The 72,089-nt window shown below is 44.2% G+C and overlaps 1 protein-coding gene across 1 annotated transcript; it reads left to right on the top strand.

Moving 5' to 3' along the window:
* The first annotated feature begins 11,983 nt into the window (after nt 1-11,983).
* On the top strand, nt 11,984-32,884 carry tgfbrap1 (transforming growth factor, beta receptor associated protein 1). The gene is made up of 12 exons (XM_036545470.1): nt 11,984-12,068; nt 13,032-13,736; nt 14,437-14,631; nt 18,521-18,675; nt 21,026-21,108; nt 23,202-23,543; nt 24,233-24,290; nt 27,160-27,303; nt 27,667-27,807; nt 28,518-28,674; nt 29,603-30,036; nt 30,692-32,884. The coding sequence occupies exons 2-12, from the start codon at nt 13,049-13,051 to the stop codon at nt 30,878-30,880; spliced, it is 2,586 nt and encodes an 861-aa protein (XP_036401363.1). The 5' UTR covers nt 11,984-12,068; nt 13,032-13,048; the 3' UTR covers nt 30,881-32,884.
* The last annotated feature ends 39,205 nt before the right edge of the window (nt 32,885-72,089 follow it).

The following is a 72,089-nucleotide window of genomic DNA, read 5'->3' on the forward strand; positions in this document are numbered from 1 at the left end:
GTACCTATAATTGTTGATCAGTTAGGTAGCACGTTAACTACCAATACGGTGCTTAAAACTATAATTGTTCAGAATGTGTAGTTTTAATAGTTAATAAGAAAATAAATAAAATGTAATTGTTCAATAATGTGTAATGGGGAATTGTTCAATAATTCAATGTGTTGTGTTTAAAAATAAAAATATCTGATCATAAAAATGTGTTGTGTTTATATTACTTTTACAAATAAAAATGTGATAATAAACAAATCTAAACTAACAAATTTCAGATCATATTTCACTGAGATGGCCAGTCAATTAAGTAATGTCATTGTGTATTCTACGTAATGATGCAGTTCACGTCATTACGCATTGACATCACAATGTCATTTAGCAACTTTTAGCAACAAATCAACCTGCCTGTAGCAACTTCCCCTGAAAATTAGTTGGCAACATTGGACTTGTGTAGTTTCAACCACGAACATATCAGAAGAGAATTTTGTGGAACCTGATTTTCTTTGTTCTCAGATATTATAGTGAACACCCTCACGTCTTCCTCAGCAACATGATGATAAATATAGCTGCAAGCAGCGACACCGGAATCCATACTGCAATAGCAACAAAGTAATCTTAGCTGCTTATCGGTGACCATGTTGCCTGGCCTACGAAATAGGCTAAGCTTTCACAACAAGGCACGATCTCAAACCTCAAGATAAACCCACCAAAACCGAACACAATGCCATCATTTGTGTACATTCGCAAAACTGCTCAAGAAGGCTGTGAATGTGTATTTGTGTACCACAATCAGTTTCTTTCCTCCATCAGCAACAACTCCATACGATTGCCTGCCTTTCCTGTTGTACAGCTATGTAAGTTTAGCCAGATGTGCTAACAGTTTAGCTAGCTATTGCATAAAACACCTCTACATACGCTAACCTGCTAAAATGGCAACTGACCGTGTTACTTACTTCACAACCAGCTAGTTAAATGCTAAAAAAAATTGTAATGAAAAGTTAGGTGGCAAGTCATAGCTAGCTAGTATATGTCTACCATTGTGTTAGCCATCTAGCTGCTGTTAACTAGAAGAATTCCAGCAAACAATAAATGTAAACAGATGAAGAATGCCTTCTTACAAACACTAGGTAATGTGGTGGAAAATTTTTGATAAAGTGTATACCCCATATGTAAATGATGAGTATTGCCACTTTCAACCCCCCCAGAGAAAAGCAGAGCTTGATGTGGTACGATTAGGCTTGTTACATGGTGGAAATAAGTTATTGCTAGCAAACATCATAAGCATTGCCACCAGATGTTAGTTTTTGATTTTAACCACAGTTATTGACATATTAACTGAAGTTATCGATATATTACATTAGCTATTTACTTTATCTTTACTGTACATGTAGAGGTCTGGAAATGTATAAGGAAACCAGACAATCTAATATGTTAGCCTTAAATAATATGTATGCTATTATACTTTGTATAGTAGAAAATATTGTATGCATTAAGCACTACTACTGAAAAGTAATATGATGTGATTCTATGCCTAAGTAATGTAATGCTGGGGGGTTACCCTAGGTCATAAACATTGCATGTAGGCCATTGTAAGACACTGCTAGGGGGGTAATCTTGGGGGCTATTACAGGACAGTGGGTGATCTTGGAGAAGGAACACTGCCCTCAGCATTGGCCCTCCCTGCAAGTCACCCCAGAACCTTCGTGCACTATGTTGCTGTTCCATAGTCATGCCACCTTCTCCTATTGGTTCATGGTCTATGCTTATTGTATCTTTTCTCCCTTCACTTCTCCTATTGGTTCATAATCTACGCTTATTGTATCTTCTCTCCCTTCACGTCTCCTATTGTTTTACAGTCACGCTTATTGTATCTTCTTCCTCTGACTCATAGTCTTGCCACCTACGCTTATTGTATCTTCTCCCCCTGACATGCCCCTACAGCGTGTCAGCATGTTTTTGCCTCCTTTCAACATATGCATCCCATTTTAGTTTTATATTTTCTTTTAGGAGTCATACAGCTAGAAAATAAGAGTTGATTGCCTGCTTTGGCGTAGCTGACATCTACTGGCAAATGCTTGTGAACTGTATGTGGATTTACTGCAGTTTGTCATAGTTGCCCATCATAGTAGTGCTGAGCAAACGGCCCTCCTTTGCGGGGTTTAATTCTTCTTTGTCTTGCTCTCGCGGCCCATCTCCTGGGCCGTGTCCAGACGGGGCCTAGTTCTTACATTAACCCTTTGTTTTAAGGCCTAACCTTGTACCTTATGGCACATAGATATCTGTGTGCCTTCTTACAGTCTGCAGCACCGCTGTCTGGCTAACTGAGTTATTTAACCTTTTTTATTATTCAAACGTGGGCCTGGAAATAATGGTAATATTCCAGGCATATATGCTTAAAAATGAAACAAACTCTGCATTATTTAATTATGTTTAAAAATCATATAGGTGTGGGGTGGAAATAATGGGAAATTTCAGAAGTGTTAAAAATAGTGTTTAAAAATAATGTACAATTAATGACTATGGAGTTTATGGGACTTTCCAGGCGGGGTAAATCTAACAGCTTAAAAATTAAATAATGGTGTATTAAATGGAAAATGGGATGATCTTGAAGGAGGAGCCTGGGAGGAGTTGGAAATTGTGGTCTGGGATAGGAAGAGTGAGAAAAGGCATAAAGGATGGATGTAGGCTGAGGGGAGGGCAGAGTGATTGGGAAGTGTTTGTGAATGTATACACACCGCATATACACCTGTTGCTCCGCGGACCAACCCGGTTTACTGTATGTGATTGATCACCACATGCAATAAACCAAACAACCATGATTACATCAGACTCTGTGAGGACTTATTATTATTTTCCAGAAGGCATCAAATGCTATGGTTTTTTTAGATATAAACATTATATTTTTAGGCGATGACGTCTCCCAGCACCCCAAACTTCTCTGAATTGCTCAAAATGGTCTCGTTCGTTTGTGCTACGTTTGTGCCGGTTTGTGCCGTAAAAATTTTCGTTTTTTGCATAGCTTGTTGGGTGTCCTGCAAGGCAGCCAGAAGATGCCTGGGGCCAGTAACCTAGAGGATCATTGGAGCGAGGCGGGCAAAGCGACTTTTCTCACCTTGAAGGAGCAGCTGGGGTGGCTGAGTGCCCCTGTGCTGGGATATGCTGATTTTTGAAAACCTTTTTCTTGATATTGGCACTAGTCATGCAGGCCTGGGGGCAGTACTGTCCCAAGATCAGGACGGAAAGAGGAGACCAGTAGCTTTTGCAAGTCGGGGTTTGCACCCAGCGGAACAGAATATGTCAAATTATAGTTCCATGAAGTTAGAATTGTTGGCTTTGAAGTGGGCTGTCACTGAGAAATTTAGAGAGTACTTGTTGGGGGTTAAATTCACTGTGTTTACAGATAACAATCCCCTTAGTTAACAGACTGCCAAGCTGGGAGCAGTGGAGCAACGTTGGGCCTCCCAACTGACATTGTTTGATTTAGAAATTAAGTATCGCCCAGGGGCTATGAACCATAATGCTGATGCCCTTTCTTGGCAAGTTAGATCTCCCACCCCTATGGTCGCTGCCGACGTAGTCGGAGGAATCAAGATCCCAGCATGGGCTAAGGCACCCCAGGCTTTTACCTTCGTCACCGCCACCACTTCCATGGTTGGTGCTTTTCCAGTGAGAGAGAAAGTCGATCTCCATACTTTACAGAAAATGGACCCAGTGATAGGCCCTTTTTTGGCCGAACCTGAGACAGGATGTGGAATGGTATTGCCGTGAGTGCGAGTGATGTGTGCTGGCTAAGGCAATTCAGCCCAAGGTCCGAACATTTATGGGCAATTTGTTGGCATCAAAACCCCTGGAAATTGTGGCATTCGACTTCACAGAGCGAGCAAACAATGGCCAAGAGAATGTGGTCATTGTAACTGATGTGTTCTCTAAGTTCACTCAGGCATATCCCACCCCAGACCAGAAGGTGTGCACTTTAGCTTGTGTCTTGACTGAGAAGTGGTTTTACATCTACAGCGTGCCACACCGGATCCATTCCAATCAAGGGCGGAATTTTGAGGGGGAACTGCTGCAGGGTCTGTGTAAGTTGTATGGTGTTGAAAAGAGTCGCACTGCTCCATACCATCCCCAAGGAAACCAACAGTGCGAGCGATTCAATTGCACCCTTCATGACCTCCTGCGGACCCTTCCCCCAGAGAAGAAGAAACGGTGGCCACAGCACCTGGCCCAGATTCTTTTTGCCTATAACACCACCATCCACCAATCCACTGGCTATTCCCCCTACGAGCTGATGTTTGGTCGTAAACCATTGTTGACAGTTGATACTCTGCTTGGAGCTGCGGGAGAACACATTTTCTGAGAGAAACATTCACTGTACAGAGTTGCGGGTTATCCCAACAGTGCTAGCCTCTGGTTCACTACCAAATAACCATGCCCCTTCAGATCCCCTCCAGGTTTCTAGGCCACGGAAAAACAATGACAGTGAGGACGATGAAGATAGGATAGTATGCCCCGGTCCCCAAGTCCTGGCCACCTCTGGGTATCTCAGCCAGGGCAAGGACCATGTCAGGAGACAAACCCCCAAGTAAGTTTGTCGGCAGAGAAAGGAGGGACCAGACGCTCCTCTCGGAAGACAGCAGGTCAACATTCGACCCCTTATAACCTCCCACGGTTGGTAGTTGCACCGCAAGATGATAGATGATTTGGGGCTGCAGCTCACTCAGCAGTAAATATCATGAAGGCGCATTTCAGGCCTTGGCAGTACAGAATTTGTCCCCGGGACAGTGACCTTCAAAAGTGGGGGGTGAGTGTAACCCATAGGACTTTAGGACCTAGTATATATATATTGGGTGGGTGTGGCACATCTTTAAATAAATCTGCTACAGGTTGGGAAAGACAGGTGATTCTCATGAGACTCTTAAATATAGTTTGGCTAGAAGTGCACAGCATCTAGAGGAAGGTATGTTGATGCTGTTTTAACTCAACATTTTTATGTTAATGGCTTAGGAGTGGGTTTGGTTGTTTGGTTGAAATGCATAGCCGTGTAGCATTGATGGTTAATTGCTAAATTCTGTTGTAGAATCCACATAGTTTCTGTGCTTCATTCTGTCCTGGGAGAACTGAGTTGCAGTACTCTATAAAGGTAATTCATCAGGCTACTTGTTGCTTATGGCTGTGATTTATTGTCATGCTAACTATTAGTTGGTTTACATGCTTCTACAACAGTTTATTAAATCGGTCTTGTTAATTTAGCTGATAGTTTTATAGTTAATTGGGAGGGGGAAATACGCATGTGATGGGGCTTAGCGGGTAGCTAGTTACATTGGTCATGCTCGTAATTAGTCTTGTTCATGCTAGCCTCTTCCCAGATATGCTGCGGGGCAGTAAAAGAGAAGATAATACTGGTGAGTGTGGGCTTGGTGGCTACAGGAAAATGGTGGATGCATTTTGTGTTGCCTGTTGGATGTGGGTGTGTAATTCATCAGGTGCAATTAGCTGAAGGGAGTCCCATGTTGATCTGTACATTTAGAGCATGGTTACTGTACTGCCCGTGAAGCCAGGTCCCTAGCGTCAGCTTGTGTGCAGCCCCCCACGGTGTAAAGGTATGTAATTCTGAGATTTGATTTGAATGTAATTGTTAATCTGTATCAAGCTGACAACTGTTTGTTGTGCAGGACCTACTGTATCATTGTTTTAAACCACTGTTTTTCCCACATCGTAGTTTTAGCTTTCCATACCGTATCTCTGTGTTTATTGTGATCATTTGTCAATGTGGTGGCGCACCGTGTTCTTGGTGACGCCCCCCCGGACGTATTCCCAATGTTCTGCGGGTGTTAAGTCCTAGTGAAATATTAGCCAGTTATAATATTGTCACCTTTAGCACGTGGGTTTAAGACCCTGTATTGTATAGTGCGACGGGTAAAGTGCAATATAACCCTTGTATCATACGGTGAGACAGGTCAGGTGCGATGTAATTACCGTGCTAGACTGTGAGAGGGGTAAAGCGCAATATACTGTAACCCTTGTATCATACGGTGGGATGGGTCAGGTGTAATATAATAAACTTTAGGTGTTAGATTAGTCCCTCCTCCCTCATTATTATAGCTCAGTATGGATTGGGATACACCTGAGTAAGGTAGCGGGTAGCACCTGTAGCCCCTCTCACTGTGTGAAGTTTTACACTGGTGTGCTGTGCAATATATTGACTGTGTTTAGCGGCTGTTGTGTGGCGGTCGCCATTTTCATTGCTTGCTGTGAACTATTCTTTGTGTGTAGTGTAGTGGTATTTTATCACTTCCTGGTGTATCTTGCGGGCAAGTGCAGTTTATCCCACTCTTTGAAAGGTGTCAGCCCTTGCATTTTACTATCTCTATTCCTGAACCATGTGCTGTGCTAGCTATATGTTGGAAGTTGGAGATCTACAAAGAACCAGGGCCCGTCTATGTAGATATTCTCTGCCAGAACATAGTTAATTGTTACTTAATGACATAACTTAGGATTCTTTGCGAGTTGGATCTTCGATGTAATATTTATATTATAGGCTATTGTAATTATTAGGCTTATATATTTCTTATACAATTGACTTCACATCCGCCAAAATAAAGTTTATGTCCCTGCATTTAACGTAATTTACATCGATAAATGCCATCCTTGTTAATTAAACAATCTCACGTTGTAGCTTTCGCAAGCACACAAACTACACACAATCTGCGCTGTTTCGCGAGCATAATCATTTATTTACGATTGGTGTCAATTATTCTGTGAATTATTTGCTTTATTGTCAATCAAGGAGGATAAAGGGGAACAGGCTGAAAGTAATTATAGATTTAAAGGTAGTGTTTCTGCGTCCCCTGTTTCCAGCTCACCCGCAGCCACTGAAAAACATACGGGAAAAAAACCTGACGCCACATACCGGGGATAGCTATTATTGCACTAAAAATAGCTGTGCGATACATCGCGATGGCTGTATAGTTCAGCCCTAGTACACACTACACGATTTTAGCCCTGCTTTCGCCGACAAAAGCCCCAGATCAGAGGCAAATCGGCTCTCGATCGCTATGTGTGAATTGTTCAAAGACGCCATCCGAGAGACTCGCCGATGTCTCGCAGACGCCCGACAGATATCTTGCAGGCTAAATATCTGGACCTGTCAGGGAGTCCAAATCCTGTAGTGTGAAAAGTGTAGTGACTAGCAGTGAGTGCGCAAGACACGGGGTGAGGGGAAACACGGGGGAGGAGTTGTACAATATCAACAAGCATGGCTACAACGGACGTTCTGCGATCTGCTTGGACCCAAGAAATGGAGGAATATTTGGTTGAACTTTGGCAGGAGCACCAATGCCTTTTTGATGTTAAAAAAATCCTGCAGTACTGTGAATATGAATTCATGACTTAAGACTGTGACTCTTGCATTACAATTTAATTACATAAACAATATCAATAATAACAGTAGGCCTACTCCTTCAAAATACAAATATTGTGAGATGAGATCTTGACCATATTGCTTACAGAGCATAATATCTTTGTCTACAGTAGCCATTTTTGGAAGACTAAAATCCCATGGTATCGTGTCATTCCCGGTGTCACTTCTCGCGTGTGTTTTCATGACAAAACCTAGTTTGGAGACCAGACAGACTCGTCGGAGATTCCTCCTGGTGAAAAATCTTGTAATGTGTGACCCCCTGTCGCTGATCAGTCATGTAGTGTGCAGACCACAACGACATCAAAAATCCCGATTACAGGACAGCGATCTGACGACTTTGAAAGTCATGTAGTGTGAACCTGACCTAAACTACAGCAACCATCTAGCCCAGTGTTTCTCAACCCTCTCCTGGGCTGCATCCGAATGCTCATACTTCCATACTATATAGTACGCAAAAAGCAGTACGTCACAACCGTAGGGTGTCCGAATACCTAGTAGGCATTTAATAGTAGTCCAACGGTACCCGGATCCGAAGCAGGCAAACGTACTACACTACGCTATCCCATAAGTTAGCTGGAGCCCGAATAACCGAAGAAGAAGAATTCCCCGGGAAAAAAGAGAAAGAAGATGGCGGTGTAGTCAACTTGGTTAAGCTAACAAATCAATTGGGTTGTTACGTAACGTTAGCTTTTTGTTTTACCTCAGGTTGACAGTCAGCTAAGTAGAGCAGACTGATTTTTAAAACATGTAAACATTTAAACATCCGGGTCAAAGGACAAGTAAGATGGAGGCGGAGTACGTCCAAATTGTGTCCTTACTACTCGCTCGCATACTCAATAGTACGTACTACAGTAACGGTCGGGTAGTACGTTCTTAACCGAAGTTAGTGTATACTGAGTATTCGGATTCAGCCCTGGAATACCCCCTGCCTTGCATGTTTTAGATCTCTCCCTTCTCCAACACAGCTGATTCAAATGATCAGTTTGTTATTAAGCAGCTTCAGGAGTTCATAACGAGTAGATCATTTGAATCTAAAACATGCGGGGCAGGGGGTACTCCAGGAGAGGGTTGAGAAACACTGAACTAGCTTACCTGTTAACTCTGACAGGCTGCATCCTTCACAGCTGACAGGATTTACTGTTCCAAATATAGATGTTATTTTCGGAAGTTTGGCAGTAAATACAGCCAAATAATTTGTTTATTGTGCCGTTTTTGGACACCGCTTTGGTATTTTCGTTTCATTTTCAAAGTGGCTCTGTTTTCAGACTGGTGATGTCACTGAGTTGTAGTGATTCGAATTTGCTGTAATGTATCAATTGGACCAAAAGTCTCTGACGTATATAACAAAGAAAACTATGGACCAGCAAAGATTTTTTAAAAAAAATATTTGTTTTATTTTTACGCCAATATTAGCTCTGAAAATAAAGACTATGATGTGCACCCTATGTAATTGTATATATGTGTGCGTGTGTGTGTGTGTGTGTGTGTATGTATGTATATATGTATATGTATGTATGTATATATATATATATATATATATATATATATATATATAATTTTTTTTTTTTTTTTTTTTATTATTATCATTTTTTTTTAAAGTTTTTATTATCATAATAATTGTTGACAGGTGGGGGCGGGACCCGTTTGGGCTGCTGGGGTATAGGCTACTTTACGGCCCAGGGCAGAACTGACAAATCCATATATCAGATATGTTCCGGATGACAAGGGGCATACAGTCAGGTCCATAAATATTTGGACATTGACACGATTTTCAGCGTTCCAGCTCTGTATAATACCACAATGGATTTGAAATGAAACAATCAAGATGTGCTTTAAGTGCAGACTTTGGCCTTTAATTTAAAGGTATTTACATCCAAATCAGTTGAACAGTGTAGGAATTACAACACATTTTATAGGTGCCTTCCACATTTTTAAGGGACCAAAAGTAATTGGACAATTGGCTACTCAGCTGTTCAATGGCCAAGTGTGTGTAATTCCCTCGTTATTTCATTTGCAAGGAGCAGATAAAAGGCCTAGAGTCCATTTCAAGTGTGGTATATTCATTTGGAATCTGGTGAGGTCATTGAGAATATGAAGTACAAAGAGCTGTCACTATCAGTGAAGCAAGCCATCATTAGGCTGAAAAATCAAAACAAACCCATCAGAGAGATAGCAAAAACATTAGGTGTGGCCAAGTCATGGGTTTGGTACATTCTTAAAAAGAGAGAACACACTGGTGAGCTCAGCAATGCCAAAAGACCTGGAAGACCACGGAAAACAAGTGTGGTGGATGACAGACGAACCCTTTCCCTCGTCAAGAAAAACCCCTTCACAACAGTTGGCCAGATCAAGAAAACTCTTCAGGAGGTAGGTGTATCTGTGTCCAAGTCAACAATTAAGAGAAGACTTCACCAGAGGAATTACAGAGGTTTCACCACAAGGTGTAAACCATTGGTGAGTCTCAAAAACAGGAAGGCCAGATTAGAGTTTGCCAAGAAACATCTAAAAGAGCCTGTGCAGTTCTGGAACAACATCTTATGGACAGATGAGACAAAGATCAACTTGTACCAGAATGATGGAAAGAGAAGAGTATGGAGAAGGGAAGGAACTGCTCAAGATCCGAAGCATACCACCTCATCAGTGAAGCATGGTGGTGGTAGTGTAATGGCGTGGGCATGTATGGCTGCCAGTGGAACTGGATCTCTTATATTTATTGATGATGTGACATCTGACAAGAGCAGCAGAATGAATTCTGAAGTGTTTCGGGCAATATTATCTGCTCATATTCAGCCAAATGCTTCAAAACTCATTGGACGGCGCTTCACAATGCAGATGGACAATGACCCAAAGCATACTGCGAAAGCAGCCAAAGAGTTTTTAAAGGCAAAAAAGTGTAATGTTCTGCAATGGCCAAGTCAATCACCTGACCTGAATCCGATTGAGCATGCATTTCACTTGCTTAAGACAAAACTGAAGGGAAAATTCCCAAAGAACAAGCAGGAACTGAAGACAGCTGCAGCAGAGGCCTGGCAGAGCATCACCAGGGACGAAACCCAGCGTCTGGTGATGTCCATGGGTTCGAGACTTCAGGCTGTCATTGACTGCAAAGGGTTTGCAACAAAGTATTACAAAGTGACAATTTAATTTATGATTGTTAGTTTGTCCAATTACTTTTGGTCCCTTAAAAAAGTGGAAGGCACATAAAATGTGTTGTAATTCCTTCACCGTTCAACTGATTTGGATGTAAATACCTTTAAATTAAAGGCCAAAGTCTGCACTTAAAGCACATCTTGATTGTTTCATTTCAAATCCATTGTGGTATTATACAGAGCTGGAATGCTGAAAATTGTGTCAATGTCCAAATATTTATGGACCTGACTGTATGTGTGTTTCAGGATTGTGTGCCTTACAATAGATTTCTTGTCATTTTTGTTATGACAAAATTTGGCAGCAATATTTTGCATCCAAGTGACGTGACCTGTGGGTAAATGTGTGGTAGATGAAGTTTGTTGCCTTGTACAAATCTGCCAAGTTTGGTGAGTTTTCTTTCGATTAACTGTTTTATAGCCATTTTTAGAAAACGTGGCGGAGGAAAAGGAAAACAGAACAAATCCAATCCGTACAATTACAGTAGGGTTCCTACAGCTTCGTGGTATGGATCGTTTATAAAATAAAGTGATGATGCATTACAATATAGGACCATCTAACTGCCTCCCTGCTAAGCAATCGCCTAACTTGGTTAGACTTTTGCTGCGTTGGTTATTATTCCTACGTTATTCTCTCTGCTGTGGCTCCCCCTGATGGAATAGAAGGAAACTTCCAGTTTCCATTCCTCGCAATACGCCTGGGTGTCCCTCGTATTTGCCCGTGGGGAAGTTGGTTATTTGCTTCATGACCAAATTCGGAGCAGCTGTCTCAGCTAAACCTAATTATTGACTAGGCAGTGTAATTATCTGGCCCAAATGAACAACAAATTACATTTAACAAATTTGAATACTGACTACCTTTCTTCGTGGCATTTGTTAACATCACCTGTTTCCAGTCTGTGTGCGTTGTTAAACGGCAACAAATGAATAAAACCACTGAAACACATTTATATCATCTCGCGATCAAACATATCCAACAACGAACGGTCAGTAAAAACAGCAAAACACTAGATAGCAAATTGCTAGCCTGATGGCGAAGTGATGTCAAATCCACAACATAATTCGTATCAGTCAAACCAAATTATAGAACTCGATTGTAATAAAAATAAACATAGACAGGAACAGGGTACGGGAAACCCAACGCCACAGACTTTTTCGCTGGATGCGTTTGCATTCTTTACATCAGGTCAGACATCGGTACACTGCCAGCAACACAAACTAGTATAAACAGATAAATTTGTTTTATTAACGCAAATTCTGCTCAGATTCAATAATATACATAACAGAAAGAACAGTCGTCTCAACGAAAGAATGATCTATCCACATGATATCCATGTCGTAAGTTATATGTCTATGCACACCGTGAGCCTGAATCGACCACGTGACCGGAGACAGACGCGATTGGAGCCGGAAATACTAGCGGTATCAACTTGGGAAAGGGGAGTGGATTGAGGAAGCAAAGAGGTCGACAAATAAAAGCATATTTGAAAACCTACCGACGCCCGACTAGGGTATGAAACAGTTTTCTACATTTTGAAATCGGCACCGTAAACTAATCGCTTGTTGCTAGGTGCCTTCTTCAGTCTTAACAATTCTTTATGCTTTCACTCAGATCCTGCTACTGACAGCCCCTTGCTAGCTAGCTTTCGGCTAGCTACGACTCCTACAAAAATACAGCCACTCACTCCCAGAACATTAACGCTATTGGTTAGCTGTTGGTGTTAAAACAGCGAATGGGGGAAATTATTCCTATTTATGCCCTCACGTCGTCCAGGTAACTTTGTTGTCCCAGTGCCTCTTTCTGCATCTAGTTTGGCTAGTTAGCTAGCTAGCTGCGCCTGTTGATAAGAGTCGGCTAGTTAGCTAGCTAACCACCTAGCTTCTCTGTACTGTGGTGAGCTAGCTAGCTAGCTCGCTAACTTGCGACAGCATTTCTAAATACAGATGGCCACCTATCGTGGGTTCAGTCACATGTTTTGTCAGATTTCCAATCTAATAGCCTCATGGTTTGTTCTCCCCCCTGCTGTCTGCTTTTCATACGCGTGCGTGTTTTACCATCGCAGTGTTTGATACTCAGCAACGACACTGCAAGTCTCTCTTCTTTTACAGGGTATTCATAGAAAGGGGTATGTGAAAGGGGTATGTTTGCTTCTTTTTTCAGAGAGCCAATAACAGTAGCCAATAAAGTAAACGATTTTGGATGTCTGAAAAGGAATCATCCGAGAAGGGATTTACAGGGCTGTATTTCATTCAAGTAGTTAGGATTAAAACACCCCAAGGAGTCATGTGCTGTGGGATTTAGGTTCCTGTTTTTCACTGAAACCAATGCTGATAAAATCACAAATGACTTTGTGAAGGGTGAAACCACCCATATAGGTCTTTGCCTGTACAGATGTTTCAGTCTCTTAATTTCTAGGTGTGCCTGTCCATTTTGAGTTTCACAGTGTGCGCCTTTTGTCCCAATTCCCCTGCAGTAGATGCCGTAGACAGCATGAGCGTAAAGGCCTTTGAGCTGGTCCCGGCGGTGGAGCGTGAGCTCCTGATGGGGGACAAGGCACGGATCACAATCGAGTGCATAGAGTGCTGCGGCAAGCACCTGTATGTGGGCACCAATGACTGCATCATTCACCACTTCCTGCTGGAGGAGCACACTATGCCCAAGGGCAAGATGGCCTTTTCCGCTCAGAGACTGCTGCAGAAATACTTGGGCCTCAAGAAACCTGTGAACGAGCTGAAGGCTGCATCGGCGCTGGAGCGTCTTATTGTGCTGTGTGATGGCACCATCTCCGTGGTGGACATGGTCACCCTGGAGGCAGTGCCATCGGGCGGAGCCCGCATCAGAGGTGTGCTCTCCTTCTGTGTCAACGAGAACCCGGTGAATGGCGACCCATTCTGCGTGGAGATTGGGGTTATCTCGGCCAAGAGGCGGACGGTGCACATCTACATGGTGTATGAGGACAGGGTGCAGATGGTCAAGGAGGTGGCCACGCCTGAGCAGCCCTGCGCGCTCAGCCTGGATGGCTACTTCCTGTGCCTGGCCCTCTCCACTCAGTACATGATACTGAACTACAGCACGGGTGCCTCCCAGGACCTCTTTCCCTATGACAGTGAGGAGAAGAAGCCCATTGTTAAGAGGATCGGAAGGGAGGAGTTCCTCTTGGCTGCCCCTGGTGGACTGGGTGAGTCTGCACAAGCCTGACGTCTTCTCCCAAAAGCTTCCCATTTTAAGACACTCCCTCTGATTTTAATCTTTACTGTTAGTTTCAGTGTTGGGTTTCAGATGCAGAAAAGAAACTCCATCTTTCCAGATATTTCCACCTCCTTTTCCTGTCAGATAAGCTCCTTTTACAAGGCAGTGTTTTCCTGTGCAAAGGATAGTAGAATTTCCCCTTAATGAGAATACACCGCCAAGACTCTCTGTGTAATATTAGGATGCCTTAGGAAGAATGTTCTAAAGTGAATATTGCACTCCAAGGACATGTCATTAGAGCCCTAATTGGTTCTACAGATTGTGAGGAGGTGCACATTAAAGAAGAATAATGCCATTACATTTTGCTACATAGTGTAATAGATGCATTACTTAATTTGTCAAATGTATGTCACAGATTAAGGTTTTAAATGGCATTTTTTGCTGCTGCTGTGTTTGGCAGTATAATATCACTGATTAGGCTTATGAAACAGGACTCAATAGTGGAGCCTGTGGTGAATGAAACCAGGCTCAGGGCTGCAGGATAGGAAGCCATGGACGCAACCTCCTGGCAATAAAAGTGTTATAATAGCACAACACTGAGTGATTCACTCAATCCTTCTCTGTGAACCGCTCCATGGTTATCAAGTTTGACCAAGCTAAACCCCCCCCCCCCCCCCAAATCCCCACAGGAATGTTTGCAACAGCAGAAGGAGTTTCACAGCGAGCCCCAGTGAACTGGTCAGAGAGCGTGATCGGGGCGGCCATCAGCTTCCCGTATGTGGTGGCGTTAGACGAGGGCTTCATCACTGTCCACAGCATGCTCGACCAACAGCTGAAGCAGACACTGTCCTTCAGGGATGGCCACATCCTGCAGGACTTCGAAGGTACCACTCGCCATGTCCTCTGCACCAGCGGTGCCATGGGCAGCTGCCGTTCTGGTCTCTGGGATCCATGGTGTCCCTGGCTGGCATCCATTATGCCACGAGTTGCTTGAAATTTGTGTCAGGACAGAAAGTTACATCACCTTGCCTCTTCTCATCTTGAACCAGTTGCACCCTTTTCCTATAGAAATGCCAAGCCCCATGGCCGTAAAGGACCATCCTGTCCATGCACGCCCCCCTAGCCCCACCACCCGTGGAAGATATAGTCCACATTTGTTGAGAACTACAGGTTGTATGCTGCTTTTGTTTTATTTTGGTCACTGCTGTTGTCACTGCTCTGTGATGTCTATTAAACTGTCATGTCCAGCCAACACATTCTTATAGTTCAGCACCCTGATTGGACATTACAGTGATTGCACACTTCAGCATTGCATGTGTATTGTCCCGTCTGGAACTGTGCAGTTCCAGTCAAAGTGCAGATGTTTGCTCTGGGTGTCACCTGGTCTGCAGGTGTATGATGCTGTATGTTGTGTGAGACTCAGGGACCCGGGTCAACACAGAGGCTGTGCCAGACTCACTCAGCTGAACACAGACGCAGGGCCAAACTCCCTCATTATTGATCTGGTGTAAGTGCTGACGTGAATTTCTAGAGAGTGGAAAATCAACAACTTGATCCTTCCAATGGTGTTTTATCAGAGTTGAATAAGCATGTCATTACGCTGGACGGATTCATCATCAAGGAGACAAACGATGTCCTTACTGTCCTTTTAAGCTTGCCACAAGCAAGCATGGTGTCAACCTGGGGGAAAACAAACGGGTGGAAGTACTACCTTGCTAATCCGCCAAGGTGCATGTAGGAAAGGAAACAATGTACTGTTCTGCACAAGTTCCATAGGCATACAAGGGAAATGGAGGAAGAGAAATTACTTTAAAAAACAAACACCGTTCTCGCTGTACCAAATGTGTCGGCTGGTACACATCTTGCTAAAAAGAGTCACCTGCAGCTTTTTTTTGATGTGGTGTGGTGACAGATCGGCTGCCAGCCTCATATTGCCTGGATGGAGTGGCCTAAACACGGTTCGATAAACCTTCCTTAGGGTGTTTTTGTAAAAAAATGCAGTAAACACAGGCTGTGCCACACTCTGAGTTCACCTAGGTTTTGCTGAAAAGCATGTTCTAACAGTAAAAGGGGATCTGCTTTCTGCTTGGTTGTGATAGGTGCGTGTATTTGGCACCAGCTGACTCTTGGAAGAGCAGCTGATTGACAGGTGTCTCTTACATCTACATCACCTCTGTGTTTCCAGCCAAACCCTGTGTGCTTTGGTTCAGGCACCATGGTCTTGTGTTGGGAAGGTTAGGCCACCCTTCAGAAGAGTCTCCCAAGTTCAGTTTCACTCCAGTCTGGCTTTACTGTGGCCTAATCTACTGTATTGTAGGGTTTATTCATTTTGCTGATTAATGACGAAGTAAAAAACACAGAATGCTGTTAGAAATGTGTCAGATCTGCTGTAACACCAAGTGTGAAAACTCACTGACTCATCATCACACTGTGGATTGTTGTGCTGACAGAAGAGGGAAGCAAAATTGGCCAGCTATAGTTGTGTAGAGTGTACAGTGCTGTGGAAAAGTATTTGCCCCCCTTCCCGATTTCTCCTATTTTTACATATTTGTCACACTTAATTGTGTTAGATCTTCAAACAAAATTTAATGTAAGACAAAGACAACCAGAGTAAACACAAAATACAGTTTTTAAAGAATCATTGTATTTATTGAAGGAAAAAAGTTCTCCAACACCAACTGGCCCTGTGTGAAAAAGTAAGTGCCCCTAGTTACTCAATCAACCAGTTAACCAAATCCAATTGATAATTGGGTTTAATTAGACCAGACACACCCAGGCTTGATTACTGCAAGTCCTGAATCTAAACATCACATAAATAGAACCTTTCCAGGAATCAGAAGTAGGCTAAAAGGTCTCAACAAGCAGCACACTATGCCGCGATCAAAAGAAATTCCAGAAGTGATGACAAAAAAAGTTATTGAAATATATCAGTCTGGAAAGGGTTACAAAGCCATTTCTAAGGCTCCAGCGAACCACAGTGAGAGCCATTATCTTAAAATGGAGAAAACTTGGAACAGTGGGGAATCTTCCCAGGAGTGGCCGGCCAACCAAAATTCCTTCAAGAGCACATCGAAAACTCATCCGGTCACAAAAGTCACAAAAGAACCCAGACGAACATCTAAGGAACTGCAGGCCTCACTCGCCTCAGATAAGTTCAGTGTTCATGATTCCACCATTAGAGAGAGACTGGGCAAAAATGGTATCCATGGAAGAGCTGCAAGGCGAAAACCACTGCTAACCAAGAGGAACATAAAGGATCATCTCACATTTGCCAAACAACACCTTGATGACCCCAAAGCCTTTTGGGATAATGTTCTGTGGACTGATGAGACGAAAGTGGAACTTTTTTGAAGACATGGATCCCGTTAGATCAGGCGTAAAGCTAACACAGCATTCCACAATAAGAACATCATACCAACAATCAAACATGGTGGTGGTAGTGTGATGGTGTGGGGATGCTTTGCTGCTTCAGGGCCTGGTCGACTTGCCATAATTGACAGAAACATGAATGCTGCTCTCTACCAGAAAATCCTGAAGGAAAATGTCCGGTCATCAGTCCGTGATCTGAAGCTGAAGCACGTTTGGGTTATGCAGCAAGACAATGATCCAAAGCGCAGGAGCAAGTCCACCTCTGAATGGCTTAAAAGAAACAAAATTGAGGTTTTGGAGTGGCCTAGTCAAAATCCTGACTTGAACCCCATTGAAATGCTGTGGCAGGACCTTAAACAGGCAGTTCATGTTCGAAAACCCGATGTGGCGGAATTAAAGCAATTCTGCAAAGAAGAGTGGGCCAAAATTCCTCCACAACGATGTGAAAGATTGATCTCCAGTTATCGGTAGTGATTGGTTGCAGTTTTTGCTGCTAAAGGTGGCACAACCAGTTATTAAGTTTAGGGGGGGCAATTACTTTGGGGGCAATATGGGTGATACAGTGTTGGATAACATTTTTTCTTCAATAAATAAAATGATCATTTAAAAGCTGTATTTTGTGTTTACTCTGGTTGTCTATGTCTTATATTAAATTTAGTTTGAAGATCTGACACAATTAAGTGTGACAAATATGCAAATATAAAAGAAATCAGGAAGGGGGCAGATACTTTTTCACGGCATTGTAGGTATCCCATTCCCCAGGGTCTCTGGGCCCATTTGCTCAGCTGTCTTCACCAGGGAATTAGACAGTGATCAGAGAGCTGTTTCACCATGGTTTATGGTTAGGTCACATGGTCAGCTGTGTTCCTGTTCTCCTTAACATGCAGTTCATCCAAGCAGTTAAAGACCAGCTTGTGGTTTATCTGGAGGAGAGCAGTGTGTGACCCTGCTGTGATATTTATTTGGATATTTTTATTTCAGTTTCACATAGGACTTCAGTTGCAGTTATGTTCAATTCACTTTCATTTGTATAGTCCTTTTCAGAAAGGGAATTTGTTACAAAGCAGCTTTACACAGGCTTCAACCTCCAAGAGCAAGCCTGAGGTGACAGTGGCAAGGAAAAACCCCTTTACTAAAAGTAAGAAACTTTGAGCAGAACCTGACTTGCAAAAGAGGAATCCATCTGCCTCTGGCTGGCACTGGGCATTTGTATTGTGGGAGTGGGCGGGAGGAAAAGTCTGAGGAGGAGGGGATGGTCAGGCCATTGGGAATGCTGGCGGGCTGTGCCAGGTTGGTGCACTATCTTTAGTTGTAGTTGACTTGTTGAGGCTTGGTCGCCGTCCTGTGTGTGTCGTGCCGTGTCAGAGCAGTGCGGAGCGTGACGTGGGTGGTGCCTCTCCTTAGGGAAGGTAGTGCTGGCCTCCAGAAAGGCGGTGTACGTGCTGGTGCCACTGCCCCTGGAGAGGCAGATCCAGGACCTGCTGGCAGGCCATCACGTGGAGGAGGCCCTCACCCTGGCAGAGGGGGCAAGGAGGAACATCCCCAAAGACAAGTTTCAGGTATGGTTTGCTCGCGACTGCAACTAGGATTGCGGTCGTTCATTTGTCTATCCATCCATCCATCCATCCATTCTTCCATTCATTTATTGATTCATTCACCCATTCATTCATTCATTTTTCTATCCATCCATACATTCATTTATTCATCCATTCATTCAATCATGTATGCATCATCTATCCTGCTTTGACCCTCTTCCTTCCATTTGTTTGTCACTCTCACTTAATATTTCCTGCTCTTTTTTGGTGGACTTATCATTAGCATCAGTTGTTGAAAGCCAGTTGCGCTCATATTTGGGGTCGACCATATGGTTTTTTTCAAGGCCGATACGATAATGATTAATGAAAAAAAGAGGATGATGACCGATCTTTCAGCCGATATTTGAATGCTTTTAACGTTTTTTTTCGATGTGAAAAGAAATAGCCTGTGACATGGACTTTACAAATTACAAACCCGCTTTACTTAGTCATATGTTTTCAGGCATATAGTTAAATAAAGAGCAAAAAGATCAAATGAAAATTTTTTCAAAGATAAAAATAAAGTGAAAATTGCAATAACTAAAATGACCACATCTGGCATTACAGATTATCTGTGAGGGTCACATTTGAGCTGCAGCGTGTGTGCGAGGGTGTGCCTTCAAATGAGACTGTACGAGAGAGATCCAGGGCCTACTAAAAGGGAGCTAATATTGACGTTGTGGGTACATTTCTCTATGGTTATCTTATTTTGGCTATGCAGCAGATGCCTATTGCTATTTCAAAAGCATTCAATTATCGGACGAACGATGGCAATCATTGCATAAGAAATAAAGCGAATTGATACATCATTTAGGCTGCATTTTCATCATAAAGTATGAAATATCAAACCTTAAAACTAGCCTGTACGTCCACGCTTTTTCTGAAGTTGCGGGAAGAATCTAGGAGCCCATTTGCTCGTAAGTCATTTGTGAAAAATGGACAGCACATACGAAAGTAGGGCACCGTGTGGAAGAACTGTGATTCTGTGAAAGTTAGCGAAAATACTGTGGAGTGCAAACTGTGTGCTGCAAATTTTTATTTTAATAACTCAACTTTCATGATGATGAGGCCAAATGAAGAAACATCAAAGTGGCAAACGGGTATTTTCAGCTTTGCCAACGTTCCGACATACAGTGCAATCGCAAGCGAGCTGAAATTTAATTTCATGAATGGTTGCGTAAATGACGACTAACCCAGAAGGGCTGTGCTTTAGCGTAAATTTCTTTGAATGTTTCATTTGAAAGACATATATACAAATATACATTACTATTTGTTAAATGTGCAGTGTCAAACTGTTGCAACTTATAAGTGCACCAATTAGTCCTTATTACAAGTCCTTATTTCTTTTATATTCAAAGCTTGTTTTTTAGCTTAAGCGTAGACTACTTATACTGCTTCAAAAAGGTCCAGTTAGCCTAGAGCAATTTGGTTAATGGCATGGTTTGAGCACAACGACCCTTTTACTGGATACTTACCTTCCATCCTTGTTTCCAGCAGCAGGTCTGAGAAAACGTTTGATTTTCATGTCAGATAAAGTTGTCTGTCTTGGCCAATGAGGGAATTTTGTGGAATGTTAGCCATACCAATGGCAGTTTTTCAGACAGAGGAGATGTTTCGGGATAGTACACGCATTACTTTCAAAAGTTTTTTTTTTTTTTTTAATCAGGAATTTAGATAAAAATATATCGATGACCGATAATCAAAAATCTGCAAATACTGGCCCCGATTATCTAACGACAAAATGATCGGTCGACCCCTCGTTGATATTTTGTTGCATGATCTTTGACTGCTTGCTGTACTTTGACTAAGTGAAGTATTGCCACACATGCGTGTGGCAACATTGGCTCACTTTAATAACTCAAATCTGCTCAGTTCATCACAGTCTGCGTGTTTTGGCCTATAGGAATGCTTGAAGTGATATATTGTGACTTACATACTTTCTCAAAATCTGAGAAAAGATAATTAATAGGCTTCGTGGTATTAATTCATTTCTTGGTGGTCATTACCGGGCCAGTTCAGAATTCATTGTGAGAATCACAAGGAACTATATATAACTGTATATAACATATAACTCATGAAATCTTCTGTTTTCACAGTAAATAACTGCTGGTAAATTGCCGTTTTTATCATGAAGTCATCAATTTTTTTACCCTCATCCAATTTTACTACTACTCAAAGAAGTTATATTAAAGCTACATTTGTCTTCATTCCTCATTTTTCCAAATTTTGATTTATCAAATTCTTGTTAAATAACTGATCAAATTAAAATGACTGTTTAAATATTCTGATCAAATGAATTACTCACACCTGCTCTGTCATCCTTCCCTGTAATCAGGTAATGCACAGAAGAATCCTCCAGCAAGCGGGATTCATACAGTTTGGACAGCTTCAGTTCCTAGAGGCTAAAGAGCATTTCAGGTAAATGGCATGCAGGTAACATCCTTAATCCTTCCATTTTATGTGCTGAATGGCCTGGAGGTCCTGATCTTTCTGGAGGTGCTCAGAGGTCTTTAGGGCGTACTCAAACTAGGCCTGGTTGCCTTGTACCGTGCCCGAGCACGATTGTCCTCCCTCCCCACTCCCCCGCTGGCCTGCGCTCACATTGCGCTTAATGTTCCGGGCCCGAGCACACTTACGTCGTCTCGATGCAACTTTTTGTGTCGAAGAAAAGCGCTCTCGCACAGAACAATGGAGTTCATGATTGTACTTACTTTGTGGCTTATTTGGAGTGACACGCGGCCCTCTCACATGCCTTATAGATTTATCGATTACGCAATGCAGCGATTTTCATTTGATCGTGCTGCACGTATAAGAAGATTTTTATGGTTGCAGCTGATGTTTCAGTCATTATGCTAAGGGGCAGACCAATATTTTGTGTCTGATTACAGTAGCCTAATCACAATAATGTTAGCTAATGTTAACCAGTTAGGGCTCCTACTTCTGTGTGCACTACTGTCATCATTACAACAACAAGCATCTTCTACTACTTGGATAGTACACTTTTCAATTCATTTGGAAATATTTGGGTTAATAACGGGTCTGGTTCTCACCTTATTGATGAATGTGAATTGTAGTCTGCGAGTAGAGCAGCTCCAAATTCCTCCCTCAACGTCAGCTGCCTCCGTAAAAATCTTATGTGCAACACGATTAACTGAAAATTGCTGCCTTGCATAATCGATGCTAACTGGGTGGGGAGCTAACGTTAGCTATCTAGCGATAGATTTGACAAACATAGCTAGTTAGCTAACAGGCTGCCTATCTGAACGGTTGTTGAAGGCTTAAACAGGTTGGCTGCTTCCTTTGTGATACTCTGACTAAGCCCCTGACAACAGCAATGCTTTCATTGCCACGTAAAGTATGGTTAGTTTTATTTCGCTTCCTAGTAATCAAGCTAATGTAGGGATCCACAGAGTTATTTTTAGGTATAGATCTACAGAACTAAGCAATCAAATTTTGGAGGTAGCCAGCTTGTTATATTTAAGGAAGTCAGCTGGCTAATCAAATGATGGTTTAAAGAAATTATTATGACTGGGCTTGTAACTTACAGATATCCAGCTAACTGTTGCTATAACTGATATGTTTGTTAAATGGGGCAGTCGCATCATTGACGTCTTGTTCGAGTTCCGGGCACACTGATGCGTACCGTGCCCGAGCCCACCTTTTCAAGAGGGCCCGAGCATGGTACAGAGTGATCACACTAGTACACTAGGGACTTTGGGGGTCAAACGTGCTCCGGCACGGTACGGATTGCTTAGTGTGAGTACACCCTTAGTTAAAGGAACCTAATTGCAGTTTTGTGTGATTATCTTCCTACCCGTGGTCCCTCCCCCATATGGAAGCACACTGCCTGTGAATGACTTGGGTGGCAGGTCAAAGAGTGCATGTTCGCACTCACTCTCTCACTGTCATGTGAAAATGTACCGCTTCACCCCTGGCTTCTCTTAGTACAGTATTATCTTAGTCCCCTAACTACATTAACATGTATTTCCAGACTTCTTATGCTTCTGATATTTTGTGTATGGTAACCCTCATTTTTGATGCTCATTTCCATTGTGGCTTGTACAAATCTGCATGACATTTATGGTATATGTTATTGAATGGGGGGGGGTGGACAGTGGATTTGTCATCAAGTATGGTATCAGTAGAGTCTTCAGACTTGGTTGTATATAGTCAGCTGAGGTAAAAATTAATGGCACCAAGTCTCCGCTAAAGGAGGATTCCTTGCTCTGTGTGCCTGGGAAACTCACCCCGGTATAACATACATAACAGTATGACTCATTTATGTACCATATTCAGTGGTGCCATTCCACTAATGCACTAATGCCTCTGGTCCTCTAAAGCATGCATCTCCAGGGTCTCTCCACATCCCTCCACTGCTCGCTTTTGAAAGCCTAGCTCTGTTTCTCTCCATGCTTGTTCAGCTGTGTGCCTGAAAAGTCTGGGGCTCTGCTTGTTAGGTCTCTCGCAAAGCTGCAGTCCTTCCTGATGCTCATCCCCCTGCACTTTGACAGGAAGGGCCAACTGGATGTGAGGGAGCTCATCTCCCTCTACCCGCTGCTGCTGCCCGCCTCGTCCACGTTCACACGCTGCCACCCACCACTCCACGAGTTCGCCGACCTCAACCACCTGGCGCAGGGTGACCAGGAGAAGGTGCAGCGCTGCAAGCTGTTCCTCATAAGCTACCTGCGGGAGGTGCGCAGCACGGAGGGGGCCAACGGCTGCCGTGAGGATGTGGACACGGCCCTTCTCAAGCTGTACGCCGAGGCCAACCACGAGAGCCTGCTGGACCTGCTGGCGTCTGACAATGCTTGCCTGCTTGCCGACAGTGCCCCCTGGCTGGAGAAACACCACAAGTGAGTGCCACACGAGAGGCTTGGAGGGGTGGAGAGGGGAGGGGTGGGGCAGGACAGGGCTGCACAGGCCAAGGCCGTTCACACCATAATCTGTGCAGAACAGATACATTCAGATATATATGTCCCATCGTCAAGAACTGATAGCCAGTGTGAGAGTGGCTCAGTGAGCCCTGTGGCCTGGGTTTGATCCTGGCCTTGTTATGAGCAACGTTGAGCAGGATCCCACATCAATGGAGCAAGTCGGCTGTGTGCCACCTGGGATGGGTTTGGTGGGTTGGCCAGGGTTTCCTCATTTCACTGCTCTTGGACACCCTGTGACTCATCAGGCACTTGCAGGTTGCCCAGATGGTGTCAGTGAGGCCATGCCCATCCTCCAGTGGGTGCTTAGCTCACTGTAATGTGCTGGGTGACTTGCAGGATAAAAAAGGTTGCATTTCGTGGGCAAACATATAGGAGGATTGTATGTCCCAGCACTCCTGCAGGAGCTGATTGTCGTGGTGAGATGAGCATGACACATCCATCTGCCAATTCCAACAGTGGGCTGCATAAAGGAGTCAAAATCAAAAAAAAAAAAAAAAAATGCAGTCAGCATTATTCATGGCTTTGAAATGTTTCCAGAGTTGAGACTTCAGTCACAATGCACTCCCACTACTGTCTACTTTAATATTTGTCTCTTTTTTGTTTGTCAGGTACTTTGCTCTGGGTCTTCTCTACCATTACAATGGACAGGATGATGCTGCACTGCAGGCAAGGCTCATCTTATGAACAGCAGTCTGGTCACTCAGCCGGATATACGCTCAGGGCTCTGACCTGGTCACTCAGCTGGATATACACTCAGGGCTCTGACCTAGTCACTTAGCCGAGTATACGCTCAGGGCTCTGATCTGGTCACTCAGCCAGATCCACGGTCAGGGCTCTGACCTGGTCACTCAGCCGGGTATACGGTCAGGGCTCTGACCTGGCCTGACCTGGCCACTCAGCCGGGTATACGGTCAGGGCTTTGACCTGGCCACTCAGCCGGGTATACGGTCAGGGCTCTGACCTGGCCACTCAGCCGGGTATACGGTCAGGGCTCTGACCTGGCCATTCAGCCGGGTATAGGCTCAGGGCTCTGATCTGGTCACTCAGCCAGATCCGCGGTCAGGGCTCTGACCTGGTCACTCAGCCAGGTATATGGTCAGGGCTCTGACCTGGTCACTCAGCCGGGTATGCGCTCAGGGCTCTGACCTGGTCACTCAGCCGGATCCACGGTCAGGGCTCTGACCTGGTCACTCAGCCGGGTATACGGTCAGGGCTCTGACCTGGTCACTCAGCCGGGTATAGGCTCAGGGCTCTGATCTGGTCACTCAGCCAGATCCGCGGTCAGGGCTCTGACCTGGTCACTCAGCCGGGTATACGCTCAGGGCTCTGACCTGGTCACTCAGCCAGGTATACGCTCAGGGCTCTGACCTGGTCACTCGGCCGAGTATACGCTCAGGGCTCTGATCTGGTCACTCAGCCAGATCCACGGTCAGGGCTCTGACCTGGTCACTCAGCTGAGTATACGGTCAGGGCTCTGACCTGGTCACTCAGCCAGGTATACGCTCAGGGCTCTGACCTGGTCACTCAGCCGGGTATAGGCTCAGGGCTCTGACCTGGTCACTCGGCCGGGTATACGCTCAGGGCTCTGATCTGGTCACTCAGCCGGATCCACAGTCAGGGCTCTGACCTGTTCACTCAGCCGGGTATACGGTCAGGGCTCTGACCTGGTCACTCAGCCAGGTATACGCTCAGGGCTCTGACCTGGTCACTCAGCCAGGTATACGCTCAGGGCTCTGACCTGGTCACTCAGCCGGGTATGCGCTCAGGGCTCTGACCTGGTCACTCAGCTGGGTATACGCTCAGGGCTCTGACCTGTTCACTCAGCCGGGTATACGCTCAGGGCTCTGACCTGGTCACTCAGCCGGGTATACGCTCAGGGCTCTGATCTGGTCACTCAGCCGGATCCACGGTCAGGGCTCTGACCTGGTCACTCAGCCGGGTATACGCTCAGGGCTCTGATCTGGTCACTCAGCCGGATCCACGGTCAGGGCTCTGACCTGTTCACTCAGCCGGGTATACACTCAGGGCTCTGACCTGGCCACTCAGCTGGATATACTGTATGCTCAGGGCTCTGATGAGATGAAGTTTTTTTCCCCAGTAACCCAAGGCTTGTGGTGAGGAGGTAAACTGTGTGGTGTCTGTGCTTTTCCTTCGGCTTAATAATATGGTTTTGAGTAGACCACTCTCATCTATCATGTCCAGAGCAGGCAACGCATAAGGTTATTGTGCTTCCTGTCACTGCCCACGAAGTGAATGAAAATGAGACAGATACAGAGAGCACATACATACAGACATAAGAGCACGGTGACTGAATTTATACTGGACCATCAGTAGCATGCACACCCAGAAGTAAAGACTGTGAGAACAGCAGAGGACATATAAAACGGAGGAGTAATATCTGGGAAGAAAAGGAGGAGCGGAAATGAACAGTGAGAGACAGAGCATAGTAAGCAGCTGAGCAAGGCAGTTTCCAAATAAAGCATACATTTTCTGTTTCCTACAGATTTTGCTGATTTTGGAAGCTGAAATATATTTTAAGAAGAGGACATAGTTTAAGAAGATGTCCGAGTCTGAGTTCTGTAGGGGAAACCTGGGTTTGTATATCTGAAAATTCCCAGAATAATAAAAGACCCCTGTTGAGTTAAAGTCAGGAACTCAAAAAGAATAGACCTGAGATCTGCATTGTAGCCTGATATTAATTTGCTGCTGATCGCTCTATAGAGGTTCACCCTGAACTTGTGAGTGTAAATGTACTCTGGTTTCATCTGAAGTCATACAGAAAGAAAAGCAGGCATGTAAGTCAGCCCTGAAATTTTTACCTTGCTACTCAACAGGGTAGCAGCTGTGGAAGATTTTAAGAGAGACATCTCCTATTAGAGAACACCATAAAGAGTTCTTACTGCATCCCACTTAACATACTTGCCCATCTTAACACCCATCTTTGTTGATGGAGCTGGCAGAATAGAGTAGTGTTTGATCAAGCCATTAAATGGAGAGTTTTGTTTTGCATTTTATTTCCCTGTTATTCCAGATGAGACTTGTTTGGTCAGAAGGTGTCTGTAGATGTGAATGTGTGCATCTTGCAAATGTGAAATTGTGACCACTAGGAATGCTCTCCTCTGTGGAAATGAGCTACCTTTATGATATTGGGCAAATCCTAATTATGCAGGAGTAGGAAACACTTGCCTCCTGATTCTTAGATGCTAACACTAATTCTGAAAGACCATGTTGCTTGTACATTGAGAGGGGAGTGCCTTTTACCCAACTGATAAACGTGCAAGAAGAGATGGTTAGGTCCCTTTCTGAGCTCCAGCTGTAATTATGTGATGTGGAATGAAAACCAGAGTTCTCTGTTGCTCCTAGAGGTCACCCTCTGCTTGGTTACTGAGGTGGTGCAGTGGCATTGGTCTTACCAGCTATGCCATGGCCTTGTTCATAGAGGCCCAGAGGGCTCACTGTATGCTTTATCCTTGGAGAATGACGTAAGGTTCCACCGGTAATTGCACTTCTGATTCTCTCTCTCTGACTGTCTCAGCTGTGGGTGCGGATTGTGGATGGAGACCTCCAGGATTCGACCCGCTCTGACCTATACGAGTACGTGGTGGACTTCCTGAGCTTCTGCTCCAAGCTGGACCTGGTGTGGAAATATGCTGACTGGGCTCTGCATAAGGACCAGAAGGTGTGTAATAAGCTCACATTGCAACTCCTGTTAAAATGATACTATAATGGATTCCTTCTAATACAGTGGAGCGGTTTGTTGCAAAGGTCAGACTTCAGGGGTTATTGTTTGTATTAGCATTGTATGTGTGAAAAGCTTCTCCAACTCTGATAAATTCACATTTTCCTATTTGTACATACTATATCTTTAGGCAAAATGTCCAATATATGTCACATTGAATTCAGATAATTCAGAAAGAACACAGGATGGGTTGTCCTGTTTGTGCAATTAGACGTTACCCTTGTACACCAGGACAAAGGGCACTTCTTTGAGTTGAATGGCATTGTGAATGAATGAATTCTGGCTCTGGGTTGTCTCTTGCAGGTTGGTGTCCAGATTTTCACAAGGAGGGCTGTCGACCAAATGGGTACGATGACCCCCGAGGCCATCACCCAGTACCTGCAGAAGTACCCCCAGGCCTTGGTGCTGTACCTGGAACACCTTGTATTGGACAGAAGGATTCAGGTTTGGGCCCTGTGAATGCAGAGAGAGAATTTTATTGATGTGCCACCTTGCCCATTTTACTGGTGTCACAGGTTATGCATTTTAACCACTACTCCTGGCTGCATTTTCAACTACTGCCTCCCTGTAATTAGGGTGCTATTCTCTTCCACACTGCCACACTTTCCTGCTCTCTTCCTTTCTCTTCCACTCTCTCTCTTTCTCTTCTTACCCTCCCTCTCTCTCCTTCAATCCCTCGCTTTTTTACGCTTTCTTACCCCCTCTCCCGCTCTCTGTTCAATTCAACTCACTCCTTATGGTTTCATGCTTGTGTTGTACTCTACCTCACTTGTAAGACGCTTTGGATAAAAGCATCTGCCAAATGAATAAATGTAAATGTAAGTGAACTTTATTGGCATGACATAGATTCTGTATTGCTAAAAGTCATAATCACTGTGATACCATTACTGTTGATAACAAGAATAGCAGTAATGACTCATTAACAGAAAACAGGAGGATTTGGAAATGAATTAATTATTATTTTCCTTTGTCTTGTAGCTGGTGCTGTTTCTTCCAGCTAAGAGGGCTTAAATTTTTTATCAGTTTGGCAGTGTCATGAATTGTGGTGTATTATTGTTAAATTATGTGATGTGAGTACCTACATTCTCTCTTTTGCCCTCTCTCTCTCTTTTTCTCTCTCTCTATCTCTCTCTCTCTCTCTCTCTCTGCTGCAGAAGGAGAAGTTCCACACTCACCTGGCTGTGCTGTACCTGGACAGAGTGCTAAGTCTCTCTCAGAGTGAGGCCCCTGCCCAGCAAGTGATGGAGGCCCGGGAGCAGCTGCAGCGCCTACTGAGAGAGTCCAGTCTCTACAGAGTCCAGCTGCTGCTGGGTGAGTGACAGGCACACAGCCAATCACAGGGCTGCTCTGTTCTTGGACTTTGTTTAGGGAGGTGTCATTGGCTAAAAAAGAGACTCGTTATTACAATAAGAACAGAAGGATCCAGAGTCACTGCTGTTGCAGGAAGTGAATGTGCTAAATTTGAGTTTTGTTTTTCTTTCATTGTTTCACTAAAGAGTACTGAATGTCAAACTGTACTGAACTAATTTTGTTGAAATACAAATTCTCTGTTAATTGTGTGTATGTTTGTTTATTTGCATGTTTATGTGAGTTTGTTCTACAACAGTTAAAAGGAACATATAACACAAATAAAAAATGTATCAGATAATACATAAATACTACAAAGGCATATGAATAGAACTTGCAAGGTTTGCCAACAGGATAAGCATATGCAAAGTAATGCTATTAGATACAGGAAGCAATATTACATTATTGCTATGTAGCAGACCAATTTATATAGGTTACAGTTTCTTTTTTCCATGTTATCCATTTATATAGCTGGATATTTACTGAGGCAATTGTGGGTTAAGTACTGTGTCAACGGGCACAGCCAGCAGTGCTCCAGCGGGGAGTCGAACCAGCAACCTTTCAGGTTACAAGCCCTGCTCCTTTCCACTACGCCACACTGCCACCCGATATGTTGGTATTGATTTGTTATTTCCTTATCTGAGGCCATTGACAGAATAATTCCTTGAATGTTGCAGGAGGTTTAAATCTGTGTTCTGGGGTATGTATGTTGTCAATGGCGACGACAGTTGTTTGGAGCTCAAACCAATAAACACCTGGTGCTGGAACCATTGTCTGTGCTTAGTGGTTTTTGGGCCTAGAGAAGCACACTTTGGTAATTCCAAGGGGAATGGCACTATGTGGGCCTTCGCAGCAGCCATTTCTGCGCTCTGACTGCCGTGTTGGCCCGCAGGCAGGATCCAGGACACGGAGCTCTTGCGCGAGTGTGCCACTCTGCACGGGAAGCTGGAGGAGCATGAGCAGGCCCTGCACATCCTGGTGCATCAGCTGAAGGACTTCCCCTCAGCCGAGGAGTACTGCCTGTGGATGTCGGCGTCGCGGGACCTGGGCTACAGGCAGCGTCTCTTCCATCTGTTGCTTGCTGTGTACCTGGACCCTGACGTCCCCGGCGGCGACTGCACAGTGGCGGCGGTCGACCTGCTGAACCGGCACTCGGAGGCATTTGATGCCGAGCACGTGCTCCGCCTCCTCCCGGAGGGCTGGTCCCTGCAGCTGCTCCGCCCCTTCCTCAGTGGGGCACTCAGGGGCACCATGCATGCGCGGCGAACCACGCAGGTGGCCCTTGGGCTGGCACGGGCCGAGAACCTCCTGCTAAAGCACGACAGGGTGAGTCTGGGTCCCAGAGAAACAGTGCCATGCGCTCCAGAAATATGTGTGTGTGTGTGGTGAATTGTGGTGAATTTGGAGAATTCGAGGACTTGAGTTCACGTAACATTGCCATTTAGCAGATTCTGTTATCCTGAACTCTATGGCCGGGGTTCGAACAAAACTTTCTTATCAGCTGACAATGATTGGAAGCCCAGGGGTGGGTAGGTTGGTCAGGGTTTTCTGCCTTGTCACACACTAGCATCTCCTGCTGGTCAATCGGTCATGCATATTACATTACATTATATTACGTTACATCATTTAGCAGACACTCTTACCCAGTGCGACTTACAAATAAGTGCATCACTATCGTAAGGTATTACAAGAGGTCAGTAAAATATGAAGTCAAAATGCTATTTACAATATGCTCAAGAAAATGTGCTTGACTGCATTCGTCCAAGTTGTAACCAATGCTTGCTTGATCATGATGTTGTATTTGTTTTTGTTATATAATTGCAAATGTACATTCCTCAGAAAATGAACTAGGTGATAGCACAAAATGGTATGTTGGAAAACTATACCAAAATGCTTCTATTTAGTAAAATCTTAAAAGGCTAGTTGCCTTAAGTTGGGTCCTGATGTGATCTGTGTTGCTGTTCCGCACATCTCTCTCCAGCTGAAGTGGCAGGGAGGGCCGATCTTTCTGTCGGAGAAGAAGGGATGCCAGCTGTGCCACAACACCTTCACTGAGCCAGGCTGCGTATGCCTGCCGGGGGGCGTGCCTGTCCACACGCACTGTGCCGCTCACCGGGCCAAGGACTCACCCAGAAAGAGGCCGAGCACCAATCCCAGCAACTACACGTGAACACTGACTACTTCTGGTTCCCCCCACACCCCTGAAGCCTGTCCAAGACTGGCCTGGGAAGGAGCAGTCATGCTGCTGTGGAACATTGAGGTAAAAGTATAAGCACAGGCTCAAGCCGGCCCCGCCCACAAGAGCTCTGCCGTGGGGCGGACCTGGGAGATATAATGCCAGGGCGGACTATTCCCCACGTGGACCGGGCTCTGTGAGCGCATGCGCAACACTGATGCTAACGAACTGCAAACACTGCTCTCTGAGCGAAAAACGAAGTCCCTGTCTCTGCCAACCGCAGTGGCAGAAAAAGAATGAAAATAAACACTTTAGGAGAACCCAAAAGGCTGTGGCAGATCTATCCTAAATCCTTCCCTTTAGCACTCTGTGGTGTCACTGTGGGATTGGTAGTGAAAGTGTAGTGTCTCTGACAGACCCACGTTCTGCTGGGTACCAATGGGGGAGTCCCGGGCAGACTGCAATCTCATCCAGAGTTCGTTTTCATCAAGAGCTCCCTGTGCTCCGGTTGTAACTCATAGTGTTCCGTTCACATACAGTTATAGAACTTTCCTCTGAGTTTTGTTCTGTTGGGGGGGGAATTAATGTATTTTTTTAACTTTGAGCATTCTGTTTGCTGCAGATGATCACTAATGGAAATTAGCAGGTTAAGAGATATGTGGCGAACACTAGGGATATTAAAGGGGTAATTTCTGTGGAACGTTAGTGGAAATGTTTAGGAAGCATTGTGTAAAGGCACAGTTTGTTCTGACCGTGTCTATCACTTCATGTTCCATGCAAAAGGATTATACTCATGCAACTTTGAAAAGTTAAATTAAGAATAACTTTGCTATATGTGAGGGAAATACCCGGTTCACATTAGGGTATGACCATGTCTTAGCAGATGGTCTTAGCCAGGGCAACTTATAGTTTATGGATTACATACTATCCATTTATTCAGTTAGGTGTTAACTGAAGCAGAGTACCTTATTCATGGGTAAAACCTGAGTTCCACTTGAGATTCAAACCTGCAACCTGCTGATAATGAGCTTTGTTCCCTTACCCCTACACCAGACCTAAGCCACAACAGTGACTTCAGCTGCAGCTTTTAATTCCAGATAAAGGAGACTCAAAGGGAAAAGCAGTGCTTTGGAGTTCAGGGGCACAAACTCCAAGCCTTACCTGTTGCTGAATATCGTCAGTGTCTTTTGCTCTCTATGGTCTTGCTGTGTAAAAGGAACAGCCTTCTCATCAAGGTTTTTAATTGTTAAAATGTGCAATGCAAAGACCTAATGCCTCAATTAATGATGAAATCCTTTTTGTGTGAAATTAGCTGTAATGTGTATATGTTAATTGAGACCTAATATAATTTTTTGCTAGGAAATACTTGAAGAGCACAAGACCAAGAGCGATAATTCATTTGTATCTGTAATCCCCTTATCTTCTTTGCGGAGCCCCGATACACAAACAGTGTTTCCCCCTCAAATGTAAACTGGAGATCCCCTCCAGCCCCTCCACCTGCTCATGAATGGGAATCCTCTTTGAGTGGGTTTTTGAGAGGAATGCTGGTTGTCCTACCCATGCTGCATCTTTCTTCCACCTTCCTACTTCCTGTACTGAACAGGAAGTACAGCTTTACTTTGCGGTAGCATTTCAAACTCTCTCTTGAACTGCTCAGTTGCTCAGCCGGCAGCACTGTTCGGTAAAACAGATGGGTTTCGTAGATCCAGCTTTATTTGTGTAAAAAGCCTTACCCCACTTCTCTGTCAGTCAGTTTTCATTAACTTTTGTCTGGGCGGTTTTTATTTGCTCATTGTTTGTTCTGGAGCGTGTGCTCAGATACACTGCTCTCTGCTGCATGTAAGGGTTTTACCTCCTGCAGGTCATTTTATTCAGAGTTTAATGGTGGGCTTTGTCATCAAAGTGGTATGTGATGTGATTTGATACAGATTGAATTGATCAAATGTAAAGCTTAAACACCTGTAAACTTTTTTTTTTGTTTTGGTAAGAAAAGGAACCACTCCCAGATACTTGAATATGTACATATGAACATATTTTATATTTTTTATCATGTGTGTTGGTTCTTTCCTAGTGGCCTGAATACAGGGAGCTGTTGCGTGGTTAGATATCAGAGCCTAGTGCGTGGCCTAGCAGTGGTCACAGTGCTTGTGCTGTGCAAGGCCAGTGTGGGGCGTCACCAGGGTGATGGCAGTCCACCAAGCACAGACAAGCGGCTTCACACAGGTGTGGTTGTGAACCCAAGGAAACAGTTCATCTCTCTCACATTCAGCACGCAGCAGCAATCTCAACTCTGCGTCCACTGTCAGGGTCAGGGTTGATTTTACTCAGCGCTGGGGGGGAGTTGAGATAGTTGTGGAACATTGGGAAAAAGAGGTTGGCTGAGGGAGTTGGCCGTGGTGGTGCGTTCATGGTGCAGTCCTTTGTGACATGCTTGGGTGTTTGACTGCTTGAGGGTGGCTGCACCGGTTGTAACTCATTGATGGTCTGTAGTTTCCTGGGAGCGATCTCCCTTCCTAATTAGATGGCACTAGTAAGACTCCATCCTCATTGTCAGACCACCAGATCCAGCCAATTTAAAACAGCTTCTTCTGATGGGCTTGAAGGGTTTGCAGCAGTCCTGTGTGTGACTGCTTGCATACTGACCTGCTCTTTGTGAATATCACACCTGTATTGTGAATTGTTCATAGTGGTGACCTGCACACTAGTGTACAGTATTCTACAAGGGATTGTATGGAAGTACAGTCTTGTGGAGCTCATGATACAGACCATTTTACAGAGCTAGCTGTAATCCTTTAAAACTGTACAAAAGCACTTGCTGTCCTCTGTACCCAAGCTCCAAATCGTATTTGTATTTCGTGGTTGATATAATGAGGATGGTGAGTTACAACTGTGTTAAATGTTACAATTGTATCAAGGGATGACAAAATGCAGACAAGCAGACCTCCAATAACAGTCCTCCCCGACAGTTGATGTATAAATATATTGTCTTCACTTAAAAAGGTTGTACAGGTAGTCGTCGATTGATATCTGTTGGTTTGTGTTGACATAACAGCATTAACAAAATATGGGTCATTTGTCCCCTATGTAGTGTCCTTTCTGCTACTCTGATACCAATAGACTAATGGAGGCAGTGAACAGGACACTTGACATTAAAGCAAAATTTATGGGAGGTACATATTATCCCCCCATTACTATAAGGAGCTACATGAGGAGTCCACATATACACCTTTAGCTTTTTAAAGCTGTGTTTGCCCTCCCAGTTAGTTGTTTTTATGAGTAGCTACCTATGTGTCAATATGATTTTTTTTTAAATTATGAATTTGTCTTTGTCAAATTTATGGTTCTGATTTTTTCAGTTTCATTTAAGTGCAATTTCATTTAACATGAGGGGAATGCTTTCCCAGATTATAATGCCATTGGAAAGGTGAGTCCAATTGATGTCATTTCAGTTGGCGACTACCTGTATGATGTCAGGGTGTTGGGTTTCTCTGTGTTTGTGCCTGTGCGATTCACTTCGGACCCTTATGAGGTTAACTCCCCATGTAAACACAGGCCTGAGCTACAGGAGAAACATTCAGCAAGGGACTCCTGGTTCCCTAATGCTCTGGATGATTCTTCAAATGAGTACCAGGTGTGGAAACAGACCAAAATATGTTTCACCATCAGCTGCTTTTTGGCTTTCCATAGCTCTAAAGTACTTCTATTTATAGATGTGTATGTGTATCTGTACATATACACATATTTGTACATTTATGCATGCATGCACAGACATACAGTACATAGTGTTGCTTTGTAAATCCATACCAATGTAGGTGGAATGTACAAAATGTAAAGATGTCCATTTTCAATAAACATAACTAAGATTCTTCTGTTGTACATTGTTTATATCTTTGTACTTATCTTTTTGAGTATATGGCTTTCACAGGTAGTCACACTTATGAAACCATCGTAAATCATGCACAATACCTTTATTGGCATGGCATTAACACATAAAGCATTTGTCACCAACTGAATTGCTTAATGATGGCTAACATAGTGATATACTATTGAGCTACTTGGAAGCCCCTTACCACCTTGCGTAAAATGTGGGCTTAGTGCTAAGATTTGCTCATGGAAGACATAGATACAAAAGTGAGTGCAAATGTAGATGTACTCTGTTTCAGAGTGGAGAAGCACTTCACAAGACTAATTACCAACAAGACTGTGAGTTTAAACTTACAGGGAGCTACCATGATTAAAAGTCCATTTCTTTAAATGAGTCAAACCTATGCAATGTCAGCCTGCTTAGCATTCAAGCTTCTCCACCCCCATACGCCTGTATTCTCTCTAGGATAATCATAGACATATGACATCATGTAGTGTGAAGACTGATAAGACTACCCGTGACAAACTAGCCAAGTCTAGTTTGTCACGGGAGAGATCATATTCCAACAGTCTTCTACTAAACTGATATTGCCAACTAACTGAAAAAAATCAAATGTTACCCATTGAGGTACACAAGGGGATCGCTCATTGTGAGGATCTTCTTTGAAACATCCCATGAATAATGGATTAAGGGATGGCAGGTCTCTGGTCTGACCTCAGGCTCAGCTGTGGAGTATAATGCCAGGCTGTGTAATCATGTAACAGTTGAACCCAAAAGAAAGTGCCAGTCGAGGACTGCTCTGTGGAAACTTCATGTCTCTGACCATGGGGATGCATTTGAAAAGCTTTGATGTAGGAGCACCGATCTGCCAGATTGGTTACTGGATGTAAGAAAAGAAAAAAAAAAAGCCAAAACTTTAATTCAGCAGGAAGGTGGACCTGATATCTTCATCCAACAAAGTATGCATTAAAATGCATTTCCAAAACAAAGATGCAAGTAGAAGATTGTGAATACCACAAGTAAGGAATACATTCTTTGTGATAGAGGCTTTGTTTCAACTGTTACTGTAAATTGTACAATTTTCAAGCACCTTAAAGTGGTTGTGGATGATGCTAATACATTATGGTGAGATGTGGTAGTTCCCCTTTGCTGCCATACCAACCAGGTCAGCGCTTTTGACCCGCTGGACCATGCCAATTCTAATCTGAATCTTCACTCTTCATGAGGGCTGCATTTGACTGTCCAACATTTAAATTTAGCACAATTATATGTCCATTACTGTGTGATGTCATAAACCTCCACACTAGCAGCATCTTTGAGGAGGAGCTTTATTACTAAACAAACAAGCAGGGAAAGATGCAGTGTTTGAAAGCACCAACCAGATTGAAACATTGAGACCATGTGGCTGAAACCATGGTGGAGACCAGCAGTCCAGTGGTGACAGCGTGAGTAGGTAGATGAAAACCATTTTGTTAGTTTTGATTAGTGGCTCCATGCATGGATCCAGAGTGACAGGGTACTGCATGCATGGCACGGGGGACCTGTTCCCCCAGGTGTTCCCCTGAGCGTTTTGCACAGTCTCGCCTGTTCCCAAGCTTGTCACTGGAGCCACTCTCTCTTTCCAAGCAGTCCTCAGGTATGTCCGAGCTGCTCTGACTCATCTATTCTCAGAGGACAGACTAACTAATAGATTTCATTGTATTCTCCATAACTTGCTTTCTCTCAGCACCTTTATCAGAACAGATTTATGGGTCATTACTTCAAAAGTCAGAAGTTATTTCTTCCTGATATTGAATTCCATGTGATTTAATTATGAGCGCATTTTGACTGGCTGATGTACTTATGGATGACCAGGATCGTTTTTGGATATGCAGGCCTCTTTTATACTATCCCCATGTTCAGGTTAGAAGTCTGTAAATACTGATGCCATTAAATGTGGCAAGACCCATTTCATCTAAATAGGAAAATAATTTACATAGATTAATAGATCACAAAAATAACCCCACACACCTGTCAGCATAATTTTGAAAAAAGTGTTCACCTACAAGAATAACACAAAAAATATTACTGTACGTTCATACTGGAGGCAGCTTTTAAACTTTAACTGCGATTTGTCCTTTTCCATACATTTCATCTGCATACACTGAGAAAATGTCCCCATTGAAATGTGTGATTTATATGATAATTTAAAATTATTCTGTGGAAATAGTAAGTATAACATGAGTTACTGTTGAATTGGGATGGTTACCACCTTGTGAGTTCCTTGGATGCAAAGCTGTAAATGCAAGACATTACACCAAGACTTTTAAAAACAATTCAAACAAAAATATGTCTTCAATAAAAAATCTTCTCAGAATCAGTTTTATAATGATGCACTGCCCTCTTGTGGCAGATCCGCATTAGAATACTTCTCAGCATTGACAGATTTTTTAAGAACAAAATAAAAGGGTTATTAATGAACAATACTACACAAACAAAACTGCAGACTTACTGAAATATATTCATTGGAAGATTTCATTTTTATTATCTTTTAATCCAAAGTTAACATATTTGCTGAGAACAGTACACTTCTTCCACAAATGGGGTCAGAAGGTGAGACCCAATCTTATGTGATCACATAGGGTCACTGTGAGGAACACACTCCATGGCTGTTGTGTGGACTGGAGTGTATAGTATGTCACCGGCAATTTTGTCTGTCTGTGGCACACACCCTACGCAGTGCCCCATCTCCTGCTGCAGAGCAGGTTTGGATCATGCTGTGGGGGGTCTTTGCCACCCACCCTCCAGTGCTCCCTAATAGCCACTCCTACTCTCAGCTTCTTCAAGGTAAACTTCTAATGGGATCCAGCATGCCCTGGGGTCAAGGGAGAGACAGGAGGAAGGGAGATAGGACATACACAGACAAAGAGAGAATCTGAATGTGTTCCTTGGCATGAATAGACAACAAAGACCATAGAGATTTATACACAAAGGTATGAGGATCTCATAGAAGTAATGACACATGTTCAATTAAAATAAAGATTTTAACAGCTGTGATGGCTTTGCTGGCATTTTTGTTCTCTTTTGGTGAAATATAGTCCTAAGTTGCTGAGGGAGCCACTCATGCATCTCCCTCATCTCCTATATTTTGTCACAGAAAAGAGACATTACTTTACTTAATAGGCATGCTCCGTGAAATTAACCAAAGCAATCTGCGAACAGCAGGTGGTTGTGTTATACATTAGCTGCGCCTTGGCACACTGTAAAGGAGTGGATAGTCTACAAACTGCTCATAGTGAATTGTGAATGGCTGAGGAAGAAGAGTGTAACCATTGGTGTCCCGGCCACAAGTAAGACATGGCTCTGTGATGCAAGTGTCACATCGCTGATGTCTCTTGCTCCACCTTTTTCTCTGCTGAGAAGCTCAGCAGTGATGTGGGTGAAGGCCAGGTGCAGCACCCCCTCCTGGGCTGACTAAGCAATTCCACTCACACTGCACTCTGGGTCACCTGCAGACCATGCATCAGCAGACCAGGAACAGCAATGACATCAGATGCTCCCTGTGAGAGAGAGAGAGAGAAACAAGTCAGAGTGGAATGGAGAAACAGAGAGAGGGACAGGGAGAGCCTTTCCTGCCTCCAGCATGGCTCCACTAAAGTAACACCTCTTTATAGACAAGAATTTGACTTTTTATCACGTGACATTTAATTCTTGCAACATAACCTCCATGACCACATTATTATAAGTATATATATATATATGTATATATATATATATAATTTTTTTTCCCACACTGCAACCCATCCACCTCGCAGTTCCTCACAATATTGCTCATAATTTATCAGTCTACAGTATTTATGCTTTATTAAAGACACAAACTCTAGCACAAAATGAGAGATTCCTAAAAGAAATGTTAATCCTGTAATATATAATCTAGTAGTTGAGGTATTTAACCACTCGTTGAAGAAATACATCAGTGTTTTTTTTTTTTTTTTGCTACAAAATAACAATGATTATAATATGCTGAGATGCTTGGCGCGACACGAAAAATAGCAGATTTGCGAGCTTTACACTCGACATAAAAAGGCTTCGTGGAAATTATTCTGCCGGTAAAAGTTGCCCTATTGTTATGTTTAGACAAAGGCAAAAGCCCTGACTCAGAGAGCTCTTTCGCTATCTAGCTGAGCGGCGGGATGAGGGCGTCTTGGCGGTGCTCGTTTTTTCCACCCCACGGCCCCTGGGTGAAAGGCAGCTGCTGCCTCCGCCAAGCGCTGGCCCGACGTTTGAATTGGCCCTCTGCTCGGACAGCGCGATAAGACCGGAGAGCCGCTCCCCAGCTTCGCACGGCGGAGTGACAAAAGAAAGCCTCTAATGCATTCATCTGTGTAATTAAACTTTTAAAAGATTAAAAAAAACCCCAATACAATTAAGCGCAAAAAGCTGAGTTTCAGCTATTTTATTTTAACCCGCGTGGCGTGCTGCGCATGCTGAACACTGCAGGCTGTCGCCGCGCACCAGCGTTGTGCGCTGACAGGCAGTTCCATTAACACCTGTGCAACTGTCAGACCTCCCCGCCATGACGATCGGCTGCGGAGAGCTGTCACTACCTCGTTAAACGTAAACTGGAAACAACAACGAAACAGCGCGACTCGTAAGACATAAACGTGTTTAAAACACAACAGTTGTACCACACGTTTCATTATTTCTTGAGTCTTCAGCATGCTTGAGTGCTCCGATCAGAATAGCTACTGTGTAACGTCCCATACATATAGACATTACTGGAATCACCAAAGAATGCAATTCTCATCAATGTGTTTAATCCCAGTAATACCTGCTTTGGACCAGAGATTGGGATATTAACTGAAAACTGGATTTAGTATTTGTCCAGTAGATGGCTATGTTGTAAAAGGTATTTCTCTGGCGTTGGGATACATGATTATATTACACTAACCACTTTAGTAACAGTGCTTTTCCTATGTAGATTAGGCCAGGATTACCACACGGGCCTATCGGGCACAGGCTCAGGGGCCCAGAGGTCACAGGGGCCCTAAAAACCTGCACCAAGTAAGCCCTACTGCTCCAGGGTTGACCCCTGAGAGACCCTAAAAGGCCCGTAGCACAGAGGGCTACATGGGATCCCAACCTGAATGCAAGTGGTCTAGAGCTAGTCTGATCATTATAGACATGTACTGCTTTAAATGTATGTTTTGCACCATATGTGCAGTCCTATGTGTATTTGAATGTCTAGTGTGTGTGTGTCAGTGACAGGGGCACTGCTAGGAATTCTGGGCCCCCTGACAGAATTTTCAGTTAGGCCCCACCTGTGAGATTTTTGGGCCCCCCTCCAGCCAGGGCAGATTGGCTATGTTGTTGATGCTATAATTATGCAGATTATACAGTCTCTATAATCTTTTATCATGCCTGGCAATTGAACTAAAAAACAAAAATCATAATTTTTGGTTTCATGCATATTTATTTTCATTTTACAAATAGTAAATAAAATGTATGTGATTTAAATAATGCTATGATACGTTAAGCAAGCCTGCCTTGTTTGATTGGTTGTAAAAAGTCAGGCTGGGTTAGTGGCAAGGCATGCCGGGCGGGAACAAGACGAACAGACAGACAGACAAACAGAGGGAGCTCGTCTACAAACATGGATCGGCGTTTAAGTGGGGGTGCCACGCATAAGAGTAATACAGGAAAGAAAAAGAACTAACATTATTAGAAAGTGTGCCAAGCATCTCAAACTTCTGTAGCAAAAATGCTAATCCAGAGGAAGGTAGCGTTAGCGGTGAACTGACTAGCTCTGCTACAACTAACGACTAGAACAACAATGTGGTGAAAGGGCTAGCTAGCACCACAGTCACTGGGACCAGCAATGGTGTTGCTACAGATCGGACGATTTCAGGCAATGGACAAAAAAACAAACCGAATGCAACTCCGTCACCACCACCAAACCTCTCGCTTAAAGTAAAAACATATATTTTTAAATTTCTGCTTTGTTTTGTCTTATAGGCCTGTACTCTAGTTAGTTTTTATGATCTTGGTAAGATGTTTGCTTGAAACAACAATGATGGTTTTTATTAATTTGGCATGAAATCACATTTTTGTGTTTTCTGTTAGGCACAACAGCGGCTGTATTTCCTGAGGAGGCTGAGGAAATTCGGCATGTCACCACAGATCCTCAGCAACTTCTACAGCTGCATCATTGAAAGCATCTTGACCAGCTGCATAACGGTGTGGTATGGGAGTACCACTGAAATGGACCGTAAGCGTCTGTAGAGAGTGGTAAAAACTGCTGAAAGGATTGTTAGGACACAGCTACCCTCTCTACAGGACATCTATCGTCAAAGAGTCCACAAAAGAGCCTGCTCCATTGTCAGGGACTATACCCACCCCCAGTGTGAACTGTTCACACTTCTACCCTCTGGCAAGACTCCAGACTCCAGACTCAGGAACAGCTTCTATCCAACAGCCATCAGACTCTTGAATGGGTCAAATACACAAATACACAACTCCCCGGCCTAGCCCATGCATACATTCACACATACACACCCACACTGCAACCAACTGTGCAATGGAATGGAACTGCCATTGCATCAACATTGCACATTCTACACTGCACTGATGTCCTTTTTTGCACATTTAATGTATATATCCTTTATTTTTTTTTTTCTTACACTCTCTGACCTTTTTTATATTTTTTCTCTCTTAAATTCTTGTGTCTTCTTGTGTTCTACTCCTAACGAATTTCATTGTACAGGGAACTTGTTTCTTTACTGTGCATATGACAATAAAACTTTGATTCTGAGCATATCTAGCCTCCTCGTGGCGCCGGCTGCAGACACGCTGGTCCTGTGTGCGCTTATTTGTTTTTTGGCCTCACTTTTATGGCTTCACCACTGCTGTGAAATAAATGTATTATTTCATTTTGAAACAATAGTCTTGTGTTGTTGTTATTTATTGCATGGTTAAATCAATGAATTTCATTAAACCTACCACCAGACCAAATTTAGGTGGCGACCTGGCAATCTGCCCCAAATATTGCTATTTCATATTATGTCCATGACGCACGAACACATGGAAAAGGTAAGGTAGGGAATTGTTCGCATCTAGTCAAAACGCCACTATATTGCCACCCACAGAATAAAAAAAATGCAGAAATAGGCAATAGCAGGATGATAATCTATTGTTTTACTATATAAAAAGATTTGCCCCCTCTCCAGTTTTAACTGCCCTCCTCAGTCACTTCGTCCTGGCGCTGGGACCTGGCGCGATAACACTCATCAATGATTGACACAAGACCCGTTTACTTGCATCACCTTGGTTCCTCTTGGTGTCGCTAATTTGCAAATTACAAATTTTATGCGTACGCCACCTCAAAACCATGCGCAGAAGTACGCATGTTTTCCCGGGAAGTATCTTTTCATAAATACAGTTTTATGTGTAGAAAAGTGCTCAGCACGATTTTAGTGCGTATGCACCGTTGATACATGTGGCCCCTTGTGTTCTCATGAAAATTTAATGTTCACAGTTGAACAATATCCTCTTTTGGTTGAAGAGATAACCGCAAAAGACATTTTCATACATAGTGCAATATGATGCATTTCTCCTTGAGAAAGAACTTCTTCTTCTAAAAAAAAAAGAAAAACACTTGCAAAGGTGTTCATAGAATTTTAAAATAAAACAAAAAGCAGCAAAAAAATAAAGCTAATCTTACATCCTGATCAGAGATGGTCTCAACCAATAGTATCTACACAATACTCAAAAGCCAAGTTACAGGACATTGAATCACAGTCAGACCCAATGCAAGAAAAGCATGCTACAGAAGAATGAATCATGGTTATTCTCAATAAAAGAGTGACAAGTTACAGAAGAATGAGTCACAGAGAGAGAGAAAAAAAGAGGTGGCACAGAAGCGACATTTAGACATGGGACAAGCCCTGCTTTGACAGGGACAGATTGTCCACAGACATGCACACCTGAGCTCCCTCCACACAACAAAGGCCCTACTGTCCATAATCTGCAATACATATTTTCCAGTTCATTTTTAGGTTTTCACTGCACAGTAAGTGTTTTCTTGAATGTAAATCAGTACATTTTATATGCATGTCTATGTATGTATATATTTATGTATATTAATTAACACATTGATATGGAGAGAAAATAATATGTCATTAATATGATCTATTGCACATAATGTAATCACTGCAGCGGTAAGAGTGTTTGGCAGTTCTACTCAACAGAATCCAACCTTTCCATTCACACTTCGGTTATCAATAACCTCAGCAATTTAATAAAGAATCCTCAAATTATTTTTTTTCTCAAATAGAGCAGGCAGAGAAAAAGGGTCACGCCACCCCTGGACCACTTTGTATACACGTACGTGCCAGCTGCCCCTATGAGAGCAGATTCCATCTCTCTCTCCGGGCCTGGATGTATTTAATTGTGTGGGGAAATTGAATTGGGGCGAGCACCGGGGCTGTAATCTCCCCCCTCCCCACACCCCTGTTGCGGAGCTCGCCATGCAGAGCGCAATGCCGGTCCGTGGGCACCCTTGTCTAAATTGGCATCAGGCCCACGAGCCTGGCGTGCCCGCGTTCCGCCCGGGCGGCGCGACGCCCGCATGCTTGTCACGTCGTGGCCACTGCACCAGCGCCGGTGTGGGAACTCATCTCCACGTCAATTATTCCACAGATGTTTGCTTTAATTCCTTCTTGATAGAGTGCGTTTAATCCACCGCCACTTGTACCCCCAACCCCAACCCCCCCACCAAAAAAAGCAAACATCAAGCAAAAACCAATTTTCATCGCACAAAAATAAATAATAGGAAGAGTATGAAAATTTTTTAAAAAGAAGGAGGAGAGGAAGGCAGCTGAATTCCTGGGCTCATGTTTCTCAGTGCAACACTTCAATGACACCGAATAAATTCAAATAGCTGTTGTAGTAAGAAAAGAGGGGAGCAAGAGAGAGAGGGAGAGAGAGAGGAAGAAAAACAAGTGTATCTGGACACATTCGAGTCTGCCAGTGAGAAAAATTAATTCCTCCAGCTGGATCTGGTGTCTGCTACTTTTAATGGTCTCTGGGTGCCCTGAAATAAGCAAAACATGGAGAGAGCATCTCTGCTATGAGGACTGTGGGATGAACTCAGACAGAATGAAAAGAGCATTTGATTCCCCCACAAGGAACCCCCCACCCTTAGGTTCAGGAGAGATGATAAAGGGGGCACTGGGGCAGGAAGAGAGCTAATATAGGCAAGAGAAAGGGCAAGAGAGCAACCAACCAGTGGCTTATACACAGCCCACACTACATGTGACTGCCTTCGTCTCATCCTAACAGCTAAACGCTGTGAGAGTATGTGTGTGTGTGTATATATACTTGAATGTGTGTGTACATGTTTGCATGTATGTGTTTGTGTGTGCACATGAATGCACGCACACACATTTTTGTGTGTGCATGTGTGTGTGTGTGCGTGCATGTTTGTCTTTTGTGTGTCTGTTATTTCTTCCGTCATCCTGGGGAAAATGCTCATCTGCAGCATGAATGGCTGTACATTATTTCAGCTCTCCACAGGAGTCCTGGGCCTGCCAGGGGCTGCTCTCCAGCATTAGCCCAGATCAAATAGGCAGTGTTTCCAGCCACATTTGACATACCTATTTAAATGAACCATGGGGGTCCTTAGAGTGTGGTGGGGCGGAGGGGTGGCAAATCATCACGGTCAGGCGGAGGCGTGCCGTCACAGACACACACTGCGCTTACCACTCACCACAAAACGCTGCCGCCCAAGGTCGCTGCAAAGTGCTGAAAAGTGAGATGGAAAAATAAAAGTTGGAGAGAACCTCCAAAAAAGGTGGTGGATACCAGCACAGCTGAGTCAGTGGTATGCTCTGCCCCCATGAACCCTGTTTCAAAACCACTGCTACAATACAGTAAAGCTTTCCAGTAGCAGTCTTGGATGCACACCTGAAACATGATTTGGAGATTCGGAGCACTGTCACCTTGATACTTCTGCCACACCTCCACCCCCCACTCGTCTGTGCCTGGCCCCGGGGATATTTATTCATTTAGCAGTGCCTCTGTATCTGCGACAGCATCTGACAGGACTGTTGCCGTGGGAATAGAAACCTCTACACATGAAAAGGACGTTGGGCTGGGTCTGCAGTTCTATCTCACTGTGGCTCATAACTCACTTCCACCCCTTCTCCAGAGGGCCATCTCTTGCAGCCCCATTTCCTTCTTTATTTCTTTTTCTTTCTCTCTCTGTCTGAAGTCAAACCCTGCTCTCCTCTCACTCCTTGCACCCCCAGTGGTTGTGTTCATTCAGGCCAGTAGTATAGTGTAGTGCTGGAGGACATGTGTCTGTAATGCAAAGGCAGCTGGTTTGATTCCTAGCTGGGGTACTGGTTTACTGAGCAAGTGCATATCCTGGTGCCTATTGCTCCCACAGTAGGCACAAAGCATGTCACAGTGGTGTCGGCATCCTGAGTGAGCTGAGGAGGGAACAGAGGCAGGAGTGTGCCTGGGGAGCAGCACTTCGGCTCTGCAGCTCCAAAGGTTTGCATGTATCAGTGAATAACGCCACGGGCCTGCTTCCATCTGCTGACCAGAAAGAGCAGGGCTGATCTTTACTGCATTTAACTACTGGAGAGACAGAGGAAGAATCACCCCAGAAGGAGGTTATCAGTGGGGTGTTGAATGTAAAGTAGAACACAATGCTTTTCGCCAGCATGAAGTTAAATCTGACATTATTTGCAAGATTTAAACCATGAATATAAAAATATCTAACTTCAAATCTTAGATCTGGATTTCAAAAATTAAAATAGATTTTAGTTTGACAATAAAATTTAAATTAAGTCTTAAACTTAGGGCTTCAAATTAACTATTCAGTTTATATCTTAAATCTGACATTTGTAAAAAGAAAAAAGATTCAATTTATTTATCTGTTTCTCTATATCTAACATATTATCTGTTATGTACAGTATATTATTTTTGCTTATAAACTATATTGAATATATAAGCTACACATTTATATAGCATACATATTAGCTATAGGATAAATTATTTTTTTCTGCTAAATATATATTTTAAAACCAAAATTTATTTTTGAAATCCATTTTTTTGGCTCTCTTGTCCAAGAGCCCAGAGATGGAGAGGGGCATTATGCATCGCTGGAACGGCATGAAGAACAGATTATTTCTGGTGTGTTTGTGTTCCTTACTGGAGGCGTGAACACAGTGTACAGTACGTTATCTTCCTCTATGCAACCTTGTGTCTGAATAATTATCCTTAGGGCATACTGATCACAATCTGAGCACCACGTATATATGACAGATCACACACACACACACACACACACACACACACACACACACACACACACACACACACGCACATATGTGTGTGTGTGTGGGGGGGGTTCACAAATCTGTACCCCTGTAGGTTCTAGAAGGAGCACGCTGCCTCAGAACCCACAAGCCACTGACCACCCCGCTCCTCTTATCTTCAGTCACCTTAGCAACAAAAGAAGCTTTGTTCTCATTAAAGATCACAATGTTCTTCTTGCCTACTCCTCTCTCTCTCTCTTAGTTTCAAAACATCAAAAGCATGCAACAATTGGAGATAAGGGCCACAGAGATAGGGATAAACATGCGATAGCTTTTTCGTGAAGTCAGCTTATGTGGCAGAAGATACGACCCTAATCTGCTCACAATGAGAAAACAGCAATGCACTGCAAAAAGAAAAGTCTGGCCTGGCATCACATGCATTAAGTTTCTGTGCTCACAGAATACTGTCTCTCCAGAACGGTGCTGGTAGGAGAAATTTGGTAGGCTAAGGGCCTCTGTCAGTTGCGCACGATGTGTGGTAAAACTGATGCAGATGGACAAACCGGAACAGTGGCAGCATGCTGAAAGCTGCCTGTGCGACATAGCTGAGACGACTGAAAAGCACATATAAGGGCGTAAAAGCTCTGGTGGTTAGTGGGTTGCTGCTTGACTGTGGTCCCTGGGACATAATGGTGTGCGAGACATTTGGGCTTATTGGCAGCCTCGCAGATGGCAGCCTCTGCAACAGGAAGACAGATTCCACGCTAGTCACCCTGCCTGACAATTTGTCTAATAAAGTCTGCCTGTTTCATTACAGCAGAGGGGGTCTGTCTTTAACTTTGCTCCATTTTTTTCTCCCTTTCAATTAGAGGAAGAGCAGATGTTGAGTGAAGGAGCAGGACTCTGCCTCTAAGGCTGTCAAAACAAGGGGGACGAAGGAGGGAAGGGGCCAGACAGATAGAGACGAAGGGAAAGGTGGAACGCCATGGCAGATGAAGGCAGCACCTGTTCCTGCTTTTGGATGCAATATGGCAGCCCCTCCCCAGGGAACAAGGAGACATTCTAAACCCCCCTCCCCACTGTGATTTGACCGTGTTTGGAGTCCCCCAGATGCTCTCAGGATGGCTACCGAATGCCTGTGTGTAAATAAGAAGGTGTGTGTGTGGGGGGGGGGGGGTGGTACAGATCTACACCTCCCTGAGGGTCCCTGGGGTTTGGTGCACATCCAGTCAAACTTCATAGCCCCGCTGCTTTAAGAGGTAGGATGTCACCAAGGTCCCTGGACACAAAAGTGACAAGTGCAAGCAAGAGGACACAGAGAACTGCAACGTTTCTGCATCAATAAAGTTGAAGGCTGGAGACATGTGTCACTGGGGAAAGTGCTTCAGACACTGTATTACGCTGACTTGTGTTATTTTGGTCTGGAAAGACACATTTTTTGGTGTGTGTGTTTCAAATGCCATCACGAGAGGACTGATTAGTTTCAAGAGAGGGCCACCAGGGTGCTGAGGCAATGGTGGAGTCTCAGGCAGTCTGAGGTGCAGGATAATCTGCTTTAGCAATTACCTCCCACAGCGGGAGCCCCACATCTTCATCAGTGCTGCCTGTGAGGAATTTCCCTCCTCTGCGCAGCTTGCTGACACACATCAAAACCACAGGGCAACCGCACTGTTTTTTTTTGCTTTCCAGAGAGCTCCCTGATGCACTGTGATGCATCAGAGAGGCTGAAAGTCTGTGGTGGCCTCATCATCTGGTGTTCTGCCGTGGTGCCTGCACCCTCTGGTTCCTGGGAAGTGGCTTGGGATGATGCTTGCTGTCCCCTTTGGTGGTGTGCCTCCGTTTCCACCTCCGGCTGGATTTTTTGAATCTCCTTTTGGTGGAGTTTGCTGGTGAAAGAAAGAGGCAGGGTGATAGTGAGAGAGAGAGAGAGAGGGAGGGAGACGAGGAGAGAGTGGAAAGTCCTCACAGATTTTAACTCCTGCATTCATTTGTCTCCCTGCGTACCGAGTTTGAAATGTGCAGGCTGTTTTGCCGCTCTCCTGGCAATATAGGCAATGCAATCAGATGTGACTGTAGAGAGACGGAGGGTCGCGTTTGTTGTCTTTATTAATTATCTCCACCAGCCTGGCTGTGGCACACAGCTGTCTCCCTACGCCGGTGACTCTGCGCGTGTGTCATCTCGACTGATCCGCTTGGAAATTACCGGCAAGTGCGGCTAATGCACAGGTGCCTGCCCGCATCCGGCAGTCCCACCGGCTCCCCTGCACCACTCCCACCATACATCTGGCGGAGGGATGCTAGGCATCACTTTCACTTAGGCATGTGTATCCTAACGACTCCATTCATTAGAAATGAGGGGGTGCTGGGAATATGAGACAAATAATGAGGAATCAAAACGAATCGACGAAGCAAATCAATTAGAGCGAATGCTTTTTTCCCGCTCTGTAATTGTGGACGCGTCACTCCCCTGGTGGGCAATGCTAATACGCTATTAAATGTCCATTCGAAGCCACCTGCTGGCCTGGGCTCTTGTCTGCTTGTTTATCAGTCGCCGTTGATCCTTATGGAACGAACGCTATTTCAGAGGGGAGATGTAAACATCTGGGCTACAGGCCTCAAACAGTTTTCGCCTCAATTGTTGTGAACGTTGATGTAAATGACAAAGTTTGTCCATGGAAAGCTCCTGCAAGTTGATGTATTGGCTAATGGTCCTGACCAACAGTGCATAATGTTGGCTTGAAAACTAATATAAGCAGAGATATGTGCAGGCGCTACTGCTCACAGGAACAGGATGTCTTGGCCACCAGGGTCTTTTGATGATATTACTAGCTTTGTCAAAACTAGCTGCTGTTGCAAGGTCTGATTGTCTTCATTGCATTTTTAGTAAACACCTACAAATAACTCATAGCTCATGAGTAATGCACCATTCATGTCTGACAGCACTCACCTCCATTTACTATATTCTGTACCATTCAACAGAGACAGACACAGAGACAGACACTTGTTGTACACACTGATTGGTTCTGTTCCTTATATATACTCTTATGTCTGTCAAACCACAACACACTTTAGCTGGTACTGTTCCTCTCAGTAAGTTCAGATTGTAACATCACCTGTGAAACCATGGTGATGGCATCAACACTGTGGTAAGGGATCAAAGGGGGAGGCAAGACATGAATGATGCCATCTTGTGTGGAATGCTTTAAAACTTGAGGTGTAAGTTGTAGCCACATAGACTTTGCTTCACTGCTGAGACAAATCCAGGAGAGCATCAGTGATACTTGTATATTATACAATCTACATCTACAGAGGCTTCTAAGACTTCCCAGAATAAAAAAAACAAACATAGGTCAGGGTAGTCATCCAGAAATCAGATCTCACCACATTTTTTCACAAAGGTTTAAGGTTGCTTTAAGTGAGAGGCCTGTACTGCCTGCCATGTTTGGTCTCTCCATTTCTGTTTCTCTCTCTGATGTGTAACACAAGTACTTCTGTATACAAGAGGAACCAAAACACTTTAGCAAATAGCTTCAGTTTTAAGGACATTTTGTGTCATTCTCTGAAATAATTAGAACCAGCTACATCATCTATGTGGACCTCAGAAAGCAATTACCTCTCTGGCTGTTTGAGGGGCTGTCAAGTTGTTGCATGCTTGAAACTCTGTGTCTGATCAAAACTCTTATTGACTTTATTCTGACTAAATCACATTAATTTCAAGCCCCAATTACATACACGTTACATTATGACAATATGTATCGATCATTGCCCAGATGAGAACCATGCGCGCCTCTGAAGAGGGCAGCGAAGTCTCATCAGCAGGCATTACCACTCAGCGCCAAATTCACGTGGCGCTCAGGGTCCTCGTTACTGCTACACGGTGGTGAAGCACCCTCATGTTTCTTCTTCTCTTGCTCTCTGTACTGTCTACAGACCCCACTTATTCCCACACATCTCACAAAGAGAAACATTTTTTTCAGGCTAAGCATTTCAAATACGAGGCACCCTCCAAGTGGTGCTTAGAGCAATCAAGTCTGTGGCATTGTCCAAATTGTTAAAGCTGTCCGCAATTTGAATGTGTAAGTTGAGTGATGTCTACCTACAGCATTTGATCACACTGGCCCTCAAGTAAAAACCCTTCATATCGCAAAGCACAATGCCTAAATCTAATAGGACATGGTTGCATTTATAAAGTGAAGATGTCGCAAGGCCTTACTCTTATTTCTGCTGTGATATTAACATCTTTTCGTGCCCTCCTAGGGGTGTATCTCAGGATTCTTCCCCATCCTGCATGCCCAGCAGTTTTACTGATGCTGAATTTACACAGTGGAAAGTGTGGACTTTCACTGTGAACTTCTGTGGTCCATGGCCTGGTTCCTTTCTCAGAGGGCTATACCCATACATACAGTGTCTGCTCTGTGAGAACCAGGAGGATGCACTGTTTACTAAACCAAGGTTTGCTAAAAATGAGCCAGAAGTCACTAGCAGCACAAATCTGGTTTTGCTAACTTTTAAGCCCTTTACAAAAGGGTGTACCAACATTTCTGCAACCTGGTCAGACTGAGATGGATATAGAAGGCAGACATCTTTGCAGTGAATTATAAAGCAGGTAATACTGGAGTTACATACTAACCTTGGGAAAAGAAGAGCAAGTCTTGATTATTTGGGTGCTCGATCTTGTGAACTGTCGGGCATTCATGGAATTATTTTCAGCCACGGAATATTCTAACATCACTTCAATTGAAACGCGCTCCCCTGCCCCCTTTGTGGAAGCGGTGGCGCTCGCAAGGAACATCCGCATCTTGATGTAAGCTCCTCACTCGCGTCGCACGCGGTAGCCTGGATCCTAAGGAGCGCTGAAACCAAGATTAATGTTTCGCTTTCACCCGGATTTCTGTGATGGAGTGGGAACAGGGAATCCAGTTAGATTAATTACAGCGAGGGAGGGCGAGTTTCAGCCTCGCCCTGGCCGATACGGCCACGTGGCTCCCCCGCCCAAGGAGAGCGATCGTCACTGGGGTGATGTACTGCGACTGCCCTCGTTTTTAGCCAGGAGCACACTCTCACTTGCAAAAGAAAAATAGTTTGGATCCCAGGGGGTTTACGGGTGAAATATTAATCACAATTTTGTCTTCCCAGCAAGTGAGGGTCAACGGAGGAGGGGGAGGGGCACCGTAGTTCTGATTCAAAATGATTAACCCCCAGATTCATATTTGCATTTAAAGATAATATTGGTAAACTAACACCCCCATAAAAAACGATGCACAGGCGGAGTTTTTAAATGCTTTTGCACGTCATGTACCATCCTGCTGCGTTTATTCGAGAAACTCATGAACTAGGCTACTTTAAACGAGAATGAAGCAGTAGAGCTTTGGTCACACCCCAGTGATTCACCCCGTAGACTCTCACACTCAAGCCACCTGTTATTCCAGCGGTTTACTGGTTGATATAGAATACATCATAGCACCAGAAGGCTGTGGGTCCAAGCTCATTGGTCTGGTGCTTTGGTACTACTGGGTTTTATTTGTTTGATTTGTTGTCATTTATTGTCATGTTGTCAAGATAAGCATGCGCATAACGTACAGTTAGCATTAGCAAGTCTGACGGCGCTTGGCGCTAATATGTTTCAGTGAGAGCAAGCAACTATCAGACTGCACTTCGAACAGACATGGATATATATAATCTATTTCAAATGATGTTCTAATGACGCGCACAGTGCAGTGTGTGTGTGAGAGAGAGACAGACGGGGAGAGAGAGAGAGAAAGATGTGGCTTGCACGTAGGCTATATTTTGTTCAGTGTGTGTGTGTGTGTGTGTGTGTAAGAGAGAGACTTTGCAGCATGTTTTGAAATTGGAACTGGGTTGGTGTGTTGTTGTTGACGGCAAACTCATATCATCAAGTATTTACATCATAGATTGAGTTCTCGAACGACAGTTTGTGCCCTGGACTAGCTCTCTCTAGCGTTACACCTATTTAACCTATCTGGTCTTTAATAACTGTGCATCGTAAATGACATTGTTGATTCCAGTGTTGTTACTGAAACTAATGTTTAATTAATATTGGTGAAACTGTTTATCGGGCGTCATAAAATTTATACACGAAAACCCCCCTCCCTCTTCATTTAATGAGGGATGATGTGGTTAAAGGGTTTCCACTGAGCTGTGGATTTATTCCAGATATCATTTCCGCACTGCTTTTCGCCGATTTCGTAATAGCGTTAAGGGCTTAATAGGGCTAAGCGAACACTGCTGTCATGCCAACAAAAGATTCATCCCGTAAAGAGTCCATTACATTGCGCGCAGACGACAGTTTAAAGGGCAGGTCCGCGCAATCTAACTTTTCCCTTGTCATTTGCCGGCCTCGCCTCCCAGGGCAGAACGCGTAAATCAACCAAGACGGATTCTCCCGGCTAGCTGCGAGATGAACTGTTGAGAGCTTTGTGTGGGATAAATCCACACAACTACTACCAGAGCGAGGACACAATCCGATAGATCAGATTACTTCTGAACAACTGGGCCAGAATTTCAATACTATCAGCATGGTAATCTTGGCCCAGTTGTTCAGAAGTAATCTGATCAGATTTCGGCTATCGGAGTGGATCAAGTCTTGAAAATGGGTTGTTCAAAAGAAAAAAAAGGATTCTGAAATCGGATTAGATCACGTAATCCAGTCTTGGTTTTGATCTGGATCAAACCTTCAGTATGTGTTGTTCAAAACATTTTAGTAGGATTGGGATACCTTTGATCCAAAAAAACCAGGATTATCCTGATCCAAGCAGAAGGGTGGATTCAGGGTGGATTTCAGGAACAAAATGTAATAAAACTTTAAAATTGGTCAAATAATACAACATTTGTATCATGTAGTATATATACATTTATTTATATTTTGCACTTGATTTATTTAACCGTTACAGTGATAAAGTAGATAAAGTAGACATTAGGCTACCTATTAAGCCTTTCAGTAAAGTAAAAAAAAAAAGGATTTTGTCCCCATAAAATAATCCCCCAAACAGCTGTCAATAACAAACAAAAATATTTAATTTTAACTGTCATTTATGACTGTATGTTATTTACAATGACACATCAGAGATGAACCAGTCAAAAGCAGTTACTAACAACTGCATCCCTTATTGCACGCCCAGTCAGTCCCTCATTCTGAGAGAACGCCGGAGGTTGGTCTGGGTCTTCAATGGGCTCAGGTGCATCATAAACATCATCACAGAGAGGGACATTGCGCCTGGTAGCGATGTTGTGCAGGACAATACAGGCAAGTATTATGTTGCACGCTCCCTGTGCTGTTTTCTGTCTCTTCAAATAAAAACACTTGAAGTGACCCCACGCTGGCTATTCTACCTGTTGTTCTTTACATAGCTAGTAGCCAACATTGTGATACGCAGTCGCATTTTGACCACTGGTAATCCGGATTTGGTAATCTTGAAAAGTTTGTATCTGGATCAGGGTGATCCAATCCAATGTTGCTTTGAAAAACCGGTACAAAAGTAAGATGGATTACCTGATCCTGGATAGCAAAACATGGGATTTCCAAATCCGGATCATTCTGATCCAGATTAAACTTTGTGAACAACTGGGCCCTTGAGATCGTAAAATTCATAAATCAAGATTTTGACATGACAGGTTCTCCGTCTAAATTCTGAGTTGGGTGTCTCGTGATCTAATGTGAGATAAATATTAAAGTTGGAGTCCTCAGGAAATTTTCTGGGGTCACAAGATAAATATTAAAAACTAAATATTACTTTTCATGGGTCTCAATGAGCCATCCATGACACTGAAGACTCGGGAAGAGTACGATCATCAGTGGAGTCTGCTGACATTATTCTGTTTCGACCACTTGGGGGCAGTATTCTGCATGCTGTTGTATAATGTTGATGGAACAGCACTCCTGTAGAATTATACTGTATGTATTAAACACTGGCTAATGAAACACAGTGAGCTTTTGTACTTACTGAACAGGGGCTGTTCCCGGTGACATTGGAGAGAAGATGCAGACATTGTTTAAAAACAATCAATGCTCACTGGAACCCATCTAAAATCTGTTGCAGAAGCAGACAATTCCATACAAGGACAGACCTGACCAGGAGCAATGTCTTCTCCGATAAGCTCAGTGCTGTGCAGTGTTATTTTTACAAATCTAAAGGCATGACACGTTCTGGAAACAGACGGCATCCGTACATCACAGTGTCACTTCATGCCACACACCAAACCTGTCTTACTGTGTGTCTGTGTATGTCTGCATTTTTTATTTGCTTTTTGAATGTTTTGACTGTATTATATAACTTGCCTGCTTAATGGAATAGTATATTTATTTAGATAATATTGTATTTATGGACGAACAATACTAAGTTACCTACAAGCTTGATACCACCGTGTAAAATTTTGGCCCATTTGTATGTATTGTTTTTCAGTGTGGACCTAAATAAAGACATTGTGTGTGTGTGTGTGTGTGTGTGTGTGAGTGTGTGTTATCCAGGTGTGTGTGTTCCCTGTTTGTATTTATCAATATGCCTCCTTACTTCCCTCCAGGTGTTCCATTTGTCTGCAGGTGAGAGCAACACGGACCCCTTCCGAAACAGACGATCCAAGTCACAACATTAATTTAAGAGCGCGGCATGGCACTGAAAGTTGCGGTGCTGTACTGTGACAGATACAGCAGAGAGAGTAATGATCCTCAACTGAAGGTTTTGATTTTTCTGTCAAGCTCTCCCAACCATTTTTAATAAAGGGAGGGCAAGCTCACAGACAAAGCCCCTCTCTCTGTGCCACACAGCACTGAACATGTGTGGTTGTGGTTGTGTGTGTGTATGTGTGTGTGTGGTTTGAAGGGGGCCTGGGCACTTGGGTTTCTGAATATTCCCTCCTTAAACAGGTCCCAGGAACATGTGGACCAAACCTACACACTTACTATCATTTACTGTTTATAAACTGCCTCAGAGACATGCTCATTTAATGCAATTATAATAGTCTTATATAAATCCCATGGTTAACTGACATCATTTAATTAAAGCTGATGTCTAATGAAGGACTGAGATCCTAATATATTCAATGCAGACAGTTCCTTTGTGTTTAGAAACTCCACTGACATCAAACTTTGCTTGATTCAATTTTCTGATACAGAGCCAAGGAGGTTTTCTGCCTACTTCCTCTAAATCAGTGTTTTCCAAAGACTGGGTCGTGACCCACAGGTGGGTCGCAGGAGATTTTATTTGGGTTGCCAAATAAATTTGCTGAATTTCTTCCATGGCCCACCTATAGGCTTGCCACCTTTCATTTGTGAAAAACCGGGACACTTGGACCAAATTTTTTTTTTTTTCGGGGGGCGGGGGGGCATTAAACCATATTTGCAAATATACAGTTGTAGGACTCCCTATTGCCTCTCTTACCTATATTTGTCCTGACGCAGACGCACTCCCTGACGCAGTTGCACTCACTCTGGACTCCTTTGACTGCTGCTGTCCCTTTCTACATTAAATAGATTTTTTACTTTAACATGTAAACATATACTGTCTAATTATAATCTACTGTAAAATCATATGTCCAAAGGTATACTCCCTTTAGAAATGATTAGATGTATTATAATAGATTATAAACAACTGTTTAACTTAATGAATTTGGGCAACCTAACACTGACATTTCTCACCTCTTTTTCGCACTTATTTTATTGGCACAATTCGTAGATATGTAGCTGTGACCGTGAAGCACTCCGTGGTATACACCGCTAAGCTCCGCTATTGCTATCCTGTCTACCTCTGGTAAACCTTTTTTTGTCATAAAAATTAAAATGACTATTTTTTTTTTTTGCGTTTGCTTAATACAAAACGCTGGTGCTTCTTTGTTATTGCATGATTTCCAGCACTATTTTCCCTTCATATAAACTGAAATTTTGGCTGGACACAAAACACAGGTGGCGGAGAACGGGTCTCCTTGGGTGGGCCTTACCCATTCAGAAAAGTTTTCTCTTTTCGACCAGTCTGAGTTGTAGCCTATGTTGTACATCGTTTTTTCTTTGACGCTGGTGGCTTGTCCGATTTTGTTTTGTCGTCCTCTTCGTCCGTTTCTCTCCCCATTTCACAAAACCGACAAAATAAATAGAAGGTTTATTAAAAAAATAATAACAACGTTACCTCTAGCTAGTAACTGAACTCACGGCAGGGTCATGGATGTGGATGCGCGCGGACAGCCCCGGCAGTTGCTAGGCAATAAGGTAAGCTTTCGTATTTCCGTTACCAACCAAATAAGTATAGACATGGCCTCTGTGTTTTACCCGTTTTTGGGCACAGGATTGGATGTATAAACATAGCCAGGAAGAAAACAGAATAGCAATAGAAGGAAACCAAATGAGGTTTTATTTGAAACTATGAGATTCTAAATTAGAAGTACATTTTCGCAAAAAACCGGGACAATTCGTGTCCAGGGAAAGATTATTAATCAATCAAATGATCAAAAAAGGACAATCCCGGCAAAACCGGGACAGGTGGCAACCTTACCCACCTATCACACCCTTTCGTGCGTACGATCCCACTGTGTGATTAGCCGTTTAGCGCGTATGCTAAAACCGGTGCGAGTAGAAAACTAGATTGGAAAAATTCTAGCTTATTTTAGTTTTAAGGAAACAGCGATTTAACATTAAAAAATATAGCAAATGCGGCGGTGAAAACTATGAGAAGCGTAATAACGCTAATGAAAACATAACGAACCATGTAAGGTAACAAGTGTGCTACACAGCATAAAATAAGTTACGTGCGAAAGTGTTAGCCAGGTAAATAGCACATAATGTGCCTAATGAAATTTGACGGGGAATAGACCTGATGTGGTTAACGAATTAATTGTTGACTGTTCGAATTGATTGATTGACTGTTTGATAACAATAGCTGCACTTAAACACAGACCTACTTGTTCTGATAATAGGCATGAGCATTTCAAAAAACTTTCAGCAAGAAGTATGTTTTTGAGAGTACTGAATGTTCATATTCTGATAATTGTAGCCTACTTATAACATTGCATCTAGTATGAAAGGCTAGCGTACATTCTGTTTCTTTTACTGATGATAGTGTGACAGAGGTATCGCTGTCTGCGTAGCCTACCTTTAAATTTGGTTTAACCATTGTAGTAGTGATGTGCAGTTCGTGAATGAACGAATCCTTTTGAATGAATCTTTGAGGTGAACTGAGTGTACTGAACTGAATCACTAGTCTAAAAGATTCGTTCCTTCCTCTTTGCAAACATGCGTGCTGATTAGCTGGCATAGCAGCTATAACTCTCCCTCCAGTGGACATTAGCTATGCGGTCTGTCCATGAAGCAGCCTATCACAAAATTGTATCAGCAGTAGCTCATGACGACAACTAGCCAATGGCTGAAATGCTGGTGGCCATCTTGGCACAGCTGACGATGCGGGACAACGCAAAAGATCTGATAACTACGAATAGTCTTAACTCCCCCTACTGACCTGATGAACTGTTGACAGGTTCTCAGTAAAACAGTTCCTTCGGACTCAAAGGATCTGGTGACTATGAAGACTCTAAACTCCCCCCACTGACCTGATGAACTGTTGACAAGTTCTCAGTACAACTGTTCCCTCAGACTCCAAAGATTCACTGACTATGCTGACAAGTTCCCAGTGCACCGGTTCCGTTACCCTCAAAAGAGTCACTGACTATGAAGATCTGGTGACTGTGTGTTGCCAGAATCACTAGTTCTCAGTATAGCAGGCTTGGGCTACATCCACCATTGTCTGTGACGATGCAAAAGGAATCAGGGCGCTTCCGTGACATTATTATAGGAATTAAATATAATATTTAATATTATTTTGCTCATCTACCTGGAATATTATTTTATATTTACATTTTTAACAAATAGCATATTTTAGGTGTGCACAATGTATCGCAGTTCTTGTTTATCACAACTGCAATTTTACGTAGGCTACAATTTATTTAATGTTGACATCACATTTCCTTTTAACGTGAATAAAGTCCTTATTAATAAATACTGACAAATCAACATAGTAGGCTACAAAACAAAACAGAAATGTGATGCATAAGCCTATGCATCACATTTGTAGCGTACTATGTCTACATTAACAACAAATAAAAATACAACATCACTGACTAGGCCTACAAGTATATTAAAATGTTTGGGCTCGGTTAGTTCAAAACTTGTAAAACGAAGTATTTCGCTTCGGATATAAGCGTGACTCTTTTCGTCAGTGCTTTCTTTTTAGTTTTAGCAAATGACATGTACTTAGGCTATAATATGCGTTAAAATGTGGGGTTCTATTACCTTCCTAAAGACGAAGTATACTTCGTGGCTGCATGATTGTTTGAATAGCATGGTGTAGTTTCATGTAATAAATATTACGATTTAGCTAATTATGATTAATTTCATTGACATTTGGTTTCACATGTCCTGTTTTGCCACAGAGCAGGCTAATAATGGACATGATGTTTGGAACAATGTAGAGTTATTTTTTTAATTTCCCCATTTCCCTTGCACTTGCATGTGGTTAAGGTTGCATTGCACCCAATAACACTTTTGTCTTGCAGTGTGAGTGTGGAGGCACGAGCACGTGTGGTAAGTGGTGTGGTAAGTAGGCCTTTTCTCCCTGTGTGGTGGGTTTTCCCCTTGCAGACGACCTATCCTGTGTATTGTCCAGCACTTAAGTAATTTTGTGTAGATTTTATTCAACTGCTGTTTTTATCATAGTCTTCTTAGAGTGGCATGTAACCCTGTCTTGAGAATGTAATAAAACGTTTTTTTTTCTTTGCATTTTCCCCTTTGATCAGTCTTTCCAGGGTCCTTGCTTTAAATAAATTGGTTTTTACCATTTACTAAACTTGAAGCCACGTCTCTGTTCCTTTTTTACAAACTTACCTGAGGGAGTCATTTGTGCAACATATCTGTTTCCTTGGGTGGACTCCCAAGGTGGTGTAGTTGAGCTACTTAGCCTAGTGGGCCTGGCCATAAGAGGAAAAAAACGAGAGCCTGTTAACTCTGTCTAAATGCACTTATTTTGTCTCATTTATAAAGTATTTAAAATGTGTATGTTTTACTAATGATAGGAAATAAAAACAATGAGATAGCATGTTAACTCTGCCTAAACACATTTATTTGGTCTCTTTATAAAGTATTTAACATGTGTATATGTTTTCAATAACACATGCATAAAACAAAGTTGTGATTTATCAAACGTATATATCTCTTCGAAATGGCTGGTTTACCTATTCAAGATAATATAAGGTGATGCGGAAATGGCAGTAAAAATGGTCATGAACGTTCATTTATGCACAACTCTGCTCACGATTTACAGATAAGGCTTGTTGTAAATTAGGTCATGATGGTTTGTGTCAGTGCTCCCGCCCCCTAGCCCTTGTGTTTTGTTTTTTTTTTTTCTTTTTTTCCATGTGCTTTTGTTTTTCCCCTTGTGTTTCAGCCCTGCCCTGCTCTCCGCCCTGTCTCCGCCTTATTACCTGCACACCTGCATCTCATCCCCTCATCAGACTGTCCCTTTATATACCCTGTTTGTTGTGTAGTCGTTGCTAGTTCGTAGCAGTAGTTTCCCACTGTTTCGTCCCCGCCGTTTTTCGTCTTTTGCTGTTTGCCGATTTCGACCTGCCTGTTTTTTGATCCGTTTTTTGCCTGCCGCTTTGTTTTGTTCGCCCGATTGTGCCTGCCCGTTTACCGACCCTGCCTGTTCTGACTTTCCCATTTCTGGATTTTCCCTTGGACTGCCTCTCTGGTTTTGACCCTGCCTGTGTACTGGTTTTTCGATCTGCCGTGTGTTTTCGTTAATCTGCCCGGTAACCTATGCTCTTTTGGGTCTGCGATTGAGTCCTAGCCTGTGCTCCCTGACAGGTTTGTCATTTTTAAAAAGTGGGTCCCCAGAAAAAAAGTTTGGGAAACACTGCTCTAAATCATCAGGAATTCCAGGATTCATGCAGGAAATTTAGGTGTGCTGGGGACATTCCTCCTGTAAATTCAGCCTAAGACGCGACCACTGGCTGATTAAGGTAGATACCTATTTATGGAGTATGAAGGCCCTACAACACAAGTACCAAATGTTACACACAAGATGAAAATGTATTGATCTTGAGCATATGTGAATATCTGTTTGCATCATGTGTCTGGGGTTGATCACTCAAATGGGCACAGAGGTGTGCGTGAGCGCTGCTTTGGAAAGCGATGTGTCTGTGTGAGAGCTTCAGACTGTCCTGCACTGGACATACAAGGCCTCTCTGGATTTCTCAAGCATGCTAAATTACACCATTAACATTGTATCTCTTCCCATGTGGAACCTTCCCATCCTTTCTATAAACAAGGTATTTGTCTCTGTGGAGCTTGTTGTTGAGTGAGAAACAGTAAAGCCTTCCATCTCCTTTTTTAGGATAACGGCAAAGGAGCGAGTGGCACAGCTCTGGAGCAAAGGTGGAAGGCTTCGGTAATAGCTGTAGAAAGGCATAATTAATGCAAAGAAGATGGGGTGGACCGCCTCCCATCCCTGTGGATGCAGGCATAGTGGGCCCTTGTGTAGAAGGGGTACGAGCATGCCACACACACACCCTTAGGCCATGTTTTGCCACAAGTCTCTCGCTCTCTCTCTCTCCCTCTCTTTTTCTCTCTCCTTCCCTTTCTCTTCCTCTCTTTCCCTCTTTCGTTCTCTTTCTTTCTCTCCCTCTTCTTTCTCTCTCTCTCTGTCTCTAGGAGGAGGAGGAGGAGGAGTGGCATGCTCCAAGGACTGATTGGCCTCTTATCTGGGGAGTAGGAGCGCTGATTGGAAAAAGTAGCCGGGGGGAAATGAGTGGGCCACATGGTGTCCAGGCTGCAGCCAGGGAACGCTGCAGAGCCTGTGGCACTGTAACCCAGAGGAGACTGGCGTGCACCAACACACAAAGCAGGGCCTCTAATGGGAGGGCATGTGTGTGACGAAAAAATGAAGCAGACTCTCTCATGCTCCTCACCCTCTTTCGCTTTTTCTCTCTTTCCCTCTCTCCTCACGTACTCTCTCTCTCTTTACCCTGTCTCTTTCTCTCTCTCACACACTCCTCACTCTCTCTCGCTCTGAAAAAACATCTCTCTCTCTCTCTCTCTCTCTCTCTCTCTCTACCAAACATTAAAAACCCCTTTCTTACAGAGAAGAAAAATGACCAGGTCCAGCAGACTCATTGTCTTGTCTCTTACTTCAGAATTCAGAAAATCAGTTCTGGACAAAAGCATGTGCTAGTTTAGAACTTTCCTTTGAAGAACAAGGAAAATTGTTAGAAAGAGGAGGCTCAGGTGTGTGTGTATGTATGAATGTGTTGACTCTTGCAATATACGAATACAGACTTCTCTTTTCAAAGCCACACAGTTCTTATTGGCTTCGGGGCCAATAACAATTACCCCTTACATATGAGACTGTGGCATACTGCGCTGTGGCTATCTTGTGAACATATAATGAGAGCTCGTGAACAAATTCCCATTGCACAATTGTACGTGTTGGCTCAGTGCTGCTTACAGTAAGCTGATGTCAGCGTTGTGAACCAGCCCGGTGCAGGAAAATGCAAGCGTGCATTACCACAAGAGTGTAGCATCCTGTTCCTCTGTCCTCTCTCCTACCTCTCTGTCCTTCCTCTTTTCTCTCAGAGGCAGTACTGACACTTCACTGTGTCCCTCTCTAAGGGAATTCTGCAGGAAAGCTCATGCGAGCTCGCATCAGCACAAGGAGCTGCATGGTCTCAAAGCTGGATGCCACACTCTTCCCACACAGGGTAGGCATTAATAGTGCATCTGGGGGAAGCTATTTCACATTTTTCAGGTGTGGAGTGGCTTTGCTCTCCTCAAGCTCACAATGGAGTCAGAGGAGCTCTGCGGCGGTCATCCTCTTCCTGTTCAGAGCACGTAGCGTCTGTGCAATTAGGGAGCCGTCGATCCTGTTGGGGGGGGGGGGTTAGGCAGTGGGTGGTGTCCGAGATGTGGAACTGTCCTGATGTGTAGGCTAATGGCTCGGGCCCTGGGCCAGCACCCTGTGGTACGTTTGCTAACTAATTTGCCTCCCTACCCATGGAGCAGACGGCATTGCTGACTGGCTCAGGAGAGAGGGGAGGGAGGAGACGGCACTCAGAGCGGAAGCAGTGCTCCCAGCCCCTCTGTATTTCACTGTTGCCACAGTGTCCGATGGTCCTGAGTAACAGCATGGAGTGCGTGCCACCAGCCCTAGCTATAATTAGGGCCCCGTTCATTTAGGGCAGGAAAAATTCTCATCAGACTTATTAGGCTTCAAGCGCTGTCACCATCACAAGAGGAGAGGAGTTTAATGTAGCAGAGAAGGAGCGTTGTGAATAAACTTGATTTATTGCTTCTCAGGGTGATCAGGGGATGTCAGAGGAAGCAGTATGGGGCAGCGGAGCCAGGAACAGTGTGTTGTGTATTCGAAACCCAGGAAAGACAACTGCTTTGCCCCATTTGAATACTGAGCTCTTCCTGAATTGCTCAAGTGCTAATGACATGGCATTGCTAATGTGGGTTAAATGAATTTAGTCACAGGGACGTGAGCTCACTGCTGCATTCTTGACTGGACTGAAAAAGAACGGTAGCTTTTCATGGACAGACTCCTCACAGCTGGTCTGACATTCAGTCACTGTGTCCACTTTTAAACCAGCCACCCTCAACCTCCCTGCCTTTTCAGTGCCCATGAAGGATACTTAGCTGAGATATGTAGACTCGATTTGGCTGGAGAATTCCCTCGGTTTGTGGTTGGTGCACAAATCAGAGATTAATTTGCACGGGGAAAGAAAGAGAGAAAGACAATTAATGAATGGAGACTTTCTGCAGAGTTGGTGAGAAAAGTTTAACTGCCAGAGATTACCTGCCGGAGTGAGGCCTCATCAATATTGGGCTAATTAGCGGGTGCTTCCCCACGCATGCCGCTCCCCCCACCGTCTAGGCACCTACGTTCAGAGACAGGATATCCGCCCTGTTAGCCTGGCCCATGGCACCGGGACACCTGGGAACCACAAACCCTGCACCTCTGCAGAGTGGATAACACGATGCAACCCAGTAAGGTGTTTAACTGCCTCATACCAAGCGTCTCAGGAGCAGGGGGTCAACAAACACGCGCCCAGCGGTGCCACACGGTCCTCGCTGCAGGATGAGGAAATGTGATCTATTCTCTGTTTGCTCCCCATTCTATCTTAGTCCCTGCATCTCTCTCAGTCTCTCTGCCACCTTGATAACTGGCACACAGACTTCTGCAGGCTGCAGTGCAGATTTAGTAAAGTTAGTGTGCCTCTTAGGGCACTAAGATAACTAAGGGTATGAAATGATTAAAGATTGAAAGGAAGCCCACTGTGGACCTAGATGAGCTATAGAGATCTCCTTGTATCACGGCAGAAGCAGAAAGAAGTTCTGTTCATTCTTTTAGTGACAGGAGTCCAAGCTACAAAGTCACCACAATGCGGCCTGACATGGTTATGGCAGAGGGGTGGATGCAGAGTTATACACCCTCAGTATCTGACCTTCCCTCTCTGCATCCCCACTTAGTGCTCTTGTGACAGGACAAAAGTACTATAAGGCTATGGGACCAATAGTAAATGATCCTTTAATGACACAGCAGAATAGAATAGCACTGAGGAAGACTTCTGAGTGTATGAATGTGGTCTCCCAGGTCTCCCAGAAAGACAGCTCGACCTGCAGGTGTCTCTCAAAGCCTCACTGAGCATTGGCTTTGCAGTTTGGGGGCCCCTCTCTCTCATTCTCTCTGTCTCATTCTCTCACTCTCTCTCTCACTCTTTCTTTATTATTCTCTCTCTTTCAAATTCAAATTCAAGGGTACTTTATTGGCAGGACAGATAATCGGTGAGTTGCCAGACCAACAACATGAACAATACTGCACATAATCAAATATAACCATTGAAATGAATGGTTAATTTTAATTAAATTCAGCTAGAAGAAAACACAAATACATACAAGCCAAACTGACAAACAACAATCAACTCTGCATAACACATCCAACAGTGAATTATAATTTGAGCGATTATTAACTCATATATTTATATATTAATCATATTAATTACAATTTACTATCAGTGCTGCAGCACTGGGCACTCAATGTCCCTGAGGCTATGGCATATGGCCACAAACTGGGCTGCCAGTGGGGCTGTGAGCCCCTCTCCCAGTATGATTGACATTTTTTTCTCTGTCAGTTGTATAAAATTAGGCAGGACAGATCTGATGTTTTAAATTAATATTTCCCTTCCATGGGAGTATTTAGTACATTTTGGAATAAACTGGACCTCTGTCTCAGCCTCTCCCTTATTGTAGTGATCACAGACCCGGCTTCTCTCAGGGCAGTATTGAGTTTCCACCCCAGACCAAACTTCAGAGATGCTCTAGCTTTCCAGTGGGTTGAAAAGGTCTGTCTCCCTGTCTTTTTGGTGGTCGAGGGGTGGGCAGGGAGGCTCCGCTGCTGCTGGAGGAAGGAAGTTGTTACCATACTGTGTAGGTAGAGGCTCTGGGATACAGCTGCTGGTGGTTTGGGAGGAAGAGACTTGAGACATAAGACACTACAGAGGAAACCTGACTCCCTAGAAATATTTGGGAGCAGCCCAAGGAAAACTTCCTCCCCACCTCACCCCCCATACATATTTAGCATAATGGTCTGAATGCACAGGTGCTCCCACTTCTCATTCCTTTGCACCCAGGGGGATCATCGACCTAGCCCTCTAGAAGTCAAGATTTTAACAAAGTAGCTATTAGTAGATTGTGTTAAACATTATACAATCCATTTAAAGCTGGCCTTTACAGAAACAGGGAAGACACATGAAATCTCTTCCCTTTCCTGTCAGTTATGCTGTATCCACCAGACAGAACAGCCAGGACTGCCTTGCAGAATGTGTGAGTTGAGACTGGGGTTTCTGATGTAATATCAGAATGAGTATTTTTGTGTGTGTTTGTGTGTGTCTGTGTGTGCATGAATGTGTGTGTGGGTGTGTGAGTGTGTGTGTGAATGTGCATGTGTGCGCATACTTACACACGCGTGAGCAAATATATGTGTGGATGTGTGTAGTACAGGTACCTGTGTGTGCATGTGCACGTGTATGTTTGTGTGTGTATCTGTGTGTGTGTGTGTGTGCATTCATGAACATGCACCCATGCGTGCATATGTGGCATTCTCAAATATTTGCCTTGTTTTGGTTTCAGCTGGAGCTGCTGTGAGGATTTGAGAAAATCTGCCAGGCTGTTCCTTCACAGTTATGCTTTACAGCAGAGGGATCACTCTGCAAATCAGGAGTGATCTGTCCGCTGCATCTCTCCGGTTCCCAGCACTGCCTGAGATGCGATGATTGTCAAACGCATTACTCGTAAACGTATTGCTTTATTCCTCTGGCTCTCTTTAAGCCACAACCTGAAGAACAGAATTTAATTAGCTCAAATCCAGTGAGTCCTCTTAGTAACCTCTTGGCACAGCGTATTAAGCTGCTGCTACCCACAGCTGTCACCTGGACCATGGGGCCATGTGGCATTGTTTTATTAGACTGGTCACATCTTGTTGCCACGTAGTGGTTGCCATCAACTGTTTATGCCCTCCTTAGTGACCTGCTCGCACAGCTGAGTCTTCACATAAACTGAGCAAGGTGCAGGACCATACACAGTGTTACAGTAGCACCTGTTCAGCCCCACGTTCTCACTTTCATCTCTCTTTAGAGTCTCCATTGACACACATTTACTCTCTGGGTAATGACTTATCAAAAGGTGAATGAGGATGATAAGATGGAGGAATTAAAGCTTTGGATGTTAACTCTGTGGGTTTGTCAAAATAAAAAAGATACATTTATGTGTTGGTTACTGTTTTCTTTGCTCCTTTGGTTGGGAAAGTCTATTCCAACACGTTTGCCTGAAGGTGAGTCTCTCCTGTGCATATTTCTTGGGCTTTTGTACCCCACAAAACAGACTGAAAAAACATTTGGGTTGAGCATTTCTCTTTGGTCAAGTCATACATTGACCCTCACCGTTAGAAGAAGTGTTTGGACGTAATGCTCACATCCAAATACAAAATTCTGCTCAGACAGCATCCTGAGGTTAATTCAGATATTTGAGAAAATCCCTAAATTGAATTAAGCATTTAGGAATGTTGTGTCCTTTGTGAAATGCTGACTCACTGCCCCAAGACATTCAGAGTGTGGGGGTGTGTACACACAAATAAAAAGCAGAAATACACAAGCGTTTTGTTATGAGGTCTGTTGTGCTTAAATAGCTCCAGAACACTCTGTGGTCCCTGGCTTGGAAATCCATCAAACGCGGTGAGACTTTAATGATTCTCACTGTGATTCAGCTCTTGCAGCAAACACAATCCCATCGAGGGCATGTCTCAATGTGAACCCAGCCCTACACTCAGAGGATTCCTGTCTGTTATTCAATGTGGTCCGCAACATGGTTTCTATTCAGAAACGCAGAGCTGTGCTGAGTTAGAAATGCTGAAATGTCAAGGCTGAATCATGGCCATTTGTACATACTGTCACCTGCATCATTGAGTCTGTCTTGGAAAGGACACCTTTTGAGGTCACATTCCAGGTGTGTTCTGGGGAACGGATGCTGTGGGGTTGAGGGGGCTCAGAAGTGGCATTCTACCCCTGAACATGATACTTAACCTTCAGTAAAAACTTTCTTCCATGGAATATTTGCAAATGTATAGCTTGGACAGCATAAGATATGTAAATTTCCTTACATAAATACCATAACTAAAAATAACTATAAAATGTAAACATAAAACATTAATACCTATATTCATATACCAATTGATTTTTATAAATATATTTACAAATATAGATATGCTTACACAACCAGATGGCTCCTCAAATAAATACACCTGTAACTGCTAGCTCTAAATGGACAAGCTCCACAGTACTTGGAGATGTTGATTGCTTGATTGATTGACTGATTGCATGACTGACTGATGTTTTGACCTGCAAGGAACAGTGTTGATCCACAATATGCACTCTGCTTTATGACATGAGAAATAACAGAAGTGAAGGTGAGTTTCCCAAATACTACAGAAACATTGGTGCTCAGAAAACTTAAAGTGATACGGTGTAAACACACTTTTTGGCATTTCAGTACTGTGATACACTTAAGACAACTTTTTGCTTTTCTGTGTATCTTTACAGTTTTGACTGCAGTTCAGGGTCAAAGATAACACTTTTAGCAAAACACCTCGGATGTAAACTTATGTGAAATATTGCTACCAGGTGACATGTATAAAAGACAAAAACTAAAATCAAATGCCCCGGACAAATGCTGGAATGAAAGGCCTACGCTCTGGAGGTGTGGTCTCCGTGGACCCACATACATGAGGGCTACCACTGAGATCCTCAACATCTGCGCAGGCAATCTATCCGCTCTGAAGACTGCAAAGGTTAAATGACTAAAATCTAATATTTGCCTGGAGGGGGTCAAGGCACCGCAATTACGAGGTACAATCGGTGGGGCTAATCAGCTACCGCTGCTTAAAGGGGGTTGAGTCTGCAAATAAGCCCGGATCAGAGCCGGCTTATTATCCCTCACTGTTTACTTATTAAAGCCGTTCTCATCTTGGAGCCAGAGATATAACATCTGTGTGTCGGCTGAGCCTGCTTGCTTACAGCGCTGCGACTAAATATAACCACGGCACTGACGCTTTGAAACGGGACCACAATTCACAGGAAGTCCTGCTAATCACTATTTGTTTCCTTTGTTATAAATCAATATAGAACTGCAATCATTAACACGTATGGAGAGGACAGTTTATAGCCCGAGGACTGGAATATGGAAATAAACATGTCATATCGGGGGGTGTTGGGGGTGTTGTAGTGTGTACATGCCTCCGTGTGTGAGCTGATTTTCTCTTGGCGTGCCGGTGCATTTATCCCTGTGCTTTCATACTTACACCCTAATGACTGAAAATCAAATGCAGGATTAGTGCACAATGCATAATAACTGTCTAGTGAACAACACTTCTGAACAAGGTTTGGAGAACAATTACCAGTAATTAAATATGTGCCAGTTACCCAAAAAGATAATTATGTCCTTTGTGTATTGCACCAATTAATTACTTTTATTTCAGCGAGAAAAGCTCTTAAACAACTCGGGCTGCTATTTATAACAGCCACGCGTTTGACAAATCATTGCACAACAGGTATGTTTCAGGTTGCGTCTGGTTTTTCTCCCTCCTTCTCTCTCCCTCTTTTTCTTTATATGTGAAACAATACTAACTAGTGTAATCATCGAGCTCACAGCGAGTCCTATTGTGTAATCAGTCTGCGTTACCCCAGCTAGTTTAATGAGAGGATCCTCCCCGGTGTTATCAAGTCTTCAGAGCAGGGTCTACTTATTTCCCTCCAAAAATGGTTATGACAAAAGCATGAAAAAGGAAGGTTGTGTCTTGATGCAGCAGTGAAGAAAAAGAAAACAGAACCCACAGATTTCTGTGCATAAACTTCAAAAGGATGCTCTCTAAATCTGGACTACAAAATGGGTGTGCCGGCAACACCGATCCCAAGATCTGGCAGGCTAGAGTCATGACAGACAGCATACGCTCTATATGCTGCCAGGCACCTTAAAAGCCATATGTTCTTTCTTATTTCCCATCCGAAACCACTGAGATGATCTCATTCCAATCAGTGAGATGAATATGTTTAATAATAAATAAATATGTAGTAAACAATTAGTAAATTGATATAACTTTTACTCTTAAGATATTCCTATTGGATACACATTACATATCATACGACAGATCGGTGCAGGTGCACCCCTGTGCTGTGCTAGTTTGCAAGTGAGATGTGTGCACGTACAGTATATCCACTGGCTCCCTTTTCAGTAAAAGAGTTGAATGTGTTCTGGTGATGGCAGCATTCTCCATCTTGCCACATTCTCTAAAATGAGAGATTGCTGAATCATGATCCTATGAGTATTTCTCTCCTGCACAATATTATATAATTTTGTTGGTATTTTGTTAAGATTAGAGAGTATGTTGAATTAGGACCCTGGAATGACTACGGATGATGCAGTAACCCTTGAACTCAGCACTTATTTGAGGTAGAAGGCTATGGCAAGCTGTCATTGACAGGCTAGATCAGAAGCAACCACATCATTTTCAGTCTGGTCTGATGCACATGTATAAATTCTGACATACCCAACTGATGTGATTCACCAAACATTGTGCAGGCAAGCAGGTGGAACGAAAATATTTTGAAATGTGTTGTCTGTAGCCAGTGCAATCAGGGCTCAACAGTGTAGATGCAAGATGTAAAACTTCACCTTTCATAGGTACTCATCAAAAAAAGAGTGAAGACGCCTGATACCTGTGTGAAAATGATAATAATATGCCATGTTACTAATTCAGCATAGCAGAAAAAATAACTCATATTTATGTCAAGTAGTTGCCCATGATGGAGTGCTAGCCCTTTAGCTTCCTGGTGTGTCATGAAAATTAGCCTTTTGAGGGGGACACGGTCAGAAGCATCACTTTTATCAATAGCATGTAAAGGAAGTCTTTGCTCTTATTGTGACTGCTGCAAGGATACGGAGAGCTGTTCTGCAACACCCAGAGCAGTTGTATTAATGATACTTGACTCTATATTCATTATAACCTCCAGCATATTTCACATGTATTGGAGAGCGTGCCTAATAAGTTCCCTGCTAAGACTTCTCAGCGCACGCCTTCTTTCTGGTGATGTGAGTAACCACATGGCTCGAGGCAGGGCTGTCACCTTGGAGAGCTGGCAGGTGCAGTGGGGAACTGTAGAAAATATGGTATCTTCATAGACAATATGGACGCACTCACCGAGGTCTGATCTGCAAGGTGTCTGCGCAGATCCATTTGTCACGAACGGGGATCGGGACACAAGCGCGGACCACCGGGTAAACGAAACCAAGCGTTTAATGAAAATCGTTAGGCAGTTCGTAGTACAGGGGCAGGCAGGGTTCAAAAAACACGGGAAGGCAGTCCGGGGGCAGATCCAGGATCGGGAGTCGGTGCAGGCAGAGTCGGTAACCAGGAGGGCAGAACAGGCAGACGGGACCAAAACGGCAGGCGAAGGACGAAGTCGAAAAAACAGGCAGGATTCCAAAACAGCGATCAGGCTTCAGGTTACTAGAGCGGGGATGAGACAGGACAAACTCACTGCAACGAACTAGCAACGAGACAGAGACACGTAGGGAAGATATAGGGCTGAGGTAACGAGGAGATGGGAGGCAGGTGAGCAGGCAGGCAGGTGCAGGCAATAAGGGAATAAGGTGGGCGGGGACCCGGCGGGGAGCCGGGCGGGGCAGGAACACAAGGAAAACAAAAGCACAAGGACAGGGAAAACAAAAACACTGCGGCTTAAGGGGGCGGAGCCCTGACAGTACCCCCCCCCCTACGGACGCCACCGGGCGTCACAGCGGGTTCGCCAGGGTGTCGGCGGTGGAAGTCCCGGATCAGGGACGGGTCCAGGATGTCCCTAGCAGGAACCCAGCTCCGCTCCTCGGGACCGTAACCCTCCCAGTCCACCAGATACTGCCGACCGCGCCCCCGACGCCGAACCTTAAGCAGGCGGCGCACGGTGTGAGCCACCGCTCCGTCGATCAGGCGGGGCGGCGGATGAGCCCGGGGAACAGGGCAGAGAGGACTGCGGGCGACGGGCTTAACCTTGGAGACGTGGAAGGTGGGGTGGACACGGCGAAGAGAGAGCGGGAGCTTAAGCCGGACCGCCGTGGGGCTGATCACCTTGACGATGGGAAAAGGACCGATGAAGCGGGGAGCCAGCTTGCGGGAGTCTACCCTGAGGGGGAGGTCCCGAGTGGAGAGCCACACCCGCTGACCCTGGCGATAGCGGGGTGCCTGGGAGCGGTGGCGGTCAGCAAACCGCTTAGCCCGAGCCGAGGAGCGGAGCAGAGTGGTGCGCGCGCGTCTCCAGGTGCGACGGCAGCGCTGCACAAACGCCGTTGCTGAGGGGACCCCCACCTCCTCCTCCTGGGCCGGGAATAGGGGAGGTTGATAGCCCACACAGCACTGGAAGGGCGACAGCCCCGTGGAAGCAGAGGGGAGGGAGTTGACGGCGTATTCGACCCAGGGAAGGTGCTGGCTCCACGCCGACGGCTCCCGAGACGTCAAACACCGTAGTACCGTCTCCAGCTGCTGGTTGGCCCGCTCGGTCTGGCCGTTGGACTGGGGGTGAAAACCAGAAGACAGACTGACGGTGGCCCCCAGTAACCTGCAAAATGCCTTCCAAAAGTTGGACGTAAATTGGGGTCCTCGGTCGGACACCACGTCAGAGGGTAGACCGTGCAGCCGGAATACCTGGCTGATGAGTAGCTGAGCGGTCTCCCTGGCGGAGGGCAGTTTGGATAAGGGGACGAAGTGCACAGCCTTAGAAAACCGGTCCACGACGGTGAGGATAGCGGTGTTACCGTCAGATGGTGGCAGACCGGTGACGAAGTCCAGGGCGATGTGGGACCAGGGCCGTCTGGGAACAGGCAAGGGTTGCAGCAGACCGGCGGGGGGTCGGGTGGAGGTCTTGCTCTGGGCGCAGACCGAGCAGGCGGCGGTGAACTTCCGGATGTCCTCCGTCATTGTGGGCCACCAAAACCGCTGGCCGATGAACGCCGCTGTGCGCCGGGCTCCGGGGTGGCCCGCGAGCCTCGATGAATGCCCCCACTGCAGAACCTGCGAACGGACAGACTGGGGAACAAACAGGCGGTTAGGGGGACAGGAGCTGGGGCCCGGTTTGTTCTGGAGGGCGGTGCGGACGGCGGTCTCGACGTCCCATAGCGCCGCTGCGACAACGCATCGGGCAGGCAGGACTGTGCTGGGTTCCTGGGAGTCCTCGGCAGGGGCGTGCTGGCGCGAGAGGGCGTCAGGTTTACCGTTCTTAGAGCCTGGTCGATATGACAGTGTGAAATTAAAACGGGAGAAGAAGAGAGACCAGCGGGCTTGTCGGGGATTGAGGCGTTTGGCTGATCGGACGTACTCGAGGTTCTTGTGATCAGTCCACACCAAGAATGGAACACTCGCCCCCTCCAGCCAGTGCCTCCACT

The sequence above is a fragment of the Megalops cyprinoides genome, chromosome 14, assembly GCF_013368585.1.
Source record: "Megalops cyprinoides isolate fMegCyp1 chromosome 14, fMegCyp1.pri, whole genome shotgun sequence".
NCBI classification, from domain to species: Eukaryota; Metazoa; Chordata; class Actinopteri; order Elopiformes; family Megalopidae; genus Megalops; species Megalops cyprinoides.

Bases quoted from the DNA above. Each gene is read 5' to 3' on its own strand.
- tgfbrap1 (XM_036545470.1), top strand. From the start codon at position 13,049: ATGAGCGTAAAGGCCTTTGAGCTGGTCCCGGCGGTGGAGCGTGAGCTC. The intron at 24,291-27,159 runs GCAAGGCTCATC...TGACTGTCTCAG, and splicing joins AGGATGATGCTGCACTGCAG to CTGTGGGTGCGGATTGTGGA. The intron at 27,808-28,517 runs GTTTGGGCCCTG...TCTCTGCTGCAG, and splicing joins TATTGGACAGAAGGATTCAG to AAGGAGAAGTTCCACACTCA.